General features: G+C 37.5%; 3 protein-coding genes and 2 long non-coding RNA genes across 6 annotated transcripts; 3 read left to right on the top strand and 2 right to left on the bottom strand.

The window, feature by feature from the left end:
* Window positions 1-1,336: 1,336 nt before the first annotated feature.
* On the top strand, window positions 1,337-1,985 carry LOC148691252 (uncharacterized). Its single transcript, XR_015955896.1, has 2 exons — window positions 1,337-1,408; window positions 1,508-1,985. It is a non-coding gene; the product is annotated as an uncharacterized LOC148691252 (long non-coding RNA).
* A 4,411-nt stretch (window positions 1,986-6,396) lies between these two features.
* Window positions 6,397-9,908, top strand: LOC148691251 (uncharacterized). Its single transcript, XM_088683963.1, has 3 exons — window positions 6,397-8,966; window positions 9,083-9,188; window positions 9,264-9,908. Exons 1-3 carry the CDS (start codon window positions 6,397-6,399, stop codon window positions 9,906-9,908), a joined length of 3,321 nt encoding a protein of 1,106 aa, XP_088540089.1.
* Window positions 9,909-10,207: 299 nt separating this feature from the next.
* Window positions 10,208-14,189, top strand: LOC148691250 (uncharacterized). Its single transcript, XM_088683962.1, has 14 exons — window positions 10,208-10,573; window positions 10,666-10,878; window positions 10,974-11,066; window positions 11,152-11,268; window positions 11,339-11,863; window positions 11,938-12,045; window positions 12,120-12,218; window positions 12,292-12,534; window positions 12,624-12,847; window positions 12,941-13,140; window positions 13,248-13,311; window positions 13,505-13,571; window positions 13,742-13,837; window positions 14,058-14,189. The coding sequence occupies exons 1-14, from the start codon at window positions 10,283-10,285 to the stop codon at window positions 14,160-14,162; spliced, it is 2,445 nt and encodes an 814-aa protein (XP_088540088.1). The 5' UTR covers window positions 10,208-10,282; the 3' UTR covers window positions 14,163-14,189.
* A 29,038-nt stretch (window positions 14,190-43,227) lies between these two features.
* LOC148691249 (uncharacterized) lies at window positions 43,228-44,281 on the bottom strand. 2 transcript variants are annotated; one of them, XR_015955446.1, is made up of 2 exons: window positions 43,709-44,281; window positions 43,228-43,615 (listed from the first exon to the last, which is right to left on the bottom strand). It is a non-coding gene; the product is annotated as an uncharacterized LOC148691249 (long non-coding RNA). The 2 variants fall into 2 exon arrangements; XR_015955445.1 differs by having other exon boundaries at window positions 43,228-43,605.
* Window positions 44,282-45,179: 898 nt separating this feature from the next.
* On the bottom strand, window positions 45,180-48,954 carry LOC137711982 (remorin-like). Its single transcript, XM_068451130.2, has 5 exons — window positions 48,695-48,954; window positions 47,537-47,560; window positions 47,337-47,406; window positions 47,091-47,172; window positions 45,180-45,792 (listed from the first exon to the last, which is right to left on the bottom strand). Exons 1-5 carry the CDS (start codon window positions 48,753-48,755, stop codon window positions 45,592-45,594), a joined length of 438 nt encoding a protein of 145 aa, XP_068307231.1. The 5' UTR covers window positions 48,756-48,954; the 3' UTR covers window positions 45,180-45,591.
* Window positions 48,955-72,089: the final 23,135 nt, after the last annotated feature.

The following is a 72,089-nucleotide window of genomic DNA, read 5'->3' as shown; positions in this document are numbered from 1 at the left end:
ATGTGAATGCATGCTGGAAATGGGAATGAAGGCCACGGCAAAGGAGGAATGTTGTGGTGCAATGATGATGTTTTGTGGCTGAATTGGTGGTGGAATTATGATGGGAATGCTAGATTGGAAAGCATGTGTTTGCTGAAATTGGATTAAAGAATGGGAATGCTAGGTTGGAGAAATGATTATGGATGCATTTGTTGAATGATTTGTGGTGCAATGATGAAGAGAAGTTGCTGAAAATCAAAGGGGAAGGCACGGCAAAGAAGGATTTCAGGATGCATGTGTGTGTAGGCCACGGCATTGATGTTGTTTGTGTGAATGATGGTAGCTAGGGTGGATGAATGATTAGGGTCTTGTAAGGATGCTAATAAATAATGCATGTAGGGTTAGGAAATAAAATCATAACTTAAAGGGGGATGATTAAAGGGTGTGAATGGGAGTGACACTAGGTTGGTTATGCATGTGGAATGTGGCTGAATTGTTGGTGAAATGATGAATGGGAAAGCTGGAATTTCAAGGGAACTCACGGCAAAGGTAAGTGTTTTGGTGATGGGTGCATGTGTTGATGGTTTTGCATGTGAATTAAAACTAGAGTGATGATGATGAATGCATGTGTAAAGGAAGTGGATTTTCTGCAAATGCAAGACTACTTATACATGGCTGAAATGATGAAGAATAAAGGGTGCAAGTGTGAATGATTGAATGTGCATGTGGGTTGGAAATGTGGCTGCAATGATGAAGTGTAATGGCTGAAAATGGGATGGATTTGCAATGGCCACGGCATGGGTAAGATTGTGTTCATGTGGCTGAAATTGGTGTGTAATTGGGCTAGGGTTTAAGTGCATGAAATGGACCCAAATTGCTTCCCCTTGCATGGCAAGGAATGATGTTTGTGTTAAGCCCATGGCAAGGTGTTATGTAATTGGGTTAGGGCCATTGTTTTGTGTCCTCAAGTGCATATAAGGCCTTCAATTTCATCCAACACTTGGGCTCCAAGCATAAGCTATCCATCCTTAGCCCAATAGTGCTCCAAAACACTCCACAATGCATCCTTTCGTCAAACACGTCTTATTATCCTGAAAACACACAAAAGAAGCATAAAGGACTAAAATAACTAGAGAAACATAACGTAAATGCACGAGAACAAGCCATTTAAGTCGCATGAATATGCTCCTATTAGCGGCGCCATCCAGCTCTGTTTCTTCACACGAGCCTGAGGTGAGGACTCCATATTTCCCTCTTGCTTTGCTGTACTGGTCGTGTTACTTGATGGAACTGCAGCAGTGCTCTTCAGCTGCTGTGTTCTTCAATCATGATATGTTGCTTTTAATTTTTGGTGCAAAGCTTAAAGGAGATTGTGAAAACTGCGCTCAGGTCCTCCCCAACGAAGCCGTCAATGGACTCCTCGCCCAAGGTCCTCCGCCTATTTCTCTCTCCTCACTTTGTCTCTCTAAAATTTCAGATTTATTTCTCTAATTTTTTAACTTGAAGTTTTTGGTTCTTTCTATTTTAGGCCAAATGAAAAAAAATAGAATTGGGCTGAGGCATAGTTGTATTAATGAATCCCTAACTCAGCAGCAAGGGTGTGGAAGCTCACACGCTCAGATTTCAACGCGTTTCGAAGGTGGAAATGACAAGAATGTGCAGTGTGGACCTCCAATTTCTAGTGCTATGATGCATGAGGACTGCCAAAGTGAGAATACTGGTTAGTTGTCATCAAGCAGCTCTTGTAGATGTGTATTTTGTTTATATATTGCTAGTTTAACCATTAGTACGTTTGACTTGGGGATACAAGCTTGGATATGTTATATTTTGTTGTATATAGAGAATCCCGGGTATGTCCAGCATAGGATAACATGTATTTTTTGGTTTAACATTTGGATGGGTTGTATTGTTAGGTTGCATGAATCGGTCTTAGCCGAGAACATGGGTTATGTAATATATTAACTTCACTATTTTAGTGCTAATGTTGATTTATGTTTAGTTTGTAATGGATGATTTGTAAGTTTCTAAATTTAGGTGGAAATTAGGTTCTATGAGCAACTTGATGATTTCCATGTTTAAATAAAAATATCCAATTATGCCACAAATTTTTAATTGTGCTGGAGTTTTATTGTATTTATTAAAATATAATAGTGGCACAATTTTAAAGTTGTGCCCTTGCTTTAACATTTATACAGCAATCTAAGCCTTTAAAATAGCAATTGTGCCCATCTTACACCATACATTCAGTAGCCTTTATTAGAGGTAAGACACAATAAGGGTTGTATTTGTGCTTAGCTTTGGGCACAAAACATCATATTGTGTGCTATAAGTAATGGTGACGCCCATAGAGGGCACAGATACAAACTTAGTTGCTGCACTGTTGCTATTGGTCTATGAGCACAAATGTTGGTGCTTTTTGGCCTCAAAAGGCACATATAATTTTTTTGTGTGCAGTGCTCATTTTTTTTGTAGTGTTTCTTAACCAAATGAAGTAAGAAGTTGGTTCGGTTAAGTGCTTTTATGTGCCTCGAGTAAATGAGGACTTAAAATTCAATTGAACTTTGTGTGCTTTTGCCTAAAATGTAAATGAAGGAGAAATGAAAACTAAAACAAGAAATAGAATGCAATGATTTCATGATGAAGCCGAGATTAAAAACGTTTATAAAAGAAAAATCTAAGCCAATAGGCCAAGCTACAGGACTTAAAATGTAAATTGACTAGAAAAGTAAAAAAAAAAAATTGTAAACCTCTAGAAAGATTTAGGCAGTGAAAGAGGTGATAATGCTAGAGAAGTCCACCGAGATCATTGGTATCAGACTAGACTTTAGAAAAAACATGTGCCTCAGAGAGAAAATCAGGGTGGTTGGAATTACATGTCAATTGAATCATACCACGGGGTGACAGAGCTGTAAAAGTTTTAGATCTTTGGGATCATAGGCAATGTTTGCTTCGAAAGAAGGCTTTGAGGTTGTAGCTGAAGAGCTAGAAGTTTTGTTGAGGAGCAATTGGGTTTGTGCTGAAAATCAGTTAGGTTGATTGAAGGTTCACTCAAGGTTTTGTATAATTGCAGGCAGTATTTGCTTCGAAGTATGGCTTTGAGATTCTAGCTGAAGAGCTAGAGGTTTTGCTTAATAGCAGTTGGGTTGATTGAAGATTTACTCAAGGTTTTGTATAATCATAGAGATTAAATTTGATGAAGGTCCTGCACTTGAAGGCTTTTGGCCCTATTTGTAGGCAGTAAAGAAGGAGCAACCTTGATCTTATTGTTGAGTTGGAACATAGGTATTCAATCATTTGGCACTAACAATGACTGTAATTCCTAGTTGGTGACCTTCAACTGTGTCTTATGGTGTTTCACATGATCGCTGCGATGACATAAGCATGTCAGATGGCGCCTTCATTGTTATTTATAGGGGCGAGATATTCCCTAATCTGGTCATCCGCGCACAAGGGCGAAGGCAGAAAATATTTTATGGGTGGGCTAGCTAAAAAAAATCACCCTAAGATCAAATGCTTTTTTTTTTTTTTTCTTGTTACATAGGTATTGTATGCAAAAATTTAAGTTTAACTTCTATATTTGTATGCTTAAAATTTGCTTGGCATGAACTCAATAAGCTTTGCAATTGCAAACTAGAAAAATTACAATGAATCATCAAACTTCACATATATTTAGATTTAAACACAAGAAGAAGATAGAAAACTTGATATCTCAATTATAACCACACAACTAGCATATAGCAAAACACTGAAAGTAGAAGTAAAGGCAATCTTAAAAAAAATTGGTTGAAACCAATATAAACCCCACTAAATCAAAGCAGAATAATCTTAAACAAAATGACATCACAATTTTCATGGTACTTTTTATATTTTTAGTTGTGTTAAATATTCACTGGGCTAGTTTCATTAAAAATTATTCTTCTTGCACATTTTTTTGTCTATAATATAGACTATACACCAAAGTATATATACATATTGCCACAAACTCTCTCTGGGCTACAACCCACCGTAACTTTTGGTGTGGCTGCGTCATTGTCCACATGGCAAACATGGTTCGAGGAAGAACCTGTCCGAGCCCTTGGATGGGCTGGAGTGATTCAATGAGGTCGTCTGAGCCCCATAATATGATCCTTGATTGGGATTCGAAATTGGTATGCCAGAGTCGTGCATTTTTGTCCAAACAAAAGTTGATTGGCTCCATGGTAAGTTTTATTTTTATTTATGGCCCAAAACAGCTTAGTAGCCTGAAATAAAGTGGAAGAACATAAATAGAAGTATGATTCACCAAAGAACTATTTTTCAAATTTATGTGATGGTGTGGTAAATCTTGTGATGTTATTTCTTTAAGCAAATCATAATTAACTGCACGGTAATTTATACTTTGCACCTATAAACAATAAGACTTGTTTGTTGTGCAACTTATCCTATTGTATGACTCCTATGAATGGTGATCAAGTTCGAGTCTTACGAATAATGAATTCGATATCTAATCATGTCTCGTCTATTTTCTAGCTTAATCTAAATCCCACTCCCCAATATTGTTTTGTATATATAAAACTAAAATAAGTTACAAATTGCTACATGAACTAACATTGATATGGACAAGAATATATATTTTGACAAAAACTCTAACCTTCAAAACATACACATACATACATATATATATATATATATATATATATATATACATATATATATATGTATATATATAACGAGTTGAAAAATATCTCACGTGCCATCAATCTCTCATCTATATAAGCAAGCATATACCCATTAAATCTCATGTTAACTTAATATTAAACAGGCAGAGGAGCTATGCATGATATAACAATTTTTAACTTTATTATAACTTTTGTCAATTTTTAAGGAACTGTTGACCCTAAAAATTACAAAGCTTACGTGTCGCGTAGGCCGAGTAATTATAAGCTAACTACGTTCTTCTTGTGAATGTGAGCGTGCCAACTCGCAATCGAGCATGGTCGGATCAGCAGAGTAGGTGTGGTGGCGGTAGTGTCGGATGCACTGCTGGCGTTTGCACTCAAGCGATTGCAGCACGGGAAGGAACACGTCTTGGCTTTGGATTCTAGAGTCTGAAGACAAGGTTGCCTAGATCATTGCAAAGTTCAGAATTTCTTGCACCAGGTTTGATTGCCTCTTATTCGTGAGAATAGGTACACCAAATACGTATTAGGTTGTAGGGACACATGTACTCAAGGGAGATGAGCGTTTTAACGGTGAACATGGTTCAGTCGTCTGAATGCCAAACTGCAAAATGCACCTAAGAGTAACCAATCATAGAACACTCCACTTAGTTGGGAAGCTAATGAAGTGTCCTCTTTCGGTGAATAAGCTAAAAAGTTCTTCATCAGCGAGACTTGGATAGATAACCAACCAAGTAAAAGCAGTGTTGTTAGTACAAACTGGAGGTGCTCTTTGATTGCTTGATTTTACTGCTCTAGTGTTGTTAATCCAAACTCACACTACTACAAAATAGAGCTTTCATGACACTTATTAAAAATTTTAATGACATTTATTTATTAAAAATGTTATTAAACTAAATCAATGACGCAACTTAAAAAAAAAAAATCCACGGAAGGATTTAAACTTTCAGAAAAGAGCGAAGATCCCGGACTCACAACTTCCTCACGACTCATTCACTCCACTACCCTTCAGCCAACTCCCGAGAATGAAACATCAAAGCTCTCATTCTCCTCTCTTTCTCTCTCGCTTTGCAGTTCCAACCCCGATTCCCTCCGCTCTTCCTCGCCCTCCTCCCGTCGCATCCTCCACTTCTGGTAATTTCTCTCCGCTTTTGATTTCTCCGCTTCTCGCCTTTGTTTCTAGTGTGATTTCGGTTTTGTTCTGGTTTTTAATTTCAGTTTGGGAATGTAGGGTTTCTGGGACGCCCACAGTTTTCATCAACCAGATTGATTGTTTTCCTCAAATTTCCCTCAAAACCTAATTGTGTAAGGTAAGTTTGTTGGAATGGTTATGGGTTTTCTAGAAAATAATTTCTATATTAATCTGTTTTGTGAAGTTGTATTGATTAGTCTGAGTTATGTGGCTGGATAGATTTTAGTTTAGCCTTGTCATTTGCTAAAGTAGTTTCTGAACAAATTGTAGTTGAGCCATGATCATTGTTTTTATTTTTATTTTTATTTAGATTGAAGTTAGGTATATGTATTTTATATACATATATATGTGTGCGCATGGGTGTGTGTGTATGTGTGTGTAGAACGCTGTTTATATAGAAAAAAAACTCCTCATAAGCTCTGCTTCTGTTTATAGCACATCACGTGTTTGATAAAACTCCTCATAAGCTCTGCTTCTGTTTTTTTATCTTTAGCTTGCAATAGTTTATATATTGTGCAATCTCATTATATGTGTTATTCTAATATCAATCAATATAACTATTTTAGAATGGATAAATCTTGGATGTCTATGGATAGAAGATCACAAATGTATTCTGAAGGGGTTGAAAACTTTTTGAATTATGCTATGCTTCACGCTACTGATATTAACTACATACGTTGTCCGTGCCTAAAATGTGGTAACATCAAATCAAGGACGGTTAAAGAGATAAGAGAGGATCTCTTTTTCAATGGTATAGATCAAAGTTATTGTACATGGTATTGGCATGGAGAAGCTGTTCCAGATAGTAAAAATGAGAAAATGAGTAATCGGGAAGAAATAGTTGAAGATAACATTATCGGGATGGTGAAAGCAGCTTATGATCATTTTGCTTCAAATCCTGAACAATTTGAGAAGTTGTTAGAGGATGCAGAGAAACCTGTATACCCTGGTTCAAACTTCACAAAGTTATCAACCTTGGTCAGATTGTACAATATAAAAGCAAAGAATGGGTGTAGTGATAAACTATTTGCAGATTTACTAGAATTTTTAGGAGTATTGCTCCCACAGAAGAATGAAATACCCCCCTCTGTGTATGAAGCAAAAAAAACATTGTTTTCTCTCGGAATTGAGTACGAAAAAATACATGCATGCCCCAATGATTGCATCCTATACAGGAAAGAGCATTTAGATGCAATTGCATGTCCTACATGTGGTTTTTCTAGATGGAAGGTTAACAAAAGTTCTGGGGAGCCTAGTAAGGGGGTACCTGCAAAGGTATTATGGTATTTTCCCCCTATTCCAAGATTTCAAAGAATGTTTTATAACAGCAAGACAGCAAAGAATTTGATATGGCATGCCCAAGATAGAGAAGTTGATGGTAAGTTGCGTCATCCGGCTGACTCTCCCTCATGGAAGCTTGTTGACCACATGTGGCCAGAATTTGGTGGTGACCCAAGAAATCTCCGACTAGCAATTTCAACAGATGGGATTAATCCCCATAGCGCTTTAAGCAGTAGATATAGTTGTTGGCCAGTGATTATGGTCACTTACAACCTTCCACCATGGTTATGCATGAAGCGAAAATTTATGATGTTAACACTGTTGATATCTGGCCCTAAGCAACCAGGTAATGATATCGACGTTTATATGGCACCATTTATTGATGACTTAAAAACTCTATGGGAGGTTGGTGTTGAAACTTATGATGCATACAATAAGGAGAACTTTATGTTAAAGGCTGTGTTATTATGGACTATCAATGACTTTCCTGCTTACGGAAACTTATGTGGGTGTAGTGTGAAAGGATACTCTGGATGCCCTATATGTGGTGATAGAACATCTTCTAAATGGCTAAAGTTAGGGAGAAAGGTAATCTTTACTGGTCATAGAAGATTCCTACCACAAAATCATCATTACCGACAACAAAAAAAACCATTTGATGGTACTCAAGAGTTTGGATCAGCTCCATCTCCGTTGAGCGGGGAAGAAATATTGCATGAAGTTGAAGGAATCAAAATATCATGGGGTAAGAAGAATGTAGATCTCCCATCAAAAAACAAAAACAAAGGAAATATTATGTCAAAGAATACAAAGCTTCTTGGAAAAAGGAAGGTGAGGAGTGGAATAGCGAACACAAAAGAAACAGATAAGAAGGCAAAAGAAGTAGACAAAAAGGCTGATGTTCAAACTCGCTGGAAAAAGAAGTCAATTTTCTTTGATTTACCATATTGGAAGTCACTGCATGTTCGACATTGTTTAGATGTTATGCACATTGAGAAAAATGTTTGTGAGAGTATATATGGTACATTACTTAACATTCCTGGAAAAACAAAGGATGGTGTGGCAGCTCGGAATGATCTAATTGCTTTAGGTCTACGTACAGATTTGGCACCAGAACATGGAAATAACAAAACATTTCTTCCCCCAGCACCTTATACATTATCTAAGGCTGAGAAGATTTCAGTTTGCAAAGCATTGTCCGAACTCAAGGTCCCATCAGGATATTCTTCAAATTTTAGAAACCTTGTGTCAATGGAGGAGCTAAAACTGTTTAATCTTAAATCTCATGATTGTCATATACTTATGCAGCAACTACTTCCCGTGGCACTTCGTGCAGTACTGCCAAAGCATGTAAGATATGCTATCACCAGATTTTGTCTATTCTTTAGCCACTTATGCAGCAAAACAGTGGATGTTTTAAGGTTAGATGAAATACAAAGTGAGTTGGTGATTACTTTGTTCTTGCTTGAAAAGATTTTTCCACCTTCCTTTTTTGATATAATGGTCCATCTCACAGTGCACTTGGTTAGGGAAGTTCGCTTATGTGGACCGGTTTATTTTCGTTGGATGTACCCTTTTGAAAGGTACATGAAAATATTAAAGGGTTATGTGAGAAATACATATCGTCCAGAGGGTTGTATGGTTGAATGTTATATTGCAGAAGAAGCTATAGAGGTTTGTAGCGAGTATTTATCAGGGGTAGACCCAATTGGAATTCCATTGAAGATTCGTTCACATCATAAAGATGTTGGCTATCCATTATCGGCTGGAAAATTTTTGAAGGCGGATAAAAAGCATTGGCAGCAAGCACATCACTATGTTTTGGATAACACACCTGAAGTGGAACCTTATATCAAGTAAGTTTAACCATTCATACTCATTTATATAGTTTAACTCATTGTTTTTTCATTTACTTACAACATTTCCTATCCTTTTGACCAACTCAATGTTACCTAATTAAAAAAACTATCAGGGAGCATAAGAAATCCTTGATTAAGGAGCACCCCAAAAAATCAAAAAATTTGAAGTGGCTTCAGGATGAACATAATCGAACTTTCATTTATTGGCTGCAAAAAAAGGTATTAAACTCGCATTGTACTTATGCACTAACATTTTTGTTTATGAACTCAAACTAATTATGCCAACATATGCAGGTTGAGGATGAGCTTAATGTCCCTAATAATCACATATCAGAAACCTTGAGATGGATAGCACATGGCCCTCGATATGAAGTAACAAAATATTCTGGATATTCTGTTAATGGTTGTAATTTTCACACCAAGTCTCGTGATGATTCACAAGTCACTCAAAACAGTGGAGTAAGCTTAGTGGCCAATACGATGCAAATTTCAAGCGCTAAGGATAAGAATCCTATTATCTCAGATATGACTTTTTATGGGGTGATTCAAGAGATATGGGAACTTAATTATAACGCATTCATGCGTGTAGTATTTAAATGTGATTGGGTTGAAAATAAAAGTGGCATCAGATTAGAAGAGTTTGGGATCAAATTAATTGACCTCAACAAAATTGGACATAAGTCAGATAGTTTTGTTTTAGCTACTCAAGTGAAGCAGATATTTTACATTCCAGATCCAGAGGATTCAAGGTGGTCGGTTGTACTGCCTGGGCCTCAGTATGATTGGCTACATGATGATGAGCTAGGAGATACTATAATTGAACGCGAATGTCTTACTACTAAATTGCCACCCATTGAGTCATTTGATGTTCTAACTGAGGAGTCTGATGATATCTACATGCGGGATGATTGCGAAGGCATTTGGGTTGAAAATACATAGTCATATCACTCAGAGGAATATCTACTCTATTTCATATGTTATTGAATGCTATGTTGAATGCATATTTTTAAATTACATTACGACTTTATTTTGAGTATTGACAATTCATATTGTTCTTTTTTTTGAGTATTGACAATTGTCACTTAGGGAGTATTTGTTTATTGAAATGAACATTGGAATTGAATTGAATGAAGGTTGGTTTTATGATTTTGGAGAATGGCCAATTGCCCTATTTCTTTATTTTTCCTTACTTCCTCAACCAACTATTGGCATGAGCCTATCCGTTTAAGGTTCATTCAATGAACCAAACATTACCTTTAAGGTTCTTTATATTTCTTTCTTCCTTACTAATTTGATCATTGTCTTGATTTTAAATGAATCTTGCAGAATATATTGATGAAATGACAGATTCAGAAGAAGATGACCAAGATTTTGTAACAAGGAAACCAAGAGGTGCAACTCAATTGCAAGACTTGGTGCAAGGTAGAAGTGATGGGGATCGGTTAGAGGTTGGATATAACAGTAAGGGACAACCGTGTGGACTTGCAGGAGCAAAACTAGCAAGTTTTATTGGTGTTATGGCGCGTACCACAGTTCCAATTACAATTCCAGCTTGGAAAGAAGTAGAGTCATCTTATAAAAAAAAGATTTGGGACATGGTTCAGGTATATCTCCAAAAAACTAAACAAAAAAAAAAAAATTTTACATCTGTATGACTTTGTGAAAGTAATGACCAATTTCTATTATGCATTTGTAGAAAGCCTTTATAGTACATTCAAATAGCAGAGCGGATGTTTTGAAGAGTGCTGCAAAGACATGGCGAACATTCAAGAGTAGTCTAACATGCGAGTACATATTAAAGTTCAAAGATCAACCTGAAGTCTTAAAGAAACCACCACAGATCTATGATTTCATTCGTCAGCCAGTATGGGATGAATTTGTGAGGTCGAGATTAACTGAGAAGCATATGGTACGTATATATGATTTCAAAATTAAGTACGAAGCATCCGGTACATATTATGTTTTGCAATTATTAAAGACTAATTATTGGATTGCATTTGATAGAAAATCCATGAAGAACAATCGAGGAGGCGAGCTAAGCATAAGTACCCTCATCGACTTTCTAGAAAAGGCTATGCAAGATTGGAAGAACAAATAGTAATGTCCAGTTACTTTTGTATTCATTTAATTATCATGCAAATAAAAACTATCTGATATAATTTTGATACGTTCATCCAAATAGAAATCAGCTTATGGAATCACTGCTGACATTGATCGATCAGTGCTTTGGAAGCTTGGACGTGTTGATAAAAAAGGAAACTATACGAATGAGATGGTGAAAGTACGCGCTGATAAAATAGTAAGTTTTATCTGTAAGGTTGGGAAAGATACTTAATTGATGTATTTCATACTAACGCCAACTGTTATAGGATGAAGTAACTAAGGCCGTTGAAGATGGGACTTTACCAACGTCTGGTAGTAATGACATATTGACAATTGCTTTGGAAACACCTGAATATTCGGGTCGTGTAAGAGGTGTTGGAACTGGTGTCAGTCATAGAATGTACTTCAAGACTCCAAGATGCAAAACTCAATCGAGTCAACAACAAATGATGCAAACACATTTGGAGCAGCAAAGTTTACACATTGAGGAGTTAAATAAGAAGTTCAATTTGATTGCTTCTTTGTTAACTCCAGATCAGTTGAGCAAGATGCAAGAGTTGGTCCAATATAATGTGGTACAGTCCAATCATATTTCTGAGAAAGCTAGTTGCACAGCAAAGAAAGAAAAAAATGAAACATCTACTGAGAAAGTGAAACAGGGTGATTTGGTGGAAATCATGTCTAAGAAGAGAGCAAAACATGACGATGTGCCGAAATTCATGTCTAAGAAGAGAGCGAAACAAAAGGTTAACAAGAATACTAAAACCATGGATAAGATTGAAGCTAAGAAGGTATGTACTAGTCATGCAAGTTTCGTTCTTAACTATAATAAGTAGCAATGTTAATTTAAGTTTACTTTTCTTAGGTCAAGCAAAAGGATATGCAGGAAATATTTGATTTGAACATCATGGAAAAGACGGACAAAATTGCAAATTCAAACGAAAAAGAAAGTGATATCAAGAACCATTTCAAGGTACATAGTCATTGTAGTATTTGTTCTTTTTGGCTATTTTAAGTAGCGATTATTAATTAATTTAATTTTCCAAGGTAAAGCAAAGTGACCAAGAGAACATATATGATGTGAACATCAACGATAAGACAAACAAAATTACAAATTCCATGGAAAAAATATCTGATATCAAGAAGGTACATGCCCTTTACAATTCCTATTTATGCTATAATCCCGACAATAGTTGATTAATGAAATATTGTTTTTAAGGTACAACAGTGCAAGCTCGCTATAGACACTGCTAAGAACATTGTTGCATATGGATCAGTCATCCCATTAGACGGGCCAATACATGGAATTCCACTTGGGCCTAAGAACCTACGTGTTTCTATTGATTTAGCAATTAAAGAAGATGCTCTTCTTCCAATACCTAGTTGTGAAGCTGTGAATATCAAACAAGCAATTGGGAGTCACGTAGCTTGGCCACGACATCTTGTCGTGATAAATGATGAGGTACTCCTATGTGATTTTCTTATGAATATGTGGAAAAAATTATAGTACTAATATGTCTCATTTCACCATATTTATCTATCTATGCAAAGTTGAGAACGAATCCACCCCTCAGGCAAAGATCCCAAAAACAACCTTTGGCTTTGCGTTCACTTATGCTCATAGCTCAAAACATGCATAAGGATGTTACTGTACCTATCATTATGGAATCTGACCTATTCGGAAATGAGCACACAACATTTATTGGTGGAGATGACATCATTCAATTTTGTTCCATGGCTGAAATATCGACTGTTTGCATTTCAATTTACATCAGGTTTGACATAATCTTAAATTTATATACAATACAGTCTATTGCATGCACCCACATTGGGTAATGATAAGATACTAATTGCCACATTTTTTGTAGGCAACTTTGGTCAACGTTGAAGAAGAACAATCTTGATGGAATGTTTGGATTTGTAGATCCTGGCAGAATTTCCCAGAAGGCTGGCAAAAAGGAACAAAGATCAAATGCACTGGCTCTTAGATTACAGAACTGCAAAAAAGGACAATTAATTTTTGCTCCGTATAACAAAGGGTTATTAGTACTATGTGTTTTGAACTTTTGTTCCTAACAGATCAGTAGTTGACCATTGTGTGATAAAGAATGCAATTATTTATGTTTTGTAGGTTTCATTGGTTGTTGGCTATTATTGACCCCTATGAGGAATTAGTGTATTATATGGACTCGCTTAATTGGATACAGATAGATCCTGGAATGAAGAACATTGTTGAACTGTAAGTATTTGGATATACGTTTGTCTTTATTTAATGCATTTCAAAATTTGTATATATTTCATGTGTTATTATCCTCTACGTGGAGCATTGAAGATGTTTAAAGCTCAAAAGGGAATAAAGGGTCGAAAAAATATTAATTGGAAAGTAGTAAAGGTAAGGAATCTTTGTCTCACGGGATCGGCATGCCTGTAAGCTTCTCATTATTCTTGATAATATTTTGGTGGTGTTCTGTAATACTGAATGGTGTTCTGGACAAGACTGTATGTATGGATATGTTGCCGACAATTATTTGCGTTTTGTATGTAGGAGCACAAAATTTGAAATGTTACGCCAAACGATATGTGGAAATGATTATTTGAATTGCTATGGTCATGATATCTTACATCCTTTTAAAGTTCTTTATTTATACTTTTTTTATTTTTATATGCAGTGCCCTTTGCAAGAAGGAACTGTAGAATGTGGATATTATGTGATGAAATACATGAAGGAAATCGTTGATGATCCGAACTGCTCAATTATTACCAAGGTTAGTACTACTGTTACAAAGAGCACTTAAGCAGGTGTATTCGCTTGACATTTTATTAGCTCTATATCGAGTGAAAAAAAAAAAAAAAAAAACACATCAGCGAGTACAGAGCCCTTGTTCTTTCTGGGCTAGTTGATGCTAATTGACCACTTCCTTATTAGTTAATGATTGAAATTAGTTTTTGTTGTAACATGCTCTCTTTGGTTGTGATTTGTTGCAGTTCAAAGAAAAAGCTACATACACTCAACAGGAAATTGATGCATTAAGAATAGAGTGGGCTGAGTATGTTGATGACTTCATCCCAATAGATGAAACACTAGATTAGCTAGTTTGTGAAATTTTAAATTAAGTGAACTTATAGTTTTATTTTGGTAGGAAACTCTACACATTATATTGTCTTTTGTAATACTTCGGTACTTGATGAATTACAAATTTATGAAGCAATACTGTTTAATTTAATATCTTGCTTCTTCGATGAATTATGTTAAGTCTTTTTATATATGTCATCATACATATTTCAGGACATGTATTAAATTGTTTATGACACGCTTTGTGTGTCGTTGCTAATATTCAATGACGTTGGAGTGTTATAGTACATGACGTTATACAGGTGTCATGTTTACTGTACCATGACACTTATTCCTCTGTTTATGACACATATTCTGGTCTCCAATTGAAATAGATGACACACTTTTTTAATTCAATGACATTGTGCGTATGTCATGATTAGTATACCATGACGCTCATTCCTATGTTCATGACACTTATTATGTGTCTTAAATGGTAATAGATGACACAAGTTCTTAAATTAATGACACTTATTGGGCGTCCTTAAAAGTAATACATGACACTCTTTCAACGTCATAAAAAATATCTTTAATGACACCCACAAAGATGACGCTAAACCCTTGTGTCATTAAACGTTTAACATGACCCATAAAATGCGTCATGTGTGTAAAAATTTGTAGTAGTGTCAAGATGTCACCGGTTACCAACACAGTGCTGTTAGCCCAAATTAAAGACATGTTGATGAGAGGGTTTGGATGATTGTGTTTTTCATTATGAGTTGTTTGTTGAGTTGAAGGGAGTTTTCTACATTGTCTCCAGCTTTTTATAAAGCGAGTTTACTCAGTGAACAAAATGAATATGAGATATCCCTTATGTTAAATGTTCCTCATTTGGCATTATCTACCTAACCTAAACCACGTGCACCAAATCAACTCAAACTATGCATTAGGATAGAGTCCTGATGTTTCAAAACCGTCTTGTGATTTGGCATCCTGATCATTATTTGGTGGGGATGAAATTCCATCTTTATCTCCTTTTTGGCATCTTGGATATCCTTGACCAGCTACTCCGTGCATGCCTGAATTGCACGGAAGGTAACCTTCTGATCTCCATGCATGGTTTGGATCTCAAACCAATTATCACATAGGCTTGAAGTTTGAATTGGAACTCAGTCTCTTTACACGCACTGTCACATAACACAATCCTCACCCATTCAAACCTTTGCAGTCATTATCCCAGTAGAAAACCTGATCACTTGAACTTATCGGATAGTATCCAACCGCAAACCACAATCCCCCTTATTAGATAATGTCACATCCCGGTCCGGGCCCTCATCATATCCTGGACTCGACTTCATCATAGCACGATATTGTCCGTTTTGGGTCCCAGCCACGCCCTCATGGTTGTTTCTAGCAACTCACACGAGAATTTCTCAGTGGGTCACCCATCCTGGGAATGCTCTCGCTGCAAACTCGCTTAACTTCGGAGTTCCTACGGAACCCGAAGCCAGTGAGCTCCCAAAAGGCCTCATGCTAAGTAGAGATGAGAATATACATATAAGGCTTACAGGATCCTCACCCCTGGGCGATGTGGGATCTTACAGATAATCTTTCAAGACCTTGCTTAAATATATTTTGAAAATAATTGCTATGATTAAAAGCAAAGGTAATTTAGCCAAAAGTCAATAAAAACTTTACTATTAAGTTATATGTCAATAACATATTTTTGTTTTGGACTTAATCAATGATATATTTTATTAAGGAAAAATTAGGTTCTCATCCTTATTTTTCCTACTCCATTGATTAATACCTTATTTCTTTTCAATTTTTTATTAAGGTACTTAGATTTTAATAAATGTCATTAATTATTTCAATAACAGAATATTTTTATTTCTAAATATATTCATTTAGTGTTAGAAACGTTACACTTATTATATTTATATTTATGGCTAAATTGTTTATCATATATTTTTATTTTTAGTTTGTACCCATTTTTAATATGCAATGCTCTTTTTTTTTTTTTTTTTTTTTTAATTTGTACCAATTTTCTAATATGTACCCATATATTAATTCATTTTTGTGCCCATGTTTTTTAAACTTTTATTTGTATTTGTACCCATATTTTTTAATTTATTTGTACCCATTTTTAATTTTCCTAAATGTACCCATGCTAATTAGATGTATTTATTTTATGTTTTAAAATATATCAATAGTTATTTTTTAAAATATGTTAGTAATTATGTGTGTACATTATTTTTTTGCTATAATTTTTGTGAAGAACAATATTACTCTAAAATTGATTTTCAAGTATTTATTATATTTTAAAAATATTATTTAAATTTCATAATTTGGGGGACATTAAATGTCACATCCCGGCTTGGGCCTCCACCACATCCCGGGCTCGACTCCACCGTAGCATGATATTGTCCGCTTTGGGTCCCAACCACGCCCTCAAAGTTTTGTTTTTGGGAACCCACACGAGAACTTCCTAGTGGGTTACCCATCCTAGGATTGCTCTCGCGCGAACTCACTTAACTTCGAAGTTCCGATGGAATCCGAAGCTAGTGAGCTCCCAAAAGGCCTCGTGCTAGGTAGAGATGGGAATATACATATAAGGCTTACATGATCCTCACCCCTGGGCGATGTGGGATGTTACAATCCACCCCCCTTAGGGGCTCGACGTCATCGTCGACACACTTCCGTCCAGAGATTGGCTCTGATACCAAATTGTCACATCCCGGCTCGGGTCCCCACCACATCCCGGGTTTGACTCCACCGTAGCACGATATTGTCCGCTTTGGGCCCCGACCACGCCCTCACGATTTTGTTTTTGGGAACTCACACAAAAACTTTCTAGTGGGTCACCCATCCTAGGATGGCTCTCGCGCGAACTCGCTTAACTTTGAAGTTCCGATGAAATTCGAAGCCAATGAGCTCCCAAAAAGCCTCGTGCTATGTAGAGATAGGAATATACATATAAGGCTTACAGGATCCTCACCCCTTGGCGATGTGGGATCTTACATTAAATGCATAAATGCATGAGTTAAATCTCTTAAATGAGGCTAAGGACCTCAATCAAAATATTTAAACAAACAAAGTTTCAATCTAACAATTAGGTTAACTAGGGATTGGAACCAAAATAACCCTTTTATTAATTAGGCATAGGTCAATGACGAATGCAACATAGGCTTTAAGTCTAGTTAGAATTTGAATCTTCTATCCTTCTCTCTCTTTCTCTCTCTATGAATGTCATATGACCTTAAGCTATTATAAATACGAATTTAGATCATCTCCGGATCAATTTTGTAGAGATCCTCTGGACCGATAGATCTCTTCCATTGATACAAATCCGACGGCCCAAATCCCTTATCCTTCCTCTTTTCCCCTCATCTCTTCTCTTTTTCCCTCACTTTGAAGCTCTCAACCTCGAACCACCAACTCCCCAAATTCCAAATTAAATTTAACCGCACCTCAAAATCAACCCCAACACCACTATAACCCACCCAACCCACAACCACCAATTGTAGGTCCTTCACCTTACCCCCTCCAAAATCAACCCCAACACCACCCCATCCCTCAGTTGCAACTCCATCACCTTAAAATCTCAGCTGATGTTAACGAAACGACAAAGAGAGGGGTCATGCAAACCAATGTCTTTTGGTTCCAGAGATCTTTTTCATAATTATGATAGAATTATAAAGAGAGAACTCTCAAATATGATGAAGAATAAGAAAGAGATAACAAATAAAAAGCTAATACAGTAAGGGATAGAGAAAAAATAAATCAGACTTAGAGTACAGATGACCTGCAATTGAATTTGGGGTTTGTTAACAATGGTGAGGTGTGGAAGTGTGAGGGAGAAAGAGAACTTGAGGGGGAAGAGAGGCAAAGGAAGAAGCTTTGGTCGTTGGATTTCTATTCCTATGAAACTGATATTGAGATGATCTGAATGCTATAAATAGTTAGAACATGTATATTATATCTCTCTATCTCGCCTTCGTTTACATGGAGGAGTCTGCTCAACTAAAAAAAAAGGAACCAGGAAACGAACATTGCATAGAAGTGTTCGAATCCAAATGTAAAAAACAGAACTAGGAAAATAACACTCCATTGCAAACAGAACTAGGAAACGGACACTGCCTTACAATGTCTGAATATAAAAACAGAGCCAGGAAACGGACACAACATTACAGTGTTTCAATCTAAATGTAAAAATTAGGAGTTACGTGAGCTGTGAAGTGTAGGAAACGTGTGAGTGATGGAAAAAATAGAACCAGAAAACGAACACTGCGTTGCAATGTCTGAATCCAAATGTACAAAGAAACATGTAGGAGGCGTGTGAGTGATGGAAAAAAATGAAATCAGTAAATGGACACTGCGTTGCAGTGTCTGAATATAAATGTAAAAAACTGAATTAGGAAACAGACACTGCAACTTATTTCAAATATAAAACTATGAGAAAGGGAGTGTTAGTTGAAGTGGGTGCTAGCTGTGATGACAGATTTTGTAATTTTTTTTTATTTTAAATGCATTTAAGTATCACAATACATGATTGATCTATTTATTAACATAAATATTGTTGATCTATTGTTAATATTGTAACTTATTATTGATTATTCACAAAATCACCCTAAAATCAACAGTAATGTCAAGAAAAATATCTTAATTTCTGATGCCAACCAATGGCCTAAAACTTTTTTCATTCAATGATCTTGATTGAACTGATTGATGACGTAATATTGGATACATAGACCAAAATGTTACACATATTTAGTACTTTTGACGCTTACAAGCATTTATTTTGTCAAACAACATTCAGGTTTCTAAAAATTATTTTTAATTATAAAGCGGAAAAGGTTTGTACATAAATAATGTACATTTAGGGAGAATTTATCTTAAAGTTTGTAAATAATATTATTAGTATCACTTTGCACATAGTGCACTGGTGTTGCATTTTCAAAGCTAAATAATTCAAGTCCGAAACTTTCTCCTATCTATGAAAAAAGGGAAAATTGGGGTGTGATTTCTAATTACTAATGTTGTTTGACTGAAACTTTATTTATATTTCAACTTTTGATCAATTTTTTTTTTACTTTTGTAAACGTACACATTTTAATATTGATGTATTTACATGTCAACTATTTTAACTTTTTGAACTTACAAATAATAATTTGTAGTTGCCAAAGAGAATTTGTAATTCAAAGCCCAAAATTATCTCGTTGCTGTAGGCCTATTTAATTGAAGAATTATAAAAAGATTGAGAGAGAGGGTGCGACAAGCATAAAGATAATTGGGTGAATCATGAGGTGTGATTTCTCACCTTATTGTGTCTTTATTTATAGTAGTAGGGAAGATAAATTCGTTATCATAATAGGATTACAATTCTCATATAATAATATCTAAAGATAAGATATAGCAGAATCCCATAAAGATTTCCTAGGATTTACACATGTTAAACAACAAAAATATACAACAGAAAAAATAGTCCATACAAATTGGGTCAAACTACAAAGCAAAACAAAAAAGTAATCCAGCCCAAAAGATGAGGATGGGCTTTACATACAAGTCAAACATCCATAAATAAATTTAAAAAAAATAAATATAATAATAAAAGTAAACAAGATGTGAATCCCTTCCTACAAAAAGGAGAAACGAGCAAGACGGGGGCTCCCCACTTTTCTGCAACAAAAGAACATGGAAGAGGCTAAAAGAAAGTGGCAGAAAACATGGCCTGGCATCAGCTGCAGCAAGAAGGAGACAGAAAAAAAAGAGGGGATACTCTGCAGAAAAATAGAGAAACTTTGAGAGAAAATACCAAAAGCAACGAAGTGCTGCCAGAAAAGAGAACAAAAAGTTCAACCATTCGTGCTTTCGAATCAAGATCCAAGGAAGAACATTCATCACCAGGTATGAAATAAGTTCTATTAATTTATTTATTTCTCTTGTTTGATGTTGTGTTGCAGACACAAATGAACAAAAAAGGGGCGTGATCAGCTACCTAGAGTCTGTAACCTTCAGTTTATACAAGAAAATTGCAACGTTTAAAAGAGAAATGAAGAAAAGGATCTGGACTCCCCACTGACAGCAACAGAAATAAATTTCAAAATCCCATGAATTTCTTCGGGGTGGCCTAAACCACCCCGTGAAGTTCCAATCAAATCTTAGAGATCCGTATTCACCATCCATGCTAAGAAAGAAAGAGCCATTGGTGTCATGGCAAGCAATGGTTTTGATAAAAAAGTACTTCACACAACATTTAACATAATAAAGTGTAGTGCATTTGTTTAGGCTGAGTTTAGTGACTCTCAGCCCAGTAACCATTTAGAGTCCTATCATGGGCCGTCCAGTCATCATGGGCCATCTAGTCAGGGTCGGCCGAATCCCATTGCGAAGAGGATTGGTTTAGATAAGGGGATAGCCGAAACCTAGTGCAACAAGGAGTCTTTAAGGCTAAGGATTTTGAGATGTAGTTTGTTAAAGAGCTTGGTTTAGAGTCCTATTGGAGTTAGGATTGGCCGAGGCCTAATCGGATTAGGTTGAGGAGTTCTAATCCAAGTACAGTCTAGTTCGGCTAGGAAGAGGTTTGCTACTATAAATAGAGGATGTAGTGCATCATTCAATGTCTTCTCCAATTCAACACACAAATTGCCCTGCGCAAAGCTTCTCAACAACCTTTGAGATTTTATCCTTCTCCCTTTCCTCCCCTCCAACATATCTTCAGTTTGGATAAACAACATTGTGAAGGCAATTGGCGGCATCTTCAGTTTGGATAAACAGTACTGTAGCCGTATAATTAGCTGATCGAGGATCACATTCAGTTTGGATAAACAACACTGCTTTGAGACCGACTAATTACCTATCCAAGTCTCGGTTGACAAGGATTTTCGAGTCCTTATTGGTAGAGGTCATCTTATTAGCCTTTTAAGCGAAGTAAAGTGTTGCAGGTTATTAGGCTCAGCACATTGAAAACTGAGTTGTTTTATGATTGGATACTCACAAGTAAGTTTTAGAGTTCGGCATTCTGACGGCCGAGCCACATTAACCATTAAGACATATATCCTTTTCAAGTATTTGTGTTCGTATAATCTAGTGCCAGTTTGGCAAACTTATACTCTCACGAATATAATCACCATGACCGAACTTGGCGCTGATGATTTGTAAACTTTGCAAAACTAGCAGCCTTGTCTTGAGGCTCTTGAACCCGAAAGCTGAGACGTGTTCTTTCCTTGGCCGTAGTCACAAGATCAAGAAGTCAGTAGCGCGCTCATCGCGATATCAGCATATTTTACTCCCCGGCTGAGCACGATCGTCGAGTTGGCACACCTCGCACATAACCGAAGGACGTAGTTAGCTAATTAGTTACTCGGCTTGCACACCACGTAGGCTTGATAGTTTTTAGGATCAACATTTTGGCATGCCCGGTGGGACATAGTGCTAAAGCTACAAAAAGAAGACAGTTATGGGAAAATCGACGACTAATCTTACAGTCCAAAACCCAGGATAAGATGGTTTGTTACAGGCATAGATTCCTCCTGCTGCCGTGACACCTGAACCCACAAGTGCGACACGTTGAGAAAAAGAAGTTAGCCTCGATGGTCAGCCTTGTGATGTAAAGATCGCCACCAAAATGACAAAATGAATTTTTGTTGAGGGAATAATGGAGGATTGTGATGAGGATGGTGGTGAAGCATCTGATCCACCAACCAAGTCTTTTTTTCGACGATGACTTGAAGAGCAATCATGACAATTTGAACAAATGTTTAGCCGAGAGTTAAAAAGTATACTCGAAGAAATACACGATAATAGTGCTATACATAATAGGTTGCCCGAGATACTGGTTAATAAAGCCCACGAAGGTGGATCCGTCGATCATTCCCGATAGTCTCCACTTAAGAACAATTCGCTCCCATTAACATAAGCCGAGACAGGATCTCCTCGGCCTAAAATGATTGACTTAGAAAAAAGTGGTGGATCAACTAGCAGATCAGACAAATTTGACCAAAGAGGCCGAAGTTTTCAAAATTCATTCACCCATATCCTGCCTTTGTAGAAAATATCAAATACCCTATAGGGTTCAAGATCCCGAACTTCAGCCTTTTCGCTGGAGAATCGTCCTTATCGTCGTTAGAGCACGTGGCTCAATTCACGGCTTAGTGTGGGGACGTTAATAGCGATTTCCATAAGTTACGATTGTTTAACTTCTCACTAACTGGCTCAGCCTTCGCGTGGTATATCAACCTCCTACCCAACTCAATCCAAAATTGGGAAGAATTAGTTGAGAAGTTTCACGAGCAATTATATCGACTAGGGATGGATATGTCAGTATCTTCCTTGGCCAGGATGGCTCAAGCTTCTGACGAATCACCAATGAAATACCTTACGAAGTTTATATTGGCTAGAAACTGGTGTCGAGTACCTCTTCCTAAAGTCGAGTTTGTTAGGCTCGCTCTAAACAGCCTGGATGTGGAGTACAAAAAGAAATTCTTAGGGGCAAACTTCCGAGATATGTACGAACTGGCCCAGCATGTCGAGCAATATGATTATTTGCTCCGAGAGGAGAATATCTTAAAGCCTTCATCTGGGGGAACGATTTATAAGAACCCTACGGTCGATTATGTAGTGGCTAAAAGCGAAGAGCCCAAATTTGCCAATATAGACGCGATCGAGATAGTAATGGACAAACCATATATATGCAAAGCATTGGCCATGCTAATCTCAAAGATGTCAAAACCTGCTCAGTCTATGAGGAGGCTGCCGTCAAAACAGCAAAAGTCTATACTTTCGACGTCACCAAGGCTGATGCTATATTTGACTAGTTATTACTTGCAAAAATTGTCAAACTTCGGGCAGGACATAATATTCCTAGGGCCGAAGATTTGAAAGGAAAAACATATTGCAAGTACTATAACTCAAACAAGCATACAACAAATAGCTGTGCCATATTTTGTGACGTCATCCAGAGCTGGATCGATAATGGCAAGCTCAAGTTTCTCAAGAAATAAATTGGCATTGATACCGATCCTTTTCCTACGGTGACAGTAAACATGGTAAATGCTCATCTACCTAGGGATAAAGGAAAATGAAAGGCCGAGTTTGTTCTGATAGGAGCATATTTATGCGACTTAGTTTGCTTGTTTTCGTACATTTATGTTATTAGTTCTTAGTTATTTTAGTTCTTTAAGCTTCTTTTGTGTGTTTTCAGGTTCATACGACGTATTTGGCGAAATGATGCATTTTGGAGCCTTTTGGAGCACTTTTGGGCACAAATTGGATAGCTTATGCTTGGAGCAAAAGGAATGGACGAAATTGAAGAGTTGATGTTGCAAGGATTCCTACTACGATGAGGATTCCAATTACGAGAAGGTTTCCAAATTGAAGGAGGTTTCCCACTCATATGAGGATTCCTAGTTGGATGAGGATTCCTAATCACACAAGGATTCCTACTTGAAGTAGGAAAGTTAAGCCAAAGTTTCCTATTTTGGTTGACCTTTCCTAAATCAAGAACGCTCTAAGTTTTAGCACTTAAGATGGCTCCCGAGCACCCTTGGACAACAAACAAAGGTTCTTTGCAAATTTTCCATTCCTTGCCGTGCAAAGAAGGTGTTTTCCCTTTCTTTGTGCAAACTTCCCTATTTTTCATATGTGTTAGGACCTTTCCCTTATTCTAACACCTCTTGTTTAATGCCTTACCTTTCCCTAAACCTTATGCCGCACCTCCCCTTATGTTTCCTGATTTCAAACTTTTATTTCCTAGTTTAATTCACTTTCCTAGTTCTAAAACTTTCCCTAAAGTCCTAATTTCTGATTTCTTGCAAGGAATTGACTTTTTCGTCCTTCTTTTGAACCAATTTCATTTCTTACCTTAAATCCCCTTTCCTTACTGTGCAAGGGGTTTAATTTCTGATTCCTTGCAAGGCAAGGACATTCCTTATTTGTTTAAATTCGTGCATCCCCTTTTTTTTATTTTATTTGGACTTTATTCACTTACCTTTTCTATTTAGACTAGGAAATCTGAATCAAAACTTAATTAGGTATGTTATTAACTTCCTAAAACACATATAATCAGCCTTTGGCTGAACCCCAGAGTATTATTCACCACAGAAATTCGTCCATTCACTCCCACACACATCCATTCATCCCAAAACATCATAAAACAGCCCAGAAACACAACCAGCCGCACCACCTTCTTCCACCCTCTTTGCCGAGTTCTCCACCACCTTCCAACCATCAAACACTCATCCACACCCAACCTACACCCCTTGCCGTGCCTCTAACCACCCCAAAATCCATTCTACATCATCAAAACAGCCCAGAAACCACCACCATCCAATCTGCCGCAAGCAAGGGAAACGAGACATATTCACTCAATTGTTTGGCTCTTCATTCTAAGTTGTTGAACAATTTTAGGTGTATTCTCTCTTATATTTCAATGTCTAATTTATGTAATCTTTGTTTTGCTTGGAGAATGATTGGCTAAATTCATTTTGGCTAAGGGTGTATTCGAAACCATGATTATATATGTGAAATAAGTTGATTACTTCCAGTTATCGTTGCATAATTCGTGAATACAATTTGCTTAACCGTTTGATTTAGAACTTATTCTTGTATGTTGATTGAGAGTGCACGCTTAATTTGCATGCTTGAATTTGGTGCTAGGATATAAGTTTGTTTCACCTAATCGTTATGAATTTATATTCACAAGTAGTGAAGGTCGCTAGTCACGATCATGTTAAGCAGATTCCTGGCAAGAGTATCATGCTTTTCATACTTACAAATGCCTTATCGATGCTTGTGATTTCCAAAGAACGTAATGATTCCAACTTGTATCTTTATCATGCTATTCATATAGAGAACTTGTTAGGAATAATTTGTTTGCGATGCATATTCATCCAATTCAATGATTCTAGGGAAATCTGAAAGTAAATTTAAGCGGACCTAATTAACTTGGAGTGTCGAGGTTCATAACTTATTGAATTGATAACTGGAAATTGATTTACGCTGCATATATTTCATGTGTGGAGAAGAACCCCTTAGCTATTCCACCATCCATTGATTCACCACAATTTGTTTTACAATTTGTTTTCTTTACAATCTGTCCATTTAATTTAATTTCGTCCAAACACAATCCCCCCATATTTTGTTAAGTCTTAGTCATTACAATCTGTCTTATTTTGTGTTTTTAAGTATTTGGAGTCACAAACATCTTCAAATTCGTCCAAATCTGCCTAGTTTACATTCTTGTTTTGTTTGTTTGATTTTCGTCCAAAACCAAATCCCCAATTGACTTAGAGTGTCTAATTGGTTCAATTATGTTTTAGATTGTGTTTTTAAGAGTTTTGAGTCAAGTTAGAACCAATTTTCGTCCAAGTTTGTGTTTAGGCTCAAAACTGCCCAGTTTGTGTTTTTAGGCAGTTTTGAGTGTTTTTAGCTCATTTTGAGTCTTGTGAACTTGTTTTGAGTTTTTTTAAAGTGAGTTAAGTGTTTTAAAGGTTAGTTTTATTTATTTGAGTCAGTTTAAAGTGTTTAGCACCCCTAGTTAATCCCCGGTTAGAACGATCCCTACTTACATCATTACTACAATTGTCACAAATAGGGTTTAATTTGTGTGTCACATTCGTAACGCATCATGTTCCAATGCAATTCGTCACAAAGCAAAACTCTCGGCCACGATTGAAGATTGATTTATTTTGAAATGAGTCACCCTAAGATTTGACTGGACCAATTATTATCTAGTTAATGTTGGACTCCAGCACTAAGGAAACCGACAAGTTGATAGTCTTATATAGTTGGTGCAAAACAAGCGTCGTTTTAACTGAGTCGAAGGAAAAGCTACTTCGAACCAAAAGGTCGCGACAGGCACCCATAACTACAACACCATCCCAAAAGGTACTCGGGGCAGGATAACACCAAAAAGTTTTTGATAGGCTTGGCCCTCAAGTACAAGACAAGAAGCCATCTTTGACTAGATGACGCCTTGATTTCAACACGCCGTTTTACAACGAGGATTATTATACGCGTAACTCTGCCAATTCAAGTTCACTAGCGAACTAGCACACCTTCAGACCTCTTGAGCCACGTGATTAGTGCTAGTATACCTATAACTCCCCTACTGGTGTACACACTGCGTTGTCCAAATTGCAAAAATGTCGGTGCTAAAGAATAGACTATATGGCCCATAAACGAGTAGCTTAGGATACCTCGGCTACTAAGTGGCAGCCGAAGGAAACAGCTAGTAATAAAGGTGGCCGACAACCTTTCGCGATCATGATCGAGTTGCTCTAAGGGAAGAAAGTGATCGATCGTGACTTCAAAACCACAATTGAAGAATTTGAAAAGCGAATTAAACTCTTTATTCGATCTGGAGAAATAAAAGCTCACCTCGAGCATTTCTGGAAGGAAGCTGTGTACAAATTCCCTCCGCTAACTACACAAGAACCGTTGATCATAGTCAGATGAAATCTCTACCCATTATTTCTCGATAAAGTTTTAGAATATAGGCGGGAGTTTCACAATAAGCATTCGGCAAATGATTTATATAGCTTGCCGTAAGCATGCCAAAATACTTTTGATCTTGTTCTAACCTACCCCGATGCTGAACGGATCATCCAAAAGACCTCAGATCCAGTGTTGAAAGCTAGGTTCCAGCATATACGAGAGGCTCGAGTTCTCAGCTTCGAGGACCTCCAATATTTATGATACCATTTCGAAGTCTTTTCAGCCGTGTCTTTCTTTGACCTTACTGCCGATAAAAAGGAACACGTAGCATGATTAGATGGTTACCTTGATATAAGGGACGCTTGCATCGCATATTAGGAACAAACTCGTATATTGTTACAAGGCCAAAACCTAGTTCTAACGCAGAGTAAACCCGAGGTCAGCATGCAGAACGAGAAGACTCCAATGAACGTATTGTAGGAGCATACCCTAGCGCCAGTTGAAGAAGAGCAAACGGATACTGCTTACGCACATGACACTTTACCCGAAAGTCTAGAGGAAGAAGATCGCGACCCGGTGGGTTATTCGATCCTCGATAATATGGAAATCAGCATGGTCTATGTTTTACCTACCAAGTTCCAACCAATTGCATACTAACCAAATTTCATGGACGGCGACATGGTTGCCGAGGAAGCCATGCAAGTCGATTTAATGCCTGCCAAAGAAATTGAGCTGGCAACAAAAGAAGATAAAATCAAAGCACCTCTTGCCGAATTGTTTCATCGCTCTTCATCCATTAATCTCCATCATCTGAAGCCGTTATATGTTACGACTCATATTGAAGGATATCCAGTCTCCAAAATTTTAGTCGATTGTGGAACAACGGTCAAAATCATGCCCGTTGATATCATGAAGGCATTACGTCGTTCTAACGATGAACTTATTCCATCAGGGGTCACCATGAGCAGCTTCATTGGTGACAAATCCCAGACCAAAGGAGTACTTCCGTTGGAGGTAACTATCCTAGGTCGTAATCACATGACCGCTTTTTTCATAGTCAATTCGAAGACAAAGTATAATGCATTGCTAGGTCGTGACTGGATCCATCAAACGAGCTCCATCCCCTCATCATTATACTAGGTCATCATCTTCTGGGACGAAAAATTGGTGGTGGTTCATTTGGCCAACAATCAGACATTTGAAGTGAATATGATTCAGGCTCGCTATTATGACGATCACGTTGGCTACATCACCTTGCAAGGTTTTGACAACGAAGGACGGTCGACTCGGATCTCAGTTCAGAAAGCCATCGAGGTAGGTGCCTAGATTGTTCACCAAGATTTGGTGATACCAAACAAGATAGGCATCGGGCCGCGGTTTCATCTACCATGGAACGACTGTTGGCCCATTGGTATGCTATTTCCAAGCAACCAAATTCGGGAGTGAACTTGGTAGAGTTTCTTGTCGAATGGGACAATGGTCCAGTTTTATCACTTGACAAGGTTCAAGCTGCCCCGAACGAGCTTGAATATAGTCGGCCCCAAGTCAATGACCCTTTAGAGGAAGTAAATGTTGGAACGGCCGAAAACCCACGACCTTTGTTTATTAATGCTTTGTTACTCCAACCTATGAAGACTACGCTTTGTAATTTACTCAAGTAATTTAAAGATTGTTTTACTTGGAACCTGGTTGTATACCGTTCCGCCAAACCCCCTTCCCCCGACGAATCTCGACCGAAGTACAACTTGGCATAAAAGATGAACTCATTCGACTTTTAAAAATTGAGTTTATTCGGACAACTCAATATGTCGAATGGTTGGCGAACATCGTCCCAGTTTTAAAGAAAAGTGGTTTTCTACGTATTTGTATCGATTTTCGAAATTTGAATTTGGCAACCCCTAAATATGAGTATACAATGCCAATTTCAGATTTGTTAATCGACGCAACAGCAAACCACGAGATATTATCCTTCATGGATGGTGGTTACAACCAGATTTTCATTGCTGAGGCCGACGTCCACAAAACTGCTTTCTGTTGCCCGGGGGTACTCGGGACTTACAAATGGGTCATCATGCCATTCGGCCTAACAAACGCCAGTGCCACATACTAACGTGCTATTTTTCATGATTTAATTGGTACCATCGTCGAAGTCTATATTGATGATGTTGTAGTCAAATCGAAACATCACCGAACACATTTAGATGATCTTCGGCATGCTTTCCTTCGTATGCGCCAACATAACCTTAAAATGAATCCTACCAAATGAGCCTTTGGTGTATCATCAACAACTTCTTAGGTTTTCTTGTATATCATTGTGGCATTGAAGTGGATGCAAATAAAGCTCAGGCGATCATCGATGCTCCACCCCCGACAACCAAGAAACGTCGAATGGTTGGTGAACATCATCCCAGTTTTAAAGAAAAGTGGTGTTCTACGTATTTGTATTCATTTTTGAAATTTGAATATGGCAACCCCTAAATATGAGTATACAATGCCAATTTCAGATTTGTTAATCGACGCAGCAGCAAACCATGAGATATTATCCTTCATGGATGGTGGTTACAGCCAGATTTTCATTGCTGAGGTCGACGTCCACAAAAATGCTTTTCGTTGCCCAGGGGCACTCGGGACTTACGAATGGGTCATCATGTCATTCGGCCTAAAAAGCGCCAGTGCCATATACCAACGTGCTATGAATACTATTTTTCATGATTTAATTGGTATCATCATCGAAGTCTATATTGATGATGTTGTAGTCAAATCGAAATGTCACCGAACATATTTAGATGATCTTCGGCATGCTTTCCTTCGTATGCGCCAACATAACCTTAAAATGAATCCTACCAAATGAGCCTTTGGTGTATCGCTGACAACTTCTTAGGTTTTCTTGTATATCATTGTGGCATTGAAATGGACGCAAATAAAGCTCAGGCGATCATCGATGCTCCAACCTCGACAACCAAGAAACAATTACAATCACTACTCGGTAAAATCAATTTCCTTTTCTGTTTCATTTTTAACTCGGCAGGGAAGATGAAACCTTTCTCCACGCTCTTGAAACTTAAAGATTCGAACAAATTCAAATGGCGTGAGGAGCACCAAGATGCTTTTACACAAATTAAGGTCTCCCTCACTACCACACCTGTCCTTGTGCCACCTTGGCACGGTAAACCACTCAAGTTGTATATTTTGGCCGTTGAGGAATCCATTGGCTATCTTTTTGCACAAGATAATGACATAGGATAGGAACAAGCCATTTTCTATCTTAGCCGAAATCTTAACTCCGCCAAGATAAACTATTAACCCGTTGAGAAACTTTGTTTAGCTTTGTTCTTCGCTACATCCAAGCTACGACATTGCGTGCTCCCTTATGTTACGCATGTCATTGCTTAAACAGACGTTATTTGCTATATGCTTACTCGACCGATAGTGAAAGGCCAAATTGGAAAATGGACAATGGCACTATTTGAGTTTAGTTTGCAATACGTGCCCTAGAAAGCTGTAAAAGGATAGGCGCTGGCCGATTTCTTAGTCCAACATCCCTCACCATACGGTTTTGAGGGCAATGGCGCCGAAATTGGCATGGTGGAAACATGTGATAATCATTGGACGATGTATTTTGATGGCTCTAGTACTTCGACCTCGGCTGGCGTTGGGATAGTCATCCCATCCCCGGATCACTACCGATGGTATTTTTCTCTTAAGCTGGATTTTGATTGTATGAATAATTAGGCTGAATACGAAGCCTTTATCATCGACCTTAGTGTCATTCACAACTTGAGGGTAGCCCACGTGCTTGTTCTTGGCGATTCAAAACTTGTGATTAACCAACTCAATGGAACTTTTTGTTGCATGAGTTGTACTCTAGTGCCTTCTCACATGGTTGCCAGCTATTTAGCCAAATTGTTTGACGACATTACATTCAAGCACATCTCACGAGTTCGAAATACTAACGCAGATGAATTGGCTCAAATAGCCTCCGGAGCATAACTCCTGAGGAGCGAGCTAGGCTGGGTTATACCAGTAGTGCGACGTCCATACCCGACCTTGATTAATCAACAAGTTCTCCAACATGACAACGTAATTCGTACATGAGTTATGTCTTTACCTTCGTTGTTAGAACAAGAGGATCTTACATATGTTTGCACGGTCGAGACGTTACCTAATGACTGGAGAAAGTCAATTATGCAATATCTCGATAATCCTATTAGCAACAGTGACCACAAGATAAGGGTACATGCCACAAATTACGTAATGTACCAGAATGAGTTGTACTGAAAGGGTGAAGATGGTTTGTTATTATCATGTCTTAGCCCAGAAGAGGCAGCCTAAGAGATTACAAAGGTACACGAAGGAATATGTGGGGCATATCAATCCAGACCCAAAATGTGTTGGTTGCTCCGCCTACACGGATATTTCTGGCCGAGTATGTTGAAAGATTGCATTTAATACGCACGAGGGTGTGTACAATGTCAAATCCATGGGCCTATACAAAGAGTCCCGGCTGAATTACTTCACTTGGTCACCAAACCATGGTTGTTCAGAGGATGGGCCATAGATGTGATTGGCAAAATTACGCCATCTTCAGGGTCAACAAAGCATGCATGGATACTCGTTGCGATGGACTACTTCACTAAGTGGGTCAAATCAAAGTCATACGTCAAGTTAACCTTTAAAAAGGTTTGTAATTTTGTGGAGGAAAAAATCATGACAAGATTCGGCGTGGCGAGTTTGAAAATTCAGGTCGATCAGTCTATACTATATTATCCACAGGCAAATGGATAGGATGAAGCAAGAAATAAAGTTTTAATTGGTATTCTCGAGAAAATGATAAAAGAAAAGCTTGGGATATGGCATTTGAAGTTAAACGAGGCATTATGGGCATATCGAACTTCACTCCGATCAACAACAGGGACGATGCCATATGCATTGACTTATGCACACGACGTCATACTACCGGTTGAGCTAAGCATATATCCGTTACGAGTTATCGAACAATGCAGTTTGTTCAGTGCCAAGTATAATCAGGTCATGAGGTAAAAGTTGGAGGATTTGGAGGAAGCTCGGCTTGATGCCTATAATTTACTAATGGTGCAGAAAAAGATCGCCGAGTGAGCTTATAATCAATGAGTTAGGCAAAAGATGTTCGGTGAAGGTGACTTGGTGTGGCAGACCGTGTTACCAGTAAGGATTAAAGATCCTAAATTCGGGAAATGGTCTCCAAATTGGGAAGGACCTTTTGTCGTCTATAAAGTTCTTGGCAAGGGGGCGTACCACCTCAAGGATCGAACATGCTTAGTTCATAAATTACCAATCAATGGAAAGTTCTTAAAGAAATATTACCCAGTCTCTTAGGGAATGCAGGAATAAAGATTTTTTTATTGATTTTCAAAGGTTGTACAAGCAAAATTACAGAAATTAATCAGCCCACAACTAAAGATAGAGTTATAAGGGGTTGAAGGAAGGAAAACTTCGAGGGCAGCCTTCAGTTCTAACCACCTCACTTCGCCAATTGTGACTTCAGCCTGCCTGGTTCTCTTGTCAAGTTGTAGCTGTATCCACTTCGCGCCAGCTGCGTATTCCGCTAGTCGAGGCTTGTTTGACTTGAAATCCTTTTCAAGCTCTGAAGCAACGGCTGACCTTTGACTTTGAAGTTCAGCTATTTGACGGTCGAGATCGGCCAATCGTTCCTTCTTTACCTTTATGGCTTTGAGTTCTGGTCGAATAGCTTTATGAGTGACTGTTGCAGCCATAAGGTCATCCTCTGTCCGAAGAGCTCGCTCAAAGATAGTGAAATATTCCTGGGTTTGTTCTAAGACAGGAGACAGGTGAACAACACTCTCATTGCTCAGTAAACTGTTGGTTGTAAGGCCATTCAGATATTCCCCTATATAATCAAGGCCTTTACATTAAAGGATTTACGAGGCCGAAAGAGACAAAAGCTCTTGCAGCTTGGTGAAAGCATCAAACACAGCCGCAAAAAATTCAGCCATGGTTTTTGAAGGCCCGGCAACCCTAGAAGTGCTGGAAATGAGGGTGTCGAGCTCGACTACCTATGAAAGCTACATAAAAAAAGTTGTTAAGAAAATGATGATCCAAAAGGGATGGTAGATAAGGAAGTTGTGTTAGACCTACTGATAAGAGACTTCGACCATGTCTGTGGATTCGTTGCTCGAAACTATAGAGCTTAATGGCCAAGCTCAGTGTTTAAGGTAGCCTTTTAATTCATGCGGCTAATGAAGGTTATCTACGTTTGATGGCCACTGGGGTGGCCAAGAAATATAAATAACGTTTTTCAGCGCATAGAATTTTCGGTGAAATGAGCAATTGGGCATTTGACATTTAATATTTTCTTAGTTTAGAATTCTAAGTCGGGGAATTAATATATAAAAATGATGACGAGCATTACAGAGGTCGAAGTAACTTCCTGAAGAGGAATGCCGAGATTTTGGTCATAGAGATGAACTGGTGTCTCTGCTGTCGCCTTTGGCTTGACATGAGGCGTCGCTCCATGTCCTATACCTGTTTAGACTGCAAGAGTGCCGACTGGGCCAACTGCCTCGACCTGGCCACTCATCTCAACTACCGGTGAAAGATTGGTAGTCGAAAGTTCAGCTGATTGAGGATGCCTCACCAGCGGAAGTACTTCATTCTCATCTTCCTAAACATAAAAGCGGATTGATCATTAGCCAATGAAGTCAAAATAAAAGGACATTATAAAAATGGTTGTACCTTTTCTTCCAGCATGATCGTTGCAGTTTTCCTTAGATTTAAGGGAGGGTTTTTCTCGGCCATGGTAGCCATCTTTTCTAAAGCAGCAACTTGCAGATCAACGTTAGGAGCCATGATCGACCCTAGAGTTGCAAAACCCTTGAGCAATGGGTTGATGATTGTTTTAATAGCGGCCAATGTAGTAGGACGAATCTCAGTCGCCTGTTCCGCCGGAAGGTTTTGAGGGACCCCCGTCGAGCTCTTAACAACCAGAGAAGGGAGAGAGGCACCATGAGTGGTTGCTCCTGTGGATTAGCTTGAAATAACATGTATCTCTTGTTCTCTTTTCTTTGCCTGCTTCTTGAGACGTTGTTGAGGTTGAGCAATGTTGCCGGTCGGCACAGTAGGGGCCGCTGCTGGACTTAGTCCGATAGAGTAAGATGCAACGGTCGCAACCTTTTTAGGAGGAGGGGTGAGTTTCTTCTTGGCCGCGACCATGACGACCACATTGGCTCGTTTTATTAAATGACCACCTGGAAAAACTGAGCTCCAATCAAAATAAAGATTAAATAAATAAAGGTGGGAAGAAAACAAGGAAAGTAAGAGATGTATACCTTGAGCCGTTTCTTTGGATTTAGAGGCGAGAGTCTTCCTCGGTCGATTGCCGAAAAGTCTCCTTGAAACTTCCTCGATTGATGTATCGAAAAAATCCTTGACATAAGCATCCCACCAGTTGGCGAAGGTGCTGGTATGTAGGTTTCTGGGGTTTACAGCCAAAGGCAGAATTTGTTACACCGATCTTGGAATTCCTTCTTAGGTTTTTCGCACTTCCTCTCCGAATAGGCCAAGAAGCGTTCTCGGCTCAAGAGGCACGAGAAGTAAGGAGCGGAATGGGGCAGACCCATATATAGCCCAATTGATGAGCCATGAAGTGAGGATGGTAGACCTCCCAACTGGCCTGTCGAGCATCACAATCAAATGAAAGGTAGCGAGCCAGGATAAATGATCCCAATGACTATCGAAGATCTGCGTCTTCTGCTTCTTCCCACATCAATGTTGGGAGCCTAATGGAAGATGGGTATTTATGGCGACGGCAGACCAGAAACTCGTCATCCGACAAGTCTTCAAGGTCGAAGAAGTATTTGAAGACATCTTCAGCCAAATGAGCAGGAACGGGGTATGAGGCTAGTTGAAGGCTCATAGCTTCAGAAGAATTGAAGTTTGGGATCTCTGGCCTCGGTGTGCAGAAATAGACCTGCAGCCATAGTTGAATGACCGAGAGCGGGCCATTTTGGTGTGGATCTATTCTCCCGATAGTAGCCTCGGCCAAGCATCAAGAGAGGTTGTCTATGATGGCTGGGCTGAGGACTAAGACGTGGCCACTGGCCAGAGCTTGGGCCACTGGCATATTCTCTACCATGCACTTGTTCAACTTGGTACAAAAAACAAATTTATTGTATCAGTAGAACAAGAAAGCCTCATGTTCCCCTTCCTGATAGCATCCCCTTCCAAACCAACGAAATGGGTGATCAGGGTGTTGTAGTTGAAGAAGTTTTTGTGCAGCTTATGCACTTCTTCTTTCGATAGCTCTCAACCATCATTCCTCAGAGCTTCGATGGCACGCTTGTCGAAAACCACCTTCAAGTCCAAGTCTAACTGATATCGAGATAGAGCGGTATCCATTAGAAGACCAGAATGGGAAGTACTCAAGATAGCCGTGACATCCAGCACGGTTGGGCCAATAGGGCCGAGCAGAAGGATCATGGTATTAGTGGCCAAACACTAGAAGCTTAGGGCAGCAATTAGCAGTTCTCGATCTATGTTGATTTCAATGGTCGAGAGCTTGATAGCATAAAAGATGCCGAGAGTTTTCTAGTCTCCTCCAAAGTAAGGCTCCATTCGGGTGACCCAAGTACCTGATGTGAAAATTACATTGACACACAAATTAAACCCTATTTGTGACAATTGTAGTATAAATGCAAGTAGGGATCGTTCTAACCGGGGATTAACTAGGGATGCTAATCTACTCTAAACTGACTTAAAAACACAAAATTAAACTTTAAAACACTTACCTAGACCTATATGACTCAAAACAACTTAAAAAGACTCAAAACAGCCCAAAATACTCAAATAGACTCAAACTAGACTCTAAAGGGTGATTTGGACGAAATTTAACTAACTTAGACTCAAAACACTAATTTGGACATATTCAAACACTTTTCTAACTAATCTAACACACTTAATAAAATGGGGAATTGATTTGGACGAAATTAATTAAAATGAATAGATTGTAAATTAAACAGATTAAGCACTAAACTAGGTGAATTGAATGGGAAAAAGGCTAATTAGGGGGTCATTCTCCACACATGCACATATGTAACATAAATTGATTTCCAGATTTTATCCCTTTTAAACCATGAATGACAATGCCCCAAATTAATTGTGAAAGGCACAAATTAACTTTCAGATTTTCCTAGTTTCATTGAATTGGATGGAATACGCATCGACAATCAAATTATTCTTATCAAATTCCCTACATGAACTGCATAATAGAGATAAAATCAAAGATCATTAAGCTTTTTGAAAACCCTAAGCATTGACTAGGCATTCGTAACTATGAATTGCATGATACTCTTGCCTAGAATTTACTTAATACAATCATGACTAGTGATTTCCACTACTTATGAATATAAGGTATAACGATTAGGTGAAATTTCCTTATATCCTAGCATCAAATTCATGTATGAAAACTAAGTATGCATCCTTAATCAACACACAAGAACAAGTTCTCAATAAATCAATTAAGTAAATCACATCCACAATTCAAGAAACAAAATCTGGAGGAAATCAATTCATATAAAACATATGCCCATGGTTTCGAATTCACCCCTAACTAAGAAAAACTTAGTTACACATGTTCATAACAATTGAAAAGCAAATTAAAATAAACATGGAAACGAAACAAGGAAAGAAAGAACTCTGAAAGTCTCCAATGGATGTAGATTTCTTGCGGCACAAGATGGTCTTTCTCCTATGGAAGCCAAGACACTCCTTCTTCTTCCTAGGACTTGCGGCACAAAATGTATTTTCTAAATGGATGGTGAATGATGTGAATCGATGAATGAATTAAGGGATGAATGGCTGCCTAGGGTGTGTAAGGGGGTACGGCACAATAATAGGCAGATATATATAGCATGGCCGAAACCCTAGCAATCAGATTTAGGGTTAAACCTAGATGATACAAGTGTTTTTGGGCCCCTAAGTTGTGGCAAGGGTTTGGGAATTAAGTCCTAGCCCAATCAATCTCAGATATGGACTTATACAATCCAAATCCAAGAGAAAAAGGCCAAATAAAATCAGAATCCAATCAGAAAAAGGTTTAAGAATTTTCTTCCAAAATTGGGCCTTCTAGAAACTAAGTGTTTTATGGCTGACTTTGGGTGTTCTAGAAGGCATAAAAGGGGGGGGGGGAAAGGTGTGGCACCCTTTTAGGGTCAGATAGGGCTTCTAGAAATTTGGTTTTTAGGTCCATTTGCAGCTAGGATTAAGGTAGAACAAGATTAGGTTAGGATAAGATAGGATAAGGTTTGGATAAGATAAGGTTGGATAAGGTTTTGGATAATGTTTCCTCTTTTCTTACACTTTCCTTATCTTCTTTGTCATGAACTTTCCTTTTCTGATTTGTAGCATGTTTCTAACCTCTTTTGACTCCAAATTCGTCCATCCACCTTGCTCCATATACAAGCTATCCATAATAAGCCCAAAACTGCTCTAAAAGGCTCAAAATTGCTTTTTCTTGCCAAGTTTGTCATTAGGACCTACAAACAAACGAAAATAGCTCAAAACACTATAATAAGTAGTAATTAACTCACTAAATGTAAGGAAATAACATAACTAAGTAGCATAAATATGCTCCTATCAGTACCCCAGGCCGCAGGGGTCGAGGGCCAAGCCCCTTAGGGTTTGGCTGATTCCTATTTCGACTAGTCGAACCCTTGGAGAAGGGGTTCTAGGCATTGGGCCTTTTGCATCGAGGTAATGGTTTCTAGGATGCTATATTCGAAAAGAGGCCTCAAGGTCTGGTGGGAGCGGGGTGCTTGAATCATCCTCAGAACGAATGATTTTAATGGTGTTTTGATCGATGAAGTCTCGGCATTTGTTGCACTCTTCAGCGAGTTTGGTGATGAAGCTGTTAGCAACCATGGATGAAGATTTGAAGGTTTTCTGGGTTTCAAAGTTTGGTTTCTTTTCTAGGCTGAGAACAAATGGCGAGAAATTCCAGGGATTTAAAAGTGTAAAAATTCAAATCAAGATGAGTTGAGTATTTATAGGCATTTGGAGAGAAGATCAATAGTTTAGTTTTGAAAGAGTGAAGGGTAAATTCGATCGGAAAGTTTGTAATCATAGCAGATATTTAAAGAATCCAGGTGAAGAGGCCAAAAAGCTTGTGGATTGAGGATCCATGATTGTATGTAACAGCAAGTTTAATAGCGAATGGACGTTTCAGTATTCGCTCTCATCTAAAAGGCTAAAAAGTTCACGAATTGAGGTGTCATGATTGCGTATAATGGCGAGTTTAATGGCAAAGAGACGTTTTGGTATCCCCACGCCTCAAATGTCATCATTGAAGGATAAACGTATCAAGGAAATGCCATATGGCAAGGAATCTGACAGGATCGAGATTGTACAATCGTGCCTTATAAATGCCCCTGAGTGGTTGGGATAATCAAGGCTTTTTCGGTGATATGCTAAGGGTTTGTTTCGCTTCTTCAAGGTCGAAGCTTGGCCAGAAATTGTTGGCCGATGACCTTAGAAGCGAGGGGGCAATGTTTCGGCCCAAAATAATAGTTTAGGTGAGTTTAGTGACTCTCATCCCAATAACCATTTAGAGTCCTATCATTGGCCGTGCAGTCATCACGGGCCATCTAGTCAGGGTCGGCTGAATCCCATTGTGAAGAAGATTGGTTTAGATAAGGGGATAGTTGAAACCTAGTGCAATAATGAGTCTTTAAGGCTAAGGATTTTGAGATGAATGTGGTTTGTTAAAGAGCCTGGTTTAGAGTCCTATTGGAGTTAGGATTGGCCGAGGCCTAATGAGATTGGGTTGAGGAGTACTAATCTAAGTACAAGTCTAGTTCAGCTAGGAAGAGGTTTGCTACTATAAATAGAAGAGGGGGTGCATCATTCAGTGCCCCTTCAAATCCAACACACAAATTGCCCTGCACAAAGCTTCTCAACAACCTTTGAGACTTTATCCTCCTCCCCTTTCTTCCCGTCAACACATTTTCAGTTTGGATAAATAGCACTGTGAAGGCAATCGACAACATCTTCAGTTTGGATAAATAGCATTGTAGTCGTAGAATCAGCCGACCGATGAGCACTTTTAGTTTGGATAAATAACACTGATTCAAGACTGACTGATTACCTATCCAAGTCTCGGTCGATAGGCATTTTCGAGTCCTTGTTGGTAGAAGTCATCTTATTAGTCTTCTCGTCGAAGTGAGATGTTACAAGTTATTAGGCTCGGCACATTGAAAGCCGAGTTGTTTTATGATTAGATACTCGCAAGTAAGTTTTAGAGTTCGACATTTTGACGGCCGAACCATATTTACCATAATGACATACATCTTTTTCGAGTATTTGTGCCCATATAGTCTAGTGCCAGTTCAGAATGCTTATACTCTCACGAATATAATCACTGTGACCGAACCCGGCACCGACGATTTGTGAACTTCGCAGAACTAGCAGCCTTGTCTTCAAGCTTTAGAACCCGAAGGCCGAGACGTGTTCTTTCCTGGACCACAGTTGCAAGATCAAGAAGTCAGCAGCATGCTCAACGCGAAATCAACATATTTTACTCCTCGGCCAAGCATGGCTATCGAGTTGGCATGCCCTACACATAACCAAATGACATAATTAGCTCATTAGTTACTCGGCTTGCACGCCACGTAAACTTGGTAGTTTTTAGGGTCAACAGCAGTCATAATCAAAAGTACGATTATGCGATTATTACAAACTAGATAAAATTGTAGTAAAGGAATCATCACCAAATCCAACGGTGAAAGCATCACTGCCAAGTCCACTCGTCACTCCCAGGGTTATCTTTTTATTCTTGCTATGTCCTAAGGGGTTGAAAAACAAAGGGTGAGTGGATCAAGTTTATCTAGTTAAAATCATTTGAAAATAATATACATATAGTACTACCTTAATAGTAACCTGATTCATATCACAACTTTGTCATATCAAAGAAAATAATATCAATCACGCAATCGAAGTAAATCAAGTTGTATAGCAAGCAGGTGAAATTGCATCTACCTGATAGATGACTAGCCTTTATTAGCGAATCAAACCTCTACTAGAAATATCAGTACCTGCAATAAACCTACAACCGTAGCTAGCTATATAACATGTATGATAACCATGTGATGAAAATAAATGACCAATAGTCTCAAAATATCATTTAAACTAATCATACTTAAGACTCGTCGAAGACTAACATTACCACAAAAGGACCTTATTGTGTTGGTGGGTGGTATCGCTTTTATACAACATAGTGGCAGATAAGACATTCTGACACCTACATAATATGGTGTCGGAGTTACTGTCGGTTATAACCGACATAAACTGTTAATGTTGCTTATAACCGACATTAATTTTAATATTTTTAATACTAGTGTCACATTAAAAAAAAAAATTGTGTCGCTTTTAACCGACATAACGTTAGCGTCGGTTAAAAGACAATTGGTGTCGCTTCTGGGCGACACTAATGATAGTTTTTAAATATTTTCAAAGATAGTGTCGGTTGTACCTGACATAGGTTTTAATTTTTATTAAAATTTTTGAAACCCGGTGTCGGTTGTCACCGACATAATGTTAGCGTCGGTTTAAAGAAATATTTTCAAAGCTGGTGTCGGTTGTAGGCGACATAGGTTTTAATTTTTTTAAAATATTTTGAAAACAGTGTCGGTTTTAGGCGATGAGTGGTGGATACCCTCCCCGTGTTTTCTCTTCTTCATTTGAGGCATCTGTTGATTAGACACAATCTTGATGTTATGCATATTGAGAAGAATGTATGTGACAATGTGGTGGGAACATTGTTAGATATAGAAAAGTCTAGAAATGGATTGGCTGCACTAGGCCTGGCAATTCCTGACATGACTTGATAACCCTTACACGATATGACACAAAATTAACAGGTGTTCGGGTCTATAAGATAACGAATCGGGTTGTTATCGGGTAACCCGATAAGCACCTGTTAAGATAACAGGTTGGTTCAGGTATACACGTAGGTAACATGATGCATGATAAGCAAAATATTAATTTTATAATTTTATAACCCTAAAAAAAAATACTATAATAATTATATAATTATGTATATTAATTTAACAATTTTATACCCCTAAAAACTATAATAATTATATATATAATTATAGCTACACTCCTTGACTCTATATGAATACAATGAATGAATTCGATCTTCAATTTAAAATATTTACACTAGTAGATACCACAAAATCTTATGTTATACTTAATGAAAGTATAAATAAACTTTAAGTGTTAGTAAATCTATCGTTTTGATGGGATATGCATCCTACGAAACTAATTTCAACGATCCAACCGTCAAACTTGTTTGTATATACTTTGAGATTGCATACGCCAAAAATTGCAAAAAAAGGCAAACATTCAGAGATAAGGTAACGAGACAAAACTTTTCGATGGTTATAAAACGAAAAATCACGATTTTACTGTTACTTTAACTCCGATTTTGATTATTTTTTATAGCTACACTCCTTGACCCTATATGAATATAATAAATGAATTCGATCTTTAATTTAAAATATTTACACTAGTGGATACTATAAAATCGATATTTTATAATAAAATTATATTTATGAATGAATTCGATCTTCAATTTAAAACCGATATTAATTATTTTATATATTTTAAGTATTAATTAGACTATGTTTCAATTAGTATGTGATGGTATTTTATAATAAAATTATATTTATGGTTTTTATTACATATTTTATTCAAGCTAAATTTTGTTTATTAAAATCTTAAAATGTTGTATGACATAATTTGAAATGGATGGATAAACATTAGCCGGGAAATGGATGGATAATTTGAAATATTAGGTGGGAAGTTTCCCACTTGTTTTGTAGAGGAAATGTATTCTCAGACTTAGTGTCGGTTTTAACCGACATTATCATCTTTTAATTTGACGTAAGTTTCATCAAACCGACGCTACATAAATTCCAAAAAGTGTGTCAGAAGGTGGTGTCGATTAAGATCGACACCAACATTAATTTAAACCGACACTGTAATTTCAATAAAGAGTGTCAGAAAGTTGATTGGTTCATTTGACTCGGTGTGAATATTAGTAAAGAGTGTCAGGTTGGCGTCAGTTAAAACTGATGCCATTTACATTTAATTCGACGTCAGTCAATCAATGTCGATATAAGCCAACCCCAACTAAGTACCCATATTTAAACCCCTCTTTTTCCCATTTCATCCGTGCTTTCATTTCTCCCCCAATTTTAGTCTTTCTTCTTCTCCTTCCTCATTTCATCCGTGTGTCCCCTTCTTCCTCCTTTTTTGTTTTTCCTCTTCTCTTTCCCAATTTTCTATGGATCACCATTTTGAAGATCAACATTCTGAGGAACTCCAATTCGAAGAGGAAGAGCTCGAAGGTGGTTCATTTTTAAATTATTATGATTATTAATTTTAGTTTCTATTTTGTATTCTAATTTATTTTTGTTTCTTGGTTTTTAATTATTTTTTCTGTATTTATAAGGATCAAGATGTGGACCCTCAATTCCAAATTGGAAAGAACAGCCTTGTTCGTTTGATTCGTCTAGAAAATGCATTAGTGATAATTTTAGTGCGTTTTAGAAACATGTAGCGGTAGAGATTAAAGACTACAGAAATATTCCGATGGTGGCATATTGGAATAAAGAAAAAAACAAAGGTAAACGTTTCATGATTTATTTTATTATACCTTGAAATTTGTCTAATAAATTCTTTTATTTTTCAGGAGATTGCCCAAAAAAATAAGCATAATCGGCAGTTGAAAACTATGAACCACACAACCGGTTCAATATCTTTTGCAAGAGTTTAGGAAGAATTTGTATGGGTTGTACATTTTTAGGAATTGTGGTTAATTCTAAATTTAATATATAGTTGGTAGAAATTTTATTTTTAATACGAAGTTTACTTAAAATTGTTTGTTTTTTCATTGACATATGGTGGGATTTATTTTTATATAATTTTTTTAATTATTATTAATTAAAAACAGAAAAAGATTTATTTAAATATTATTAATATATTTGGTGTCGCTTATGAACGACAACATAATAATTATTTTATGTATCCATATGTTATGTAATGTCGGTTAAAACCGACAGTAGTTTGAGTATTTTATTTGTTTAACTTTTACGTCATGTCGGTTAGGACCAACAGTAGGTTTGATATTTTAATTCTTTAATTGTTGCTTGACGTCGCTTAGAACCACCATCATGTCAAAACTTAACGTCGCTTCTAATCGATGTAATGTTGGATGTCGCTTTTAAGCGACGCTGTTGTTCTTCTTTATTTTATATTACTTTGCTTCTTGGTGGCGGATTAAAGGGACTAACCGACATCAATACCCTTTTGGTGACGGTGGCAATGGTGTCGCTTCACCTAGCCAACATTGCACAACTTTATGTCGGATTTTTACCAAAAATCCGACAGTAAATGGGTTTTATTGTTGGTTTTTACACCGCCAATGACAGCCTCTTTTGTAGTAGTGTAACAATAATATTAATATGCATCAACATATAATAATAGTTTATTTAAAAACAATTAGTTTTCAAATGGGTCACTCACAGGTAAGCAGAGCGTCTTTCCTTGTTAAGCTCCTTGCCTGGTTCCTTTTTAATCTATACTAAACCTGTGAATTTGACATATAGCTTAAAATGAGCTTTAATAGTCAATTTATGAAAATTAATCCATAGCTTTCATTTAGGCTTTGAATTTGCACAAATGGAGGACACCACGTGACTCAGAACACAAAAAAAACCCTAAAGTCTCGGGTCATGCACGTGCCACCACACAGCGTTATGCTCCGGCCACGCGCCACCACGAGCCATCGCTGTTTGGTGAGTATGCGTCACACTCGTTGTTGTTGGTGCCACGCGCCGGTCGTGGGAGAATATTATAAGGGTTAACAGAATATACCTTTAGTTGATTCTGTTAACTCTAATAGAATAGCAGTCCGCGTCGTCAATTCTAACGGTGGCCATCGCTTTTCACCGCCGTCCATTGCCGTTCAGCACCGTTCGTCGCCAGAAACTGCTATTAAATTCTAGAAATCGATTAAGACCTCCCCAAGCTCGAATTCAACGTATTTCTTAACCAAAATTCATTAATCTAAGTCCAAAGAAGCTCAGAAACTTACCTAATGCTATTTTAGGAAAAGGAGAGGTCCAATCCACCTGGGATTCGACGAGTTTGGCTTTAAGTAGCTCGCCGGATTTTGGAAAAAGGAAACACAGTGCATGCACAGGTAGGGTCTTCGATCTCAACTTGAAAGCACCTACATTTCATCCTCAAGGCCACACGAATTAAGACACAGAGAATGTCACCCCAGGTGGCTTCGAACTCAACGGTTTTTCACCGAAGTTCATCTTCGGTGCAGGGATGCATGCACAAAGGAATAATAGATGTTTAAACCCTCGCATTCACCAACAAAATCACATCACATCACATACATGAAAATAACTCAGGGATTCGAAGATAAGATAGAGAACCTTACCTGGGTTCAAGTTTAAGTGCTTGGGCTATCGGCTTCAATGGCAGAGCACTCTATGATGCCCGTTGATGCATGCATGACCATATTCGAACTCCCTAGGTCTCAAGGATTCCAAATGTACAGTATTGGGGTTGAGTTTTGGTCGGAATCGTGAGTGGTGAGGGTTTTCTCTTGGTGCTAGAGAGTGTGAGTTGCAGAGAGGGAGATAGTTTAGATAGAGAGGGCAACATGAAGTGAGGGAAGAGAGGCCGAGAGTGGGTATAACCCCACTTTAAAATATATAAAGTGAAATTACAAATTTGTCCTTTCATAGTTGTAAATTTACAAATTGACCCTCATGTTGATTTAAATTTTACTTTCGATCTCACATTCGAATGACATGAATATTTACGAAGACTAAAAAAGTATAAGAAATTAAAGTTTGAGTCAAGGCTTGAAAATTTCTCAAGACACCTATCCAAGGGCAATTTGGTCAATTCACATGGTTCGAGAATAAAATACAATATTTGAAGGTATAGGGTGTAACACATAACTGTTATGCCTAATACTATATCATTGTCACATGTTCTATGCTAAAATAAACTAGTATTAGGGCATCTTCAAGCATTGATGATGATTCACTTGTCCCCTTGTCCATAGGGACCTCGTGGCATACAACCGAAACAACTCCGGATAGATAGCAAGGGTAAGGGCTTAAAACATGCCCTTTAATTCAAAAACCACCTCCGCGGGCCAAATTGAAGAGGGCAAGTGGTGCAACAAATGTGGAAGAAGATTCATGCACAATTTGTCGAGCAGATTCAAAGCAAATCCCAGACCAAGCAATCCTTATCGAGTAGGTACAAGCATCCACATTATAAAGAGTTGAAATCTTCGCAAGAAGCCCCTCACAAAGGCAGAAGCAATTTATTGAAGTGACAATAATCTAGCCAATAAGGTAACAACATTTTACTATTAATAAATTTCAAATATAGTTAACATGTTCTTATTTGGACCTTTTGGTGATTAAAAAGTAATCATTTGATTAATTAAATTATTATGTTGTTTCACAATTCTTTTTTCAGTAACTACAAGCACAAATGTGGTTCAATCTTCATAACCAAAACAAATGATTCACTAAGCACAAATGTTGGAACCTTCTAGAGCATACTCCGAAATACAAAATTGTACTATACATTGGAGCCCTAGCACCATGCCTTGGATGCCCTAGGTTGTAGGCAACTGAGAATAATATTATTTTAATATCGTACTATGTTGTAATGCTATGCTTTGCTCTTCCTTTGAAATTGGAGTTAAATATGGAGTTTATTTTCAAAGAAAAAACTTACAAAGTTCACACTTAAACACATTTACAAGGCATAAAACAAATAATTTGTGAATAGTAATCGTCATTACCTTTACCTTTGTTCAATGGGTGGAGTTGCATAGATGCAAATACTGTTCAAAGTGAATAGCAAGAGCAATTCACTTGCTCTAGCCCTTGCCCTCTTAAAACGGGTGGAACTCCTCTTAGGAAACTAAAAATTGATTCAATAGTTAAAACATGGTAGGATTTTCTTTGGTACAAGCCCTACCTCACGGAAATCATCAGCCTTCTTGTCCACCTTATTACGTTCTATCCTTTTCCCCTCTACAACCATCGCCCTCTTCTCTTCTGCTGTCTTATGGATTTCAGCTAGTTTGTTTTGCATCTTTTCAACGTACAAAGCCTTCTTCTTTTCTAGCTTTTGCTGTCAAACATTAGACATATTTAGAAAGCAACGGTAATCAGCAGCCTTCGTAGTTAATATATATACTACTGAGATATAATGAAGCATATATAAAACCTCAAAACTCAAAAGAAGACTTAATTATGTACTTAAAAAGAAACTAATTTTCTATTTTGAATATCTCGAGTTCCAACTGATGTGGCATTAAATTTCATTTGTTATGTTATGTATTCATATCTGATGTGGTTTAGGGTTTATTAGGAGAGGATGCTTTTCAGATTGCGAAAACTCTACACCCTACTAAGTTTCTACACGTCTCTAGAACATGTAATGGAATAGCTCGTAGATTGGCTCAGTTTGCTACTTCAATTTGCAATGTGATAGTTTGGTTCGAGGATCTCCTGATCTTATTCAGAATCTCCTCATTCAAGATATGATGTACCCTTCAGTTTCAAGTCAATAATTTATCGTCTTCCTTTAAAAAAAATGAAATATTCTCATAAGTTAGATCATTTGGTGGCTAACAAGCTTTTAAATATGTGTTCAATCCAAAAGTAGGGTTGGGCAGTTGGCACCCGATATTAGAGACTTTTGGTGCGGGCGGCCGCACAATGGGTTGTGTCAGGTCAAGATTCATTGGGTGGGATCAAAAGAGAAGTGAGTGGGGTCATAATGCAACGGGTGTGCCTGAGTGCGTTTTTGTTCACTAATCTAAACTGTTAGTGAATACCACCATTATATTGATTATCGTTAATAAGTATGCTTATTTATTATGTAAATTTCGAAATTTAAATTCATTTAATGATAGTTAATATGATAGTGAGCATCACCACCACTTAAGTTAGATAAGATTTATATGTGTGGGTCATAGGAATGAGATGGTCTGTCCAAGAAGACCTTATAATTTTGTCACCCGGTGGGCAAATACTACTATAACTAACGTTGCATCTCTAACACCGTACGGGTAACCACAGTGCCGTGCAATCCTAATTCAAGAGAAGTAATTTTTGCACACAATTTTCTCCTTCTATATGTGCCTGTTTATTTATGTCCATTAAATTTACTTTATTTGATCCAAAGATCAAAAATAAATATATATTTTTTGAACAAATGATATTATCTACACTAAGGGAAGGGGGAGAGGGTAGATTTAGCCTCACAATAGGCTAGTAATAATATGGTTCAAACTTGCCTTTAGAGAGAATTGAACCTAAGACCTCTTACTTACAAGTGAAGAGACAAAAAAATAAATATGAATGTGCATGATAAAGAAAATGGTATGGGAAATTTCTCTAATTGAAAATAGTCCTATCAATTACCTCATATTTCTTTTGACGTGCATCAATGGTTGCTTGCTTGCTTAGCTCCCAAGCCACAACATTAGAAAACTTTTTCTTTGCTCTGTTTAACAATTTGAACAAGTTAAGTTAAACAATGGATTTTAAAAGTTTAGCTGTTAATGAATGGATAATAATCTATATTAATTACGTTGTATAAATGTGCCATGTTTCTCCTATCAATTTAGCAAATGTGCTAAAAAGCTGAAATGGTTTTGAACGTTTTACTTGTTATCTACTTTTGTTTTCTCGCTTTCTTCCCATGCTTTGATTAAACCCAATGACTTGATTGACAAAACTGTTGTGCAAGCACAAGAAATGATATAAGTACGAAGTTGAGGGAATAAACTGTTTGTTAATTAAATAATCAAATCACTACGTAATGCAGGCATAAAATAAGAAACTTCAAAGTGTGCCCGACCAATTACCTTTTCTAATTAAACCTGCATCCTCTGCGTAAACAGAAAAAGAGAATCCATAATTAGAAGTTGTGTTCATGATACATGAGGACCTAGCTACCAACTAAATGAAGTAAGTTCCACTATAAAATTAATTGACAATGTAGGGAGCAGTTCAATTATTTATGGGCACATGCAAGGTCATTTCTTTCTTCGATGTGGAATAATATACTCTCAAGATGCCCCCTATGTGTGACAAATTTTCAAGCATAGCATGTGAACAACACGAATTAGATGATGTGAAGCACGTGTCCCATTGAGCTTTACATGCCAAACAACCTGCTTTGATATTATGAAGGTAGTTGAGTTTCACCATAAAACCAATTGGCAAGATATGAAATATAAATCAATTACTTATATAAACATATACAAGGTTCCTTCTTTCTCAAGGTAGGATGGATACTCTTAACAACTTCTTAATGTAGTGCTATCATATACCAACTTACATGTATATGAACCACCCGACTCGTGACGGATCATAAAAAAAAGAAAAAGAAGAATAAAGTGAGAAAAAAAATTGTAGAAATGAAAAGAAAAAAAAAAAGCTACACACATAGTTTAACGTTTTATTCCTAAATTTTATTACCACTTTTATCATTCTTGATCTATTTCCCTTGTTTATCATATAGACTCACTCTTAATTACAATAAAAAACTAAAACGGGCAAAAGAAAAGATAGAAATGTTTCGAAACTACCTATATAACAAATGGTTTTGCATTGCATCACAGGAGCTTTAAAAGTTTATAGAAACTTGTAACTCTAGGTTTCCACTTAAATTTGAGGTATAGGGACATAACACAGTGGCATATTAAGAATTTCTCCTCAGATGGCCAATATACAATGTTTTATTTTTATTCTTATTTTTTTTATTTGACAAACGTCATTATAACATTCATACATAAATTAGGAAATATAATAAGAAAAATCTCTAAGAAAGTAGGAGCATAAGGAAAAACTAATTTCAATGCTTCGTGGCATTAAGTGATACGGTAAATGAACGATTGAAATTAAAAATAAATTATTCAAACTGTTATGAAAATCAAATCTAACCGCTAAAACACCTTAAGCATTGAATATGAGAGAGAGAGAGAGAGAGAGAGAGAGAGAGAGAGAGAGAGAGAGATTACTTTCAACTTTTGCAGGAACATCCTTTTCTTTTTCAGGTGTTGTTGGCGCTGGGCTCGCCATGGAGATTTTGGCCAAGGCAACCAGATTATGGGTCGTCTTCTAAAGAGTGTGCTATAAACTTAAAAGTTAAATGCACCCCAATGTGTGTTACCCACCTTTGTAGTAAATTAATTTAGATCAGAGAAACAATGAAGAGAAACCCGACGGCCTAAGAAAATAATTTCTCAGGCGCTTCATCATTAGCTCTGCTTTCATTCTCTTCTTCTTTTGTTATGGGTGATCTGAGAGAAGATAATAAGAAAACAATTTAGAATATTTAGTTTGAAATTAAGAGACCTAAAATTAATCTGAACCACCAACTTCTTCTGGAGGTAAATGCAAACTCCAAAAATTGCGTTTTCCTAAATTTTGGACTCTTGGTAGATGGAATTATTTAGCATTCTTTGCGCATTTCCAATAGGTGGAATTAAATGTAGAAAGTCTCTAAACATAAGTAGATGGATTCCGCACACGCATGAGCAAGAGCACAGTATTCCGATTCGGGGCTGGAACGAGAAACCGTAAGTTGTTTAGATGAGCTCCAAGATATAAGATTGAGACCTGATGAAATGCAAAGCTGAGAGTAAGAATCATCTTTGTATATTGAAAAGGGTATGAAAAATATTACAAGCTATTTGTAAGAGAAGTAAGGGAAATGGCAGACCTTGAAACCTTAAAAGATAAAGAGTGAAAACAACAGTATTTATATACATGGCTGCATTTGAAACCCTAGAAGAATATTCTTCTTGCTCATCCTTATCTATGCACAGCTGTCCAAGCCTTGCTGTCAATGTACCGTTGAGATGGTTCTAGGTGAGTGTTGGGTGTGTTGATCAATTGAACAGGTGTCTTGGCAAGGTGTAGCACCATGGGCTCTATTCACTGGACTATGGTTAATATCCCCCCTCAAGCTAAGCTGCGGGGATTGAGCAGTTAGCTTGGAACTAAGCAGCTTGAAACGAGTTGTGGGCAAACTTTTAGTGAATACATCAACAAGCTGATTGTGAGAGGTTACATATGATACAACAGCTAACTTGTTTATGACCAATTCACGAATGTAATGATAGTCGATCTCGATATGCTTCGTTCTTGCGTGAAAAATAGGATTGGCAGCAAGAGCAAGAACACTTTGATTGTCACATAAGAGCAGCAGGGGATTATGGAGATAGAAGCGAAGGTCATGGAGAAGGTAGCAAATCCATGATACTTCAGCAGTTGTTTGGGCTAGATAACGGTACTCACTTTCCGTGGAAGACTGAGTGACGGTTGGTTGCTTTCTGGCACTCCATGAAATGAGATTGTTGCCAAAGAATATGCAGAAGCCAAATGTAGAATGTCGGCCCAGTTAGCGTTCGAAAAAGCAGTAATATTTGTAGAGCCTTTGGTGAGAAGAAGTCCATGATCTGGTGTCCCTTTGAGATAACGAAGAATCCGCTTAACAACTATGAAATGAGTTGTTCTGGGATTTTGAAGATGTTGACAAACTTGATTAACAGAAAAGGCAATGTCAGGCCTTGTCCATGTAAGGTATTGCAAAGCACCAACCAATGATCTGTACATGGTAGGATCTTGAAGCAATTCATTATTGTAGGAAGCAAGGTTGGAAGCAGATGAAGGTGATGCACATGGTTTCGAATCAAGCATGTTAGATTTTGTTAGGAGGTCCTGATCATACTTGGTTTGACACAAGAAGAGCGTGTCAACAGTTCGATGAGCTTGAATACCAAGAAAAAAATGCAGTAGGCCAACATTTTTCATAGCAAATTGAGTACTAAGCTTGTTGATCAAAGATTCAAAATGAGAAGAAGAGTTTCCTGTGATTAGAATATCATCAACGTAAACAAGTATAAAAGTGAGTGAGTGATCAGCCTTGACAAAGAGAGAATGATCTGCTATAGAGGAGCAGAATCCAAGAGCTAGAAGACAACGATAGAGCTCCTCGTACCTAGCTCGCAGAGCTTGTTTGAGACCATATGGAGACTTGTTAAGTTTGCACACAAAATGAGGTTTATGAAGGTCAATAAAACGTTGAGGTTGTGCCATGTACACATCTTCATGAAGCGTACCATGAAGGAAGGCATTGGAGACATCCAATTGAGTAATCTCCCAATTGAACTGGACATCAAGTGATAAAATGAGTCTGATAGTTGTTGGTTTAGCTATCAGACCGAATGTTTCATGGTAGTCAATACCATGTTGTTGAAGAAACCCTTTAGATACAAGGCATGCTTTATATCGATCCAAGCCTTGTATTTGATTCAATACACCCATTTAGATCCAATAGTGTTGTGAGAATGAGGTGGTGGGACAAACGTCCAGGTGCTTGTGGACTTGAGCGCTTTGATTTCTGCAGCCATTGCTGCTTGCCAATGAGGATCCAAAGAAGCTTGTTTGAAGATGGTGGAAGTAGGTATTTGGAGAGTAGTGGATAAGGCACTAGAAAAGGGATGGCAAGTAGATAGAATTTTGGGCTTATATATACCAGACTTGGAACGGGTTTGCATGGGATGAATGTTGGTAGTGGTTGGTGGAAGAGTGAGAGGTGGTGGATCAGGTGAAATATGAAGTGGTAAGGAAAGGTTTTGATTACTGGAATGGGTAGTGGGTCCGGAGGGAGATTGAGGAGATGTGGAGCCATGGGTTGTATTTTGTGGTGATGTGGGTGAAGAGAAAAGTGAAAAGGTTATATTTGGCATATGAGTGTGTGATGTTTGGTTGGGATTTGTGATAAAGGGGCTGTGAGGAGGTGAATATGATATTGGTGGGGACGACTGTGAAGGTAATAAGGTTGTGGTTGATGGCATGTGAGGTGGAGGGTGGGGAGGATCAGGTAAAAAAAAGGCAATTATTGTCTGTGGGATTCTTGAACAGGTGGTGAAGAGGAATGTAATTATTGAAATGGAAAGGTTTCTTCATCAAAATCAAATGGTACATTTCAGGAAATGTAGACATTACCTGTGACAAGATCCAAGCATCTATATCCTTTTTTTTGAAGTCCATATCCAATAGATACACATTTTTTACTTCGAAAAAGAAAACTTGTGTTTGGAGTAGGGTCTTAGCCATGGATAACAAGTGCAACCATACACCTTTAAGAATGAATAGTCAGGTGGGCAATGAAATAGTTTTTGAAGTGGTGCTACAAATTTAAGAGTAGAAGATGGTGTTCTATTGATGAGATACACCGAAGTTTGTAGCACTTCTACCTAATATTGGAGAGGAAGATTTGATTGAGCAAATAGAGTTCTAGTAAGCTCAATAATGTGTCTATTGTTCCTCTCCACTAAACCGTTTTGCTCAAGTGTGTGTGGGCAACAAAATTGTTATGTTATTCCATGAGATGTGAGAAAATACTTAAAAGCATTGCTTGTATATTCTCCCCCTTCCCCCATTACCACATCGAATAGCTTTGATCTTTTGATCAAATTGATTTTCAACTTGTAGTTTAAAATTCTGAAAAGCTTTAAAGGCATCAAATTTTAATTTTAAAGGATATAACCAACAAAATCGAGACCAATCATCAATGAAAATAATGTAATACTTGAAACCAGAAATCGAAGATAGATGAGCTGGACCCTAAATATCAGTGTGGATTAATTGTAGAGGAGAAGTTGAATTACATTGAGCTCTTGAAAAAGGTAACCTAGACTTCTTGCATAAGGGACAGCTATTACAAAAGTGAATTAGGTAAGTGCAATTTCTGAAATTCAATCTCAATTTTTAATCTCACTGTTTTTATGTCACAGGTTGTTGATGGATCCAAAGTGCAAAAAGCAAGTGTATATGGTGTGTGCACCATGCAAGGACACCCCTCTGAGCAATGTCCTCAATTGATAGAGAATGGAGGATGGGAGAGTGCCTATGCTGTGGGATTTTGAAGGCCAAAATCAACCCAAATATGATCCATACGCAAACACTTACAATCCTGGATGGAGAGATCATCCAAACATGAAGTGGAGGGCGCCTTAACAACCTTAACAACAAGAAGGATTTCGTCCACCACCCCCTGGGATTTTTCAAAGGCCATATGCACCAATGCAACCTCAACCACCTCCGATTCAACCAAACTCAGGTACATCTTTGGACAATGATAAAGTTATTCAATTACTCACCTCTTTGACGCAAGGAGTACAAAATCAAGCTAAAAAGGTGGATGAATTGGAGAAGCAAATGGGGCAAAAGGCAAAATTCATGGGGCAGTTTAGAGAACAAGGAAAACTGCCTAGTTCAACCATTGTGAATCCAAGAGGAGGATTTGAAACCGTCAATGCTATCACGTTAAGAAGTGGCAAGGAAGTTGGAACCACCCCACAACCACCCAATTCAAGCCAAAAGGAGGATAAAAAGTTGCTGCAAGAGGAAGAGGACAAAGGCAAAGCCACGACAAGGGTGGAGCAACCTTTGCTGCAGACACTTAAATCTCCTATGACGTCCAACAAAGGTAAGTTAGGTCTAAATTCAATTGTTTCTAATGTTATTCCACCAAATGTGCCTTTCCCTCACAGATTTTTGCAATCAAAGAAAGAAGAGAGTGACAAGGACATTCTTGAGACATTTAGAAATGTGCAAGTCAATATCCCTCTCCTTGATGCAATCAAACAAGTTCCAAAGTATGCCAAATTCTTGAAAGAACTTTGCACAACAAGGAAAAGGATTTCGAACAAGGAAGTGGTATATGTAAGTGAAAATGTCTCTGCAATGTTGCAAAGGAAATTGCCTCCTAAATGCAAAGATCCAGGTAGTTTCACTATCCCTTGTGTAATTGGAAATACAGGGTTTGAACATGCTATGTTAGACTTAGGTGCATCCATTAATGTCATGCCTTACTCTATTTATGCATCTATGAACTTAGGAGAGCTTAAAAATGATGGAGTTATTATTCAATTAGCCGATCGTTCTAATGCATATCCAAAAGGAGTTTTGGAAGATGTTTTGGTGCAGGTTGATCATTTAATCTTTCCGGCTAATTTTTATGTGCTTGAAATGGAAGATTCGGCTCATTCTCCACCATTGCCACTCCTACTTGGAAGGCCATTCATGAAAACAGCCTAAACCAAAATTGATGTGGCCAAGGGAGCATTAACAATGGAGTTTGGTGGTGATATAATTAAATTCAATGTTTCTGAATCTATTAAGAATCCTAATGATGTTCACCCTTGTTTTGTCATTGATGTGAATAAAGATGTAGGGCAGGAACGATCAACACCTATTAAGAAGAATGCATCTATAACCACCATCGAAGAAGGAATTGGAGTGGCTGCCCTAAAAACACCCAATCTGGCCTAGAGCACCACTAGTGATTTTGTCGACAGTGCTGCCACTTTTTAGCATCCATCACAATATGTTTGTAAGTCTCCAATCCCAATTCCAATTCCCATTTCAACTAATAGGTTGTTACCTTCTTTGATACAGGTTCCCAATCGAAATCAAGGTGGTGAGAAAGTTCACTTTGAATTTAGGAAGCTCAACACCACAATCAGGGAGGATCATTATCCCCTTCCATTCATTGAGCCTTATTATGAGTATTTTGAGGAGCATGTCGTGGAGGATGTAGCCCTCCATGCCGTGAGCACTAATGGAGCTTAAAAGGAGGTATCGTCCGGCTGGAAGACATTAAAGCAAGCGCTTCTTGGGAGGCAACTCATGCATTCAAATAAAGAAGACCTAGGAATCTCTAACAATCCACAACCAGATTTGCGTTCCTAAACCCTACTCTTTATTGCTTTTACTTTGCTATGATAGTTGTGTTTGTTAGTTGTGTTGTTTTGATGACTTTTGTGTGGGTCTTTGTTTGAAACATTGAGGACAATGTTTGGTTTAAGTGTGGTGAGGGGGGGTAAACAAGCTATTTTTAAGCTGTTTTTGCATGATTTTCGTGGGATTTATTCACCTATCACTTCTAATATTGTTACTCACTGTTTTAAGTATTTTTAGGGTGTTTTGAAGTGTTTTAATGTGTCTTAAACAGAAATTATGAAAATTTAAAAAAAAATCGAAAACAGTTTTGAAAAACCCAAAAAGAGTTGTTTTTGTTTGTTTGTTTGTGTCTTAGGGTACTTTCCAACACAATGATGATGATTTGGTTTTTAATTGCATGAATGTTAAAGAAAGTTACAAACATGGATGGAAGTTTGAGTTCTTTGAGGTTTATGATTAGTTGTAGTTGTCGTTTACGAATTCACATGTAATCACAAAAGGAAAAAAAAAATCAATTTTTGTAACATGCTTGAAGGAAGGAACTCAAACTATTGCTACAACCTTGAGAGACTTAAGCCTAAACGTTATTTAGAGAGTTATTAATCTATGATTTCTTGTTTTCTAAAGTCGTTGCATGATCTCATTATTTCTTTGCTTGGTTGCTACTTAGAATGCGTTTCATCATTATAGTTCCAAATACTAGAACTCATACCTGTTTCATTCAAAGCATGATATTGAGTGTATAACATACAATAAGATGAAGTTGTTTAGTTAAACCAGAGCCAAAAAGCCTTAACCTTTGCATATGTATTGTAGGTTTAACCCTTTTGAGCCTTACTTAGCCTATTTTCTTTGTTAGCCACATTATCCTTACCTAGCCTAGAATAGAACTATCCATACCCTTATTCTTAAAGGATAGTGAAGCATGACTTAGAGGGAATTCCCTTTGATCTTTAATTTGTAGAAAAACAAGTGTGGGGGAATTTAAAAGAGCATGGGAAAAGAAGAAAAAGAAAAAAAAAAACGAGAAGAAAAAGTTGTGAAAAGAAAGAAAAAGAGTTGAGAAATAAGTGAGAATGAACTCACAAGTATTGGTTGTTGAAGAAAGGGTCCAAAAGTTTGAATTTGACCCTAAGTGTTGTATGAATCTCCCATGGGTGTTAAAAGTTGATTTCTCCATTCAAAAGTGAATTCTAAACATTTATTTCATTACTTTGCTTACTATTGCTTTAAGAACCTTAGTTTATCCTTACCTTTCTTTGTTAGCCAATACCCTAGCCCCTTTACAACCCTTAGACTTCTATCTTGATTGTTATGTGTTTCAATATGTGGAGCTTGAAATTGGTATGAGCATATGGAATCCCTGGTTCTCGATTCTAAGTAGTAGCATTCCGTTCATGATATCATATACATGTCATATTAATAATTCCAGAAAATGCTTTCTTTGTTATAACATATGTGAGTGCTAGTCTACATGTTTGCATCAATCTTCTCACATATACTTAGTATAGGGAGTGTAGTCAGAAAATCTGTGTGAAAATAGAGAGTATATCTAGTGAGGAATTGAGGGAATTCTCTAAGGTATGTTACTACTTTCAAATTGCTGTTTTAATTGATTAAATGTGAGCTAGTGAGTGGTGACTACGGTTAAGTGTTTGCTCAAGTGTAAAGAGAGATAAAATCTATAGGAGTAGTGATTTTTAATATGTCATGTTCATTGGAAATCCCTGAGGCAAATGTTGGAAGGTTTAGATTGTGTTTTGTTTGTTTTGCTTTGCTCGAGGACTAGCAAAAGCTAAGTATGGGGGAATTTGATAAGAGCATGTTTATGTGATTAGTTAGCTTGTATTCTTGCATTTATGTTGTTAGTTCATAGTTATTTTAGTATTTTAAGCTATTTTCGTGTGTTTGTAGGTCCAAAGGGCTAAAGAGGCAACAAAGTGCATTTTGGAGCAGTTTTAGGCTTGGAATGATAGCACATGCATGGAGCAAGGTGGATGGACGAAAGGTGGATGGATGAAATTGAAGTTCAAGAAGGGCTAGGAATGTGCTAAAGAGTTGAAGAAATTAATTCAAGACTTGTAAGAGAAGGAATCAGCTACAAAGAAGGAAACATGAGTCAAACTTCCTTATTTTGACTTAGTCAATCCTAATCTTTTCCTAATTATGTTCCAGCTGCAAAGGGGTTCCTAATTAATTTAGGACACTTAAATATAAGTTCTAGAAGCCCTAATCCCAGTCAAGGAAGGATGCCATATCAAATCTGCAAGGAATCCTTCTTTGCCGTGCAAGGAAGTCACATTCCCCTTTCTTTCTAGGCTTGCCGCATATCACTTACACTTTTTCTCTTGGGATTCTGATTTGTTACCCTTTTCTTGGGGGATCTGGAGTCTTAAATCTTTCCTAAAACATTTAATAAAAGCTATGATCCTTTCCCTAAATTATATACAATCTGCCGCACAAAAGAGACATCTATCATTCAGCCATCGTTCACCCCTTCCACACCCACATCCGCACCATACCATTCATCCATCACAACTCAATTTCATACCCAAACACCCTTGTGCTGCAATTTTGCAAGGAGAAAGGAGAGAGGATAGCTTGGAGCCATGCCTACCATTCAAGTTGGATTGTTGAAACGTTTCTAGGTGTATTCAATCTTTGTTTTCAATGTTTAATTTAAGTTACCTTTGTTTTGCAAACATGAGGAGCTAAACTTGTTTTAGCTAGAGGAGATTTTGAAACCATGATTATATTTGCAATATGAATTGATTACTTCTAGTTGTGATTTCATAAATCGTGAATTCAATTTACTTAACTGTTGGATTAAGAACTTATTCTTGTATGTTCATTAAGGAGGCCTACTTAGTTTGCATGCATGAATTTGATGCTAGAATATACGGGAGTTTCACATAATCGTTATGAACTTATATTCATAAGTAGTGGAGGTCTCTGGTCATGATCGTGTTAAGTTAAATTCCTGGCAGGAGTATCATGTTGTTCATAGTTACGAATGCCTTGTCAATACTTATGATTTTCACAAAGTTTAATTATCTTTGATTGTATCTCTATTATGTTGTTCATGTAAGGAACTATTGAAGAATAATTTGGTTGCCGATGTGTATTCCATCCAGTTCAATAACTTAAGGAAAATATGAGGGTTAATTAGTCTTGTTCACGGTTAATCTAGGGCGTTGAGGTTCATGGTTTATTGGAAAAGCAACTGGAAATTGATTTGTATGCAAGTGTGTCATGTGTGAAGAATAATCCTTTAGCTAGCTTATCACCCATTAATTCACCCAATTTCGTATTAAACTTAGTTTGTTTCTGCAATTACTTGTTTTTACTTTAAATTCGTTAAAACCCAATCCCCTTTACTTTGTTGTGTCAAATTAGTTAGAATCTGTCCAATTTGTGTTTTTAAGTGTTTTGAGTCAAGTTAAAGTTAGAATTCGTCCAAATCACCCTTTAGTATCTAGTTTGAGTCTTTTTGATTGTTTTGAGATGTTTTGAGTCTTTTTAGTTTGTTTTGAGTTCTTTGAGTGTAGTTTTGTGTTTTTGAGTCAGTTTTAAGTAGATTAGCAATCCTTCCTAATTCACGGCCTAGAACGATTCCTACTTGCATCTTTACAACAATTGTCAACAAGAGGGTTTAATTTGAGTGCTAGTTTATATCACATCAAGTTTTTGGATCTTTAATGCTGCCAACAAGAGCAATATCTGAGGAGGAGACAATCTGTTGAAAAACTTGAAGTTTAGGGTGCCCGAGGCGCTTGTGCCAAAGATTTGGTGTTGCCTTGATGCTGAAACAAGTAGGAGATGAAGACATTTTCATGAAAGGAATTTTATAGAGGCAATCGTCAATAGGGCCTTGAAAAAGGGTTTTCCATGTGACCATGTCCTTAATGATGCAAGAAAATGGGTGAGTATCAAACAACAATTATTGTCATTGGTAAATTGATAAATTGAAAGCAAATTATGAGTAGCTTGGGGTGTGTGAAGGATATTGTTAAAAAGAAATTAGGAAGAAGGAGTGTAGAATTAGGATTTACCAGAGTGCTCAACGTCAAGAGACTAACCATTTGCTACATTAACTTTGTCTGTTCCTGTGCAGTCTGAGCGAATCGACAGATTTGAAAGGTTATTGGTAATATGATTTGTGGCCCCAGAGTCAGCATACCAGGTAAATGTGGAGGGAGAAACTTGATTCATGGAGAAGTAGGACACAGATGGAGAAAATGATTGAGGCTGATAATAGTTTGGGGAAGGTGTAGCAAGTTTTGATGGTGGAGGGAAATTATGGAAGCCCTGGTTTAGACGGTTGTAGCATCTAGCAGTAGTATGGCCATGGGTATTATAGAATGTATAGAAAGGTTGGTTGTTGTTGGTGTTGTTGTGGAAGAAGTTGGGTCGATTGAAGCGATTTGGGTTAAAAGTGGCGTTTTTGTTGGGCCTGGAGGGGGAAAAACGAGACTGAGAATTGATGTTAAAAGGCTTAAAAGGTGCAGTGGTGTGGAAAGCTTGAAAGGAGGGTTCTTGGAGGTTAGCAGTGCTACTCTCAATAGCTAACTCTTCACTGAGCAAGAGGCCTTGAAGTTCTTCAAGAGTTACAGGTTCTGAACGAACCCTAATCGAAGTAGCTAAGACATTGTAGTCACTAGGAAGGCCATTGAGGGTATGTGCTACAAAATCAAGGTCATCAAGTAGAGCACCAGCTGCAGCAAGGGCATCAGCGGTCTGCTTAACAAGCTGAAGATAGTCAAACGCGGAGAGGGCTCCTTTCTTCAAATTTTGAAGCTTAGCTTTGAGCTACAGCAAATGGGATCTACTAATACCACCAAAACGGTTCTCCAAGTTGATCCATAGAGTACACACAGTGGTTGATCTAATGGTGTAAGGGAGAACTGCTTCAGAGAGGCTAGCATTTATCCAAATCTTACAGGTGCGGTGCCATTGGGCATAAGGTTTGGAATTGTGGATTTTGTACCAAAAGCATCAGGGAGAAATTGTGGGGGGGCAAGGCTCTGTTCCATCAATTAGGCCTAACATATCATAGTTCTCGAAAATAGGGATGAACAGCTCTTTCCACACAAGATAGTAATCACGTGTAAGTTTGGCAGGCAGGATGGATGCAATGTGTTGAGTAGCAATTGGGGGTGTGTAGGAGTGGGTTTGATGGGAAAGATCAGATGAGGAAGCATCAGAAAAGGGGTTAGTCATGTCTTGAATCCTTGAGGAGCCCATGGGTTAGAAGGAGATAGAACAATGTAACAACCGTTAGGTATTAATGGCTTTGGATACCATGATGAAATGCAAAGCTGAGAGTAAGGATCATCTTTGTATGTTGAAAAGAGTACGAATAATATTACAAGCTATTTGTAAGAGAAGGGAAACGGCAGACCTTGAAACCTTAAAAGATAAAGAGTGAAAACAACAGTATTTATATACATGGTTGCATTTGAAACCCTAGAAGAATATTCTTTTTGCTCATCCTTATCTATGCACATCTGTCCAAGCCTTGCTGTCAATGTACGGTTGAGATGGTTCTCGGTGAGTGCTGGGTGTGTTGATCAATTGGACAGGTGTCTTGGCAAGGTGTAGCCCGTCAATGTACCGTTGAGATAGTTCTAGGTGAGTGTTGGGTGTGTTGATCAATTGGACAGGTATTTTGGCAAGATGTAGCACCATGGGCTCTGTTCACTGGACTATGGTTAATAAGACCATAAAAAATAAGTACCCATACGTAGAACGATGTGTATAAACTTAGAGGCAGAGAGACAGTACTACTATGAGCAATAGGAAGGGCATCACCGTTTTACCCACAGTAAGAAAAAAATATTACTAGTATAAGGATAGAGGTCTTGAACTGCCAGGGTTGGTCATCTGATGAGTGGCTCCAGTATCAAGGAACCAAGTAGGATCCACACCTTAGCTAGAAGCAGCATGAAAGCCAGCGAATGGAGCAGCAGGACGATGAGAACAGGCCATGACATGGTGACCAGATGAATTACAGTAATTGCACCAATAGGCCGGGGGAGCTGCTCTAAACGCACCCAAGAAGTTCCACTCACTTGACCGAGGCAATGCCGCCGCCACCCGTACAGCACCCCCAACTCCCTCTGGTACAACAGTTTTTAGTTTCATTATATTCCAATGTCCTAATTCAATAAAATCTGCAACCGTTTCATTTTTGAGTAATCAATAATACTAGAAGTTAAGGGAAAAGGAAAAACGCAATTAAATTAAAGGACCAAAATTTTATATACTACTTACCATCACCAACAATCCATCCCATTCTGTTGGGTAAAGTAGAACTAACTTCCATAATTCCTTTCCAAGCCTCTGAGTTTTCTTGCTTACGACGTGCTTAAAAAAAAAAAGAGGTATATATGTTTTAAATATTTTTTCTTTATAATTCTAACCCACCAATTATTAGGACCAGTAAGTATTTCCATCCTAGCTTTGCAAGAGCTGCATAATTAAAATGTTCAATACTCCTAATATTATGACCTCCTAATTTTTTAGAACAACAGACATTACTTCAACCAAGAGGAGGATGAGAACCAAATTCTTTTCCCCAGAAAAAAGTACGTGCCATAGCGTTAATTTTTAAGTAATTTTTTTGAACAAGAAAAACATCACATAACGTGATTAGGCATATTACACCATTTTTTACTTCTCACACACCCTTTGTTAATTTTCGTCTTCTAATCTTTTTCATTTCACTCGATTCAACAGCTGAAAATTAGAAGGGTGTGTGAAAAGTAAAAAATGGTGTGTGAATATCACACCCCTATTACAAATACAAGAGTTAATAAGAACAGATTTACCTGCGCTGGAAAAGAGACAATCATCTGCAAAACATAAATTGGATATATGAATGCCTCCTGGTCCTGGCGAAATGAGCAGACCAATATGGGATTTAGAAGTATTCGCCAATTAATGGTCCAAGGCAAATAATGAAAATATAATAGAAAGGAGATGCCCAATAAATCATCACTAACAGTTAAAAAAGGTAGTAACAATGTTTTCTAACCGAAAAGCCAAATTCGATATGACTTGACATGGATTGGTAGTCCGCATCCTTCCTGCCAAAATAGATAGCCATTTCAAATCTTTTTTTAATTAATTACTAGTATATTGTTTTAAAATTGAAGGAGAAAGGAATAGAGTGATAGAGAATGTGGGGGTAGGTGAGAGGGAGAGAGGTTTATTTATTTTTAATTTTTTTTTAAAATAAAGATGTTTAAATCACCCATAGGTAAAGTTCTAAAAAACGTTAGACACTAGTAGAACGGCAGGCTGGAGCTTAGTGTCTAGGCGGACTAAGCAGATTTATATAATTTTATTATATATCATATAAATTAATCAAATTTACTATATAATATATAAGTAAACAATAAATATTTGTTAATTTTGTATCATTTTCGAAGTCCAGAAGTTGTGTTGGGCATTTTATTCTCATTAATAAAATGCAAGGTTGAACTTGTATTCCTCGTTTTAATTAACAAAATTGTCACCGAGTATCCTAAGACAATCCACTCCATTTATAAATGGGCGTAATGGATCGTAACAGAAGATATATATATATATATATATATATATATATATATATATATATAGATAAAACTCAAACTCATCTAATCCATTTATTATCCTATTTGAATAAAAATATGGAAAATTTGGAAAAGTAACCAAGCTCGTATAGAATTAGAACCACCCCTTGAAGTTTATAATAATTATAACTTAAAGTTGATATGAAAGTACTAATATATTGACACGCCCGACCCTGATATTCCTTGAACATCAAGGTAGGTACGTACTGGCCAACACCCGAAGGTGACGAAGCCATACTAGTATGCATGAGCACCAATGAAAATAAATAAGACTTATAAATTTAAATGAAATTAATATGCAAATGAGGAATGTGTTCAGAGCATACACCTAATTTAGAACACTAAAAAGAAAGAATATAAAATTGAATGAACAAAGGAGTGGATCCTACACCGAAAGGACTTGACGATGTCGATGCGGAGGTACCTTGACGCTGGGATTGTACGCCTCGATTCTAAGTCTTAAGGGGGAGCAAAACAAACATGAGTGGACAAAGTTGATATATATACATATACATATATATATATATAATACTAAAACAGTTATCAACGTAGTAACCCCCAAAGTCTTATGAAAACTAATAGCATAATATGTAATAGGTTCCAAAAACCCTAATATGCCATAAAACCTTTCTTAAACATATATCGTATATAATGTGCTAAATAGTGGTATCATAGTCACCCGTGGTACTACATCTCTCGGCCCGAAGCCAACAACTATATCTCCTGGCCCGAAGCCAACAACTATATCTCTCGGCCCGAAGCCAATATACAAGTATCTTTGCCCGTAGGCAGAACAGTGACCACTAGATGAGCACAAAAACATTGAATATACTCTTTTCCAACATAAATACATATATCTCAAAAACATCTTCATAGCATATAGTCAGCCATCGTATATACTACAAAGAAGTGTAAAAATATGCTCATAAAGCATATAATCATCCATCATATATACTACAAAGAACATAAGTTCGATAAAGTATGGTATTCCAAAATATTCTTAGTAAGCATGATAATCATATAATGTAAATCTAATTTACTTATAAAATGTAACCATTAAATCATGTTTTTCATGTATGCATTTCTACAATTGAAACATGCATTTTAGAAGGGGTCCACTCACATATACTTCATTGTCGAAAAGCCACGTAACCTAGCGAAGAAGGAAACTCCACAATAAATGCACCTAAGCACATAAAGGGTCTAATTAATAAAACTATATTCAAATGATTGAATTTGGGAAAACGGACATCAAAAACGGATTCAGGATGTCGAAAATAGCATAGGAGAAGTCATGGACAAAACCCAAAAAAGTCAACCCAAAAGCAACGTTGACCAGTCAACGGTCAAAGTCAATGGTCAGCGTTGACTGAAGTCAACGGATTAGACCGGGTCATTCAAACAGGTCAGGTCACCGGGTTTAGGGCTTAGGGTTTGGACTTGGGTTAGGTTTAGGTTTAGGTGGGTTGGGCTTTGGGTTAAAAGGTTGTGCCTAAATTAGGGCCGGGTTACAAGGCCCATGTGTTTGGGTCACAAGGGTCACGGGTTGGGCTGGAGGCCCATGGATTTTGGGTTGGGTTCAAAGGACTTGGGTCAGGTTGACCTATTTTCAGGCCAACGGATTGGCCATTTTCTGGGCACCACTTTAAACGCCCATAACTTCGTCGTTACTCAATCAAATCAAGTGATCCAAAAACTGAAAGTTGTAGTACTCAACGAGACAAAGATATTGGTACCTCAAACGATGTCTAACTCACCCCTTTTTTGGCCGGAAAAGACCTCGAAAGGTGACTGTCCGTGGAAAAACTGTTAACTCACCAGAATTTCTGGGTAAACTTTAAACGTCCATAACTTTGTCAATACTTAACTAAATTGAGTGATTCAAAATAAAAAATATAGCTAGGAATGTGTAGAATAGATTCATACCAAGTGGGAACCGATTGGTGACCAAAGTTAGCCAGAAAATGACCTGAAAGATGGCTAAACAACCACGGCCTGGAAGTTTCCAGATTTGCTAACCGTGAATCTAGACATGATCTACAATGATAGGGACCAATTTCGAGGCTTACCTTCCTCGGAAATGGCAAGAAATCGCCGGAGAAGTTCCTTGAACAATGCGGCTCGGGGGTGAGTTTTCAAATTGTTTTTCCTTTATTTTCTTGGTTCAAGAACTCTTAGGGGCAATGAGGGAAGGTTATGGTGCAGTCTAAGTTGTTGTGGTGTGTTGTTATTTGAGTGAAAACCTTCTAGGAGGGTTGGTTTTTGAGAGAGAAATGAGAGGGCCAAGAATGAGGAAGAGAGATGAAAGAGTTGTGAGATAGAAATGTGAGGGAAAAAAGAGAGATGAAGGATTTGGGCCCAAGGGACAAAATCAAGGATAGGCCCCTTGGGCACACTAATTAAGACCAAAAGCAATCCCATTTCAAAATATATAGCCCAAAGTGAAAATTTACGAAAATACCCTTTTGTTCCGTAATTTCCAGGACGGGTTGTTACATATATCCTTAATGCATCAAATTTTATTCCTCGAAGTCCTTGGATGTCCGCTCCTTTTGCCCTCATTCTATTTATTTTCTTTGAACTACAAGTGTAATGTGGTATTGTTTATGGTGTCTGTTGAGCACTTTGCCCATCTATTTCCTCTTAATGTTGGAATTGTTGTGCCATTTGCTTTATTTATTGGTTACCCTTTTTATTTTTGATAAGTTGCATAGCACCTCCAACAATGGAGATGAGGTCTCGAAGGCAGAACCTGCTGCTAAGGTTCAAAAGTTTACTGAATGGCCTTTGAAATGTATAGGCTTTCATTCTCGTTCCCTAGGCAATAAGGATATAGTTAACAACAACTCATCGGTTGAACCCAACTCCAGTTATCAACATTTAAGGTGTTCATTGATCTCGTTGGTAACTAGCTTTCCGGGAAGGGGTGGGCTAGTGCAAAGAGTTATTGGCTGTTCTAGTTTTTTCACGGTTAAGAACATGAGGAAGTTTATAACTTTTCACTCATTAGGGGTATATTAGTACTTTCACTTCAAATTTTAGTTATAATTATCATAAACTTAAAAGGGTGGTTATAATTTTATACAGGGTCCATATTTTGGTTATTTTTCTAAATTTCCCTAAAAATATATTGGATACTTGTATCCATGGGTCAAGTGGCCATCCAATCACCGACTCTCCTCTTTAAAGAAGAGAACCTAACTAAAGCTGCTACTGCTAAGCCATTTTTGCCGTTAGCCATATCTGCAATTGCAGATCTATACCCCTCTTTCTCCCTCTTATTCTCTCTCTCGTCTCGTTGACTGTCATCAACTCGTTTTCTAGCACACCGAAAGGGATACGATGAGACTCATGGAGACAAGACGCGAGAAGCAAAATGCACAGACTGTCCAATGTCCACCTTCTTCTGGGTAGGCATTTATTTTTTCCCAGGCCAGCCATACCGTCCAGCCTGTGCCTAATTCACTCAGGCGGCCTTTTTACACTGCCAAATAGCTTTGCCGATTTATTAAATAGTTTCGGGTTAATCGTGGCGAAGCACTGCTGCTGAGTGACTAGGCGCAGCCTAGATTGCTATTTAGAACAATGCTTGTAGATGCTTAAACAAAAAACAACAAAATTTTGTTTTGTGAAATTACATTACTGCACTTGACTTCTTTTTTGTGATAGAAGACTAAATAGTCTTTTCACCATCTTTTGGTTGACAAAAAGGGTAAGGCTTAATGTAACATTTAGGTTTTCAATTTGGTAAAATTGAATAAGAAGTAGTAGTAACTATTGTGGCCAATTTTCTAAAGGGTGAGGGAGGGGGAGAGAGGGAAGGAAAAGGAGAAAGGGGGAGAGAGAGAGGTGTAGAGAAATATAGAATGTGTATAGATATGTTTTCCTTATGCCACTGCCTTTATATATAGTAAACAATAAGAAAAGAGTAACTTGTCCTCCAAGTAAATACAAAGTCTAATAGGAAAGAGTCACTAGGATATTGAGTAATCTTAAACATAATCTCACTATAATTTACACAATCATACATGTGCTAATAATGTTCACAACACTCCCCCTTGATTGTGTAAATACTCAAGCTGATATCACACCAGATTCAACAAAGATAGTTGTTGAAGTCATCTCGTCTGCACTGATAGAGTAACATGCTAGTCTCAAACAAGAAACTTCCATATGGAAATAAGTCTCAAAAAACCCGGCTATGTTAAACCCAATATTGTACAAAAATCCATAGTATAAGGAAAATGGTGAGTTGAATGCAAAGTCAGTTTAAACGTCTACTGGATGTACATAAGGGTATAACTAGCTTAGTATGGGTTTCTCGTTAAAACCTAATTAGGTAGCATAAACTTAAAGGAAAAAATGCTCCTAATAATAAGGAAGAAGATTACATTAAAGTCTAGTGACTTTGATTCAAGATACTTTCCTTGAGTTTGACATAATTCTAAAGAGAACTAACCATGTTGCAAATCAGAAAGTTTATGCATACCTCGAACAAGCTTCTGGAAAGTAGACTTCGGCAGTGACTTTAGATGTATCTTTTCTTGATTAAGGTATTAGAAAGAATCACCTCTATCCAGAGAAAGAGAAATGTTCATTTAGATAGACAGAGATTTTGTTCGAATAAGCTCGACAACAACTTTCAGCCTGAAGCACTCACGCTTAGCTTCATGTAAGGTAAGAATTTCAGCATGGTTCGATAAAGTCACAACTACGGTCTATTTGGTTGACCTCTAACATATTGCGGTATCTTCAACGGTAAAGATGTAATCACATTTGAGAACGTGCTTTGTGTGGGTCAGACAAGTAATCTGCGTTTGCATAACCAACAAGGAGAGCATTGACTCGGTGACTAAAGGGCGCGTCGTTACTCAAGGAAGCATATATATGAGTAGAACATGTTGATATTGTTGCAGCGAAAACGACAGCTTGCTGCTGGTGTAAATTATAGAAACCAAAACACAACTAAATAGAAATTAAAGACGAACAAAAGACACCATAATTTTGTCGGAAAAAAACCCTTTGATGTGAAAGGAAAAGCCACAAGACAAAGTCTGAAATACTTCCACTATTGAAAATGGGATTACAAGCACTAATCTCTCTGAAAATTTAGAGGTTGAATGACTCAATAACGCATACACACTCTTGGATGAACTCACTATTTTTCTGTTTTGTTTCTCTTTGTGGAAAAGCTACAGGCTAAAATATATAAATATTAATAATCAAGTCCCGTCTAGAAAACCATGGAAGGGGATAGACAAAGCAATTAATATTGGGGATGCTTTACATTTACTCAGTTCTTGAAATTGGAAAAACCTTTCTTTGTCCAAGGATATTTCTTCTTAGATAGCTGTGTATTAAAGATGGATATTTAATTTCATGACAAGGGAATTCTAACAATCTCCCCCTTCTTGACTAATGTTGAAGAAACACAAACCTCTTGTTGTTGTGCAATGCTCATGTTTCCCATTAGGAAGAGCCTTCGTCAACATATCAGACTTGTTGTCATTGGTATGGACTTTGTCCAACTGTAACAATTTTTTCTTAAGCACATCTCAAATCCAATGATACCTAAGATCAATATGTTTAGACTTGTAGTGAAAGCTTGGATTCTTATTGAGATGGATGCCACTTTGATTGTCACAATAGATGACAAATGTTTTCTAGTGTAGACCAAGTTCTTTGAAATATCTCTTCAACCACAACATCTCCTTGCAATATTCTGTAATGACAATGTACTCTGCCTTCGTAGTAGACAACGTCACACATTTTTGGAATTTAGATTGCGAAGACACTGCTCCCTCTACAAAAGTGAATAAATAGCCCGAAGTTAATCTTTTCGTGTCTTTGTCTCCTGCCAAATCTGTATCAGTGAAGCTTTTGAGAACAAGCTTATACTTCCAAAACACAAACATAACTTTGAAGTACCTCTAAGGTACCTTAGAATCCATTTGACTGCTACCCAATGCTTCTACCTAGGATTTGCAACAAACCCGCTCACCACTAATACCACATGCAAGATATGGCTTAGTACAAACCATTGCATACATTAAACTCTTTACGGCTGAAGCATAGGGAATTTTCTTCACTTTTTCATTCTCTTCCTTTGTTGAAGGGCTTTAATAGTAACTGAGCTTGAAGTGAGCAGCAAATGGACAGCTTACAACTTGTTTAAGTATGGGCCATTCTTCTTCTTGACTCTCTTCTATATTAGAATCTGTCGGTGCATTCTCTTGGCTATCATGATCATCATCTGTAACTTTTGGTTTAGCTCCCCCATCAACATCGTGAGATGCAACATGAAAAATTGGATCAAAATCAATCAGACTATCAAAATAAGGCTGATCACATTTTTCATTCGTCACAAAATGTTCAATTGTTTAGTCTTCAAAGAAAATCACATCTTGACTTTGAACCACTTTCTTTCTTATAGGATCCCATGATCCGTAGCCAAATTTTTCATCTCTATAACACAAGAATACACATTGCTTGGCCTTGCCATGAAGCTTTGATATCTCTTTCTTAGGTATATGCATAGATACTCTACAACCGAATGTTTGAAAGTGTCCGTATGAGACATATTTCTTAGTCCATACCTTATCTGGAATATCTCCATTTAAGGGTGATGAAGGACACAAATTAATCAAATAACACGGTGCTCTCATCTCTCCCCCCAAAAATTTTGGGCAATTTCCCATTAGACAACAAACATCTTATTTTTTTCCACAATGGTGTGATTCATCCTTTCCGCAACACCATTGTGTTGTGGAGTTCTCAGAATAGATTCCTTATATCTAATGCCATGAATTTTACAATACTCATCAAATGGCCGCAACTACTCACCGCCATTATCGGTGCGAATGCATTTTAGTTCACTCATGTCTCACTTTCCACCATTGCATGAAAGCTTTGAAATGTTGATAGCACCTGGTCTTTTGTTTTTAAAGTATATGCCCAAACTTTTCTTAAATGATCATTTATAAAAGTGACAAAATAAGAAGCACCAACCAAGGATTTAACTTTCAATGGGCCACATACCTCCAAACAAAACCTATCTAAAATATTTGATTTTCTTTCATGATTTCTTTGAAAAGAAACTTTATGCTACTTGCCAATTCAACAATGAATGCAACTGTTTATGTGCGTACCTTTAATTTCAGGGAGGATTTCTCTCTTTGCAAGAATATGCATGCAAACCCTTCTCACTCATATGTCCCAATTGCTTGTGCCATAGATCGATCGAAGCATCATTTTTCATTGCTTTCATCTCCCCCTTCCATAGTTGAGCATGGGTTATGTATAAAGTGCAACATTTTCTTTTCTTACAATTACAAGGGATCCCTTTTTGATCTTTCATCTCCCATTTGAAAACTTATTCTTGTATCCGACATCATCCAACTTTCTAACAGAAATTAAATTTAGGTGTAAGTCTGGCACATATCTAACCTCCTTGAGCATGAGTTTGGTGCTCTGATCAGTTTCTAGAATCACTTCACCGATCCCTGCAATTTTTAACATATCCTTATTTCCCATCTTCACTAAGCCATCACTAGTTTTATATGATGAAAAGAATGCCTTGTTCGAAGTAGCATGAAAAAAGGCTCCAGAGTCTACTGTCCAACTGGTATCTTCATAAGACATATTCAAGCATGATCTTTCATACTCTGAGAGAATAATAATATCACTGTCTAAGGATATAGAAGGAATATCTTTCTCTTCTTGTTTTTCTTCATTCTTCTTCTCTTTCTTGAGTTTTCTGCCTTCTCTTCTGTAGTGACCTTTTAGACCACAATAATGACATACCATGTCCTTTCATGGCTTTGATTTGTTTCTCAACCTCCCATAAGACTGAGGATAAGCGCTTCTATTTTTATTCTTCCCCCTCTTTTCTACAACCAAAGCTTTTGAGTAGGAAGAATTTATGGATTTTCTTCTCATTTTTTCATTCAACAAAAGTGACTTGTTTCATTGGGAGGACTCTATCTGGAGTAGAGTTGATGATAAAAATGGCCAAGGTTTCTCAACTGTCTAGTAGAGAACTGAAAGTAGGAGAGCTTGTAACACATATTCATTGAAGATAACTGATTGACGATGTTTTGCATCTCGTTCAAGTTTTCATTAACGTAGTTGCCTTCTTTGAGCTTTAAATTGACAAGTCTTTTCCTAAAAAAAAAACTTTTTTGCCCGTTGTCTTTCTTTCATATAAGCTTTCAAGCTTCTTCCATAACAAAAGTGCATTGCTCTCCTTCAAAATGTGATGATACACATTATCATCAAGCCATTGCTTCATAACTCTAATGGTTCTTCGGTTTTGTTTCTTCCATTCCTCATCGGACATTTTTTTGGGTTTGTCACCTTCAATTGGACTGAACGTATCCTTGCAATACAGTAAGCCCACCATTTTTGACTTCCAAATAATGTAGTTTCCTCCATTTAGGCTCACCATTCGACTTGTGTTGATATCCATGATCTACAAAGCAACTTGGCTCTGATGCCAATTGTTGAAATTGCTGCAGCAAAAACAGCAGCTTCCTGCTAGTGTAAATCATAGAAAGCAAAACACAACTAAACAAAAATTAAAGACGAACAAAGGACACCATAATTTTGTGGAAAAAAAAACCCCTCCAATGTGAAAGGAAAAACCACATGACAAAGTCTGCAATACTTCCACTATCGGAAATGGGATTACAAGCACTAATCTCTCTAAAACTTTAGAGGATGCTTGACTCAAGAGCGCACACACACTCTTGGATGAACTCAATACTTTTTTGTTTTGTCTCTCTCTCTCTCTCTATATGGAAAAGCTACTGGCTAAAACACATAAATATTCATAATCAACTCCCTTCTAGAAAACTACAGAAGGGGATAGACAAAGTAATTAATATTAGGGCTACTTTACATTTACTCAGTTCTCGAAATTGGATAAAACCGTTCTTTATCCCATGATATTTATTCTTAGACAGCTTTGCATTAAAGATGGATATTTAATTCCACGACGAGGGAATTCTAATAGACAAGTCTAAATCCGTTGTACCTTTGAGGTAGTGAAAGTTGTCTTTAACACCAGTCCAGTGTCTGCATGTAGGCGTGTTGCTATATCTTGCTGAATGAATAACATCGAAAGAGATGTCTAATCTAGTGTATTGAGTTAAGTACGATAAAGTGACAATTGCATCGAGGTATGGAACTTTAAGCTCCAATACCTCTTCCTCATCGCCTTTAGGACATAAAGGATCTTGTTTTGCATCTAGAATTGGTACGGCCATATGAGAATTTGAAGGCTTCGCTTTATCCTCGTTAAAGCGACGCAACACCTTCTTGGTGTAGTTTGATTGATGAACAAGAATATCATATGAACAATGCTCGATCTCCAGGCCAACACAGTATAGAGTATTCTCGATATCTTTCTTCTCAAATTCCGTCTTAAGGTGCGTGATAGTTTTCTCAAGCTCTTTCAGAGTCCCACTGAGATTCATGTCATCGACATAAACTGCAACGATCATAAAATTGGAATGTGACTTCCTAAGAAACACACATGGGAATAGTTTATTATTCACATAACTCTGACTAATCAAATACTTGCTCAGACGGTTGTACCACATCCGTCTGGATTGTTTCAATCTGTAGAGTGAACGCCTAAATCTAATCAAAAGGGTGTTTCGTAGTAGAACTATTTGATTGAGTCAATGTAAGTCATTTAAGATTTCATGTAGATTTTCGTATCAAGATCCCTATAAAGATATGCGGTTACCATGTCCATGAGCTGCGTATTTAGTTTTTCGAAGAAAATTACAAAACTGATAATAGTGCAGGAACCAAATTTGCGCATATCCGTGGACGGAAGCGAAATCAAGTTGGACTTGTGTGCCCTTAATCTCCAGCGAGGAGAGATGGGGTTGATTTGTTTGTTGGGGGGGGGGGGGGGGGGTGGGGGGTGGTTGAATACGAATAGGATTGCTTACATATCTCCATGAAGGAGAATCAAATTGCAGGTGTAGTTCTAAGAAATAATGGTGTCATGTGCAGTAAATCGTGAACCATC

This window comes from Pyrus communis, chromosome 14 (assembly GCF_041283825.1).
Source record: "Pyrus communis isolate YQ-2024b chromosome 14, ASM4128382v1, whole genome shotgun sequence".
NCBI lineage: Eukaryota > Viridiplantae > Streptophyta > Magnoliopsida > Rosales > Rosaceae > Pyrus > Pyrus communis.
The sequence above is the reverse complement of the archived record's forward strand: the minus strand, read 5'-3'. Positions and strand labels throughout refer to the sequence as shown.

Coding starts and splice junctions, on each gene's coding strand:
- LOC148691251 (XM_088683963.1), top strand. CDS start 6,397: ATGGATAAATCTTGGATGTCTATGGATAGAAGATCACAAATGTATTCT. Junction 8,967..9,082: donor GAAGTGGAACCTTATATCAA/GTAAGTTTAACC, acceptor AAAAACTATCAG/GGAGCATAAGAAATCCTTGA. Junction 9,189..9,263: donor TTTATTGGCTGCAAAAAAAG/GTATTAAACTCG, acceptor CAACATATGCAG/GTTGAGGATGAGCTTAATGT.
- LOC148691250 (XM_088683962.1), top strand. CDS start 10,283: ATGAATCTTGCAGAATATATTGATGAAATGACAGATTCAGAAGAAGAT. Junction 12,219..12,291: donor AAATATCTGATATCAAGAAG/GTACATGCCCTT, acceptor ATTGTTTTTAAG/GTACAACAGTGCAAGCTCGC. Junction 13,838..14,057: donor ACTGCTCAATTATTACCAAG/GTTAGTACTACT, acceptor GATTTGTTGCAG/TTCAAAGAAAAAGCTACATA.
- LOC137711982 (XM_068451130.2), bottom strand. CDS start 48,755: ATGGCGAGCCCAGCGCCAACAACACCTGAAAAAGAAAAGGATGTTCCT. Junction 47,561..48,694: donor TGTTCCTGCAAAAGTTGAAA/GTAATCTCTCTC, acceptor CTGTTTACGCAG/AGGATGCAGGTTTAATTAGA. Junction 47,407..47,536: donor TGCAGGTTTAATTAGAAAAG/GTAATTGGTCGG, acceptor CTTGCACAACAG/TTTTGTCAATCAAGTCATTG.